At 43.3% G+C, this 62,065-nt stretch overlaps 1 protein-coding gene across 1 annotated transcript; it reads left to right on the forward strand.

Annotated features, from left to right (window-relative positions):
• The first annotated feature begins 17,133 nt into the window (after positions 1 to 17,133).
• On the forward strand, positions 17,134 to 59,610 carry LRRC69 (leucine rich repeat containing 69). Its single transcript, XM_073631936.1, has 8 exons — positions 17,134 to 17,398; positions 20,776 to 20,902; positions 45,249 to 45,321; positions 45,440 to 45,635; positions 45,998 to 46,069; positions 49,416 to 49,517; positions 56,822 to 57,001; positions 59,007 to 59,610. Exons 1-8 carry the CDS (start codon positions 17,222 to 17,224, stop codon positions 59,115 to 59,117), a joined length of 1,038 nt encoding a protein of 345 aa, XP_073488037.1. The 5' UTR covers positions 17,134 to 17,221; the 3' UTR covers positions 59,118 to 59,610.
• Positions 59,611 to 62,065: the final 2,455 nt, after the last annotated feature.

Raw genomic sequence — 62,065 nt, forward strand, 5'->3', positions numbered from 1 at the left:
GTCTGTATGCTGTTCTGAGGGACCAAAAACGACAAAAGGGTAGCTATTGGCTACTGGCTATTGAACTTCGTTATTCTAGTCCCGTTGTACATCATCGTATTCCAAGCGATCGGACTTTGGTGTGATCATGTGTAGGCAAGTCCGTTTCAGCGGAACTCCATCGAAAAAACCGTCAGAGTTCAGTCCGACGAGAAGTCCGCTCGTGTGTACGCGGCATTAGAGATAAAGGTCTCTCACGTCAGTATTGAATGCTGTGTTCCTACCATAGTCAGGGCACCTCTGAGAATCAAAAGTACAATTTTTGAAATTGAATGGCCAAAACACCTAAATCCACACTCGTATAACATACAAGATCCCAAAGTCTACTTTTCATCTGGACTGCAGAGCGAGACAGTACTTCTTGGGGTCTCCACAATGCTACTGGCCATTTCCCATTGGTTGCCCATCAGTGGGGTTCTTGCAGATCTCTGAAGACTCTAGCGGTGTTGTGTTGAAGCCACAATGAGGGTTGGCAAACTGATCAGTCAGCAACTACTGGGGATCACTGGTCTTTACCCCAGAAGAGAGGCCGTGACGGGTCATGTATTGGCAAACTTAGGTGAATGAAAAAGAGAGGTAAAGGGTATTTTAAATAAGTGGGTGGAATTTAGGGGCAGGCAACATTTGCCCAGAGATGGGCATACAGATTTGTGTTGGGCTTCTGCACTACTGCTTATAATTTTGACACTATCAGGAGGAGGTGCAGCTGACAGATGGGGGTCCATGGAAGTTTTTGATGCTCCTGTTTGAAGTTCTAGATTTAATCATGCTGAAATGATTCGATGCAGCAGCCACAGAATTGTAACGATTTGTTTGTTTTAGTAAACAGTAGATCAATATGAGGGTGAATTAAAAAAAAATAATAATTTTTAAAAATATCTTTTTTATGCTCCTTCCATATCTGTAGGCCTTATGTAAGTAGAGTGATGTCTGCCCCAAACATGATATTTTTCACAGCTCCATCCTGTCCTCTTATCAAGGACGGACCAGCCAATAAGATGAGTGCCCCCTAGTGGTGAAAGAGAGATCTGTTCTGAGCCCCATACACGACAGCACTATCACTATCTATGGCCATATATGATCTCAGCAGCTGCAATTCTTCCTGAATAAATCTATTATGTTTGGCTGATAAAGGCAGAGGAGGAAATTTCTCCCCAGGCGTATCACAGAGCAAGAACGAAGCAGCAGGAAAACCCTAGAAAATTTGCAGGTGGTAATCTGGACTGGAGTGCAATTCCTTTATGTGAAAAGGTGGCAGAATTTTTTTTTTTTTTAGTATACATCTAAACCCAGTTGCTACCCTGTCATATAACCTTTACCATGTTAACCACTTATGACCCACTCATAGTAAATCTATTGCAGGTGCAAACACAGCAACATACATGTACATTGCTGGCATTTTTCCAGGTTTGGCATGTGCTTGTGCAAGCCCCGTGCTGTGATTGAGCACAGGATGAGTTTGTCAGCAGGTTTCAGCAAATTATTTTGGCTGAAACCTGCTGATTGGCTGTGTCCAATAACAGCACAAAGTTCTGTGTTTGCAAACACACAGAACAGCGACCTGGCTGTTTCTTCTCCCTGAAAAGCGGGGAGAAAAAAAAACAGCCAGATCTGTGTGTAAAAGCGGCACACAATACACTTTTTTTAGGCACACATTTAACCCCTTCTCAGCCAGTGTCATTAGTACAGTATCATATCTGATCACTGTATTGGTGTCACTAGTGACATCAGTTACTGTCCCTCCCAGCCAGTGTTTTTAAGTGTCAAATTGTTTGCCACACCATCAGATACTGATTACTGTCATTACAGTTAAGCATCTATAGCTAGCATATACCATGGTTTGTAACTTTCACACAAACCAATTAATATACGCTTATTGGGATTTTTTTTTTTCTACGAAAGACATGGCAGAATACATTTTGGCCTAAATTTATAAAGAAATTTTTTTTTATAACCGCAGGAAAATATTGTTTTTTTTCTTGTTCAAAATATTTGGACTTTTTTCGTTTGTATAATAAAAAAAAATAAAAAATGCAGTGGTGATCAAATACCAAGAAAAGAAAGCTCTATTTGTGTGAAATATATATATATATATATATATATATATATATATATATATATATATATATATATATATATATATATATTTATTTATATATATATTGTTTGGGTATAGTATTGCATGTTTGCGCAATCAAAATGTGATGTAAAAGGGTACCCCGCGCTGCCTAGACTAGTGGTAGCAGCTGACACAACAAACAGATAATTTTGTTATAATCACAAGAGTATATAAGTGTAACGCTAAAGTGTTTGAGTTGGTTACCATAACCCAACCATTACCATTGAAAGGTGAATCACAAAATCTCTGTGAATCAAATTATATAAATCTACAAACCATGATGGCTAATGAAATATACAAAAATCACAAAAAATACCACATGTGATAAGTGCCGTGTAAATTACTAGAAGATATATATAAAAACTTAAATAAATGAGTCCGTGAAAAGATTTAAAATCCACAGTGTATACAAAAGAAATTGAAGATCCTAATTACTGCATTGGCATCCAACATAATGGGTGAAAACTGAAGACACCAGTGCAGTAAAGCCACCACCAAGGCAGATGTAAGCTTACCGGAGGGTTTAAACTCCCAAAACTCATAAGAAATCTGTCCAACTCCTCTCCTCACAGGGCTTATTAGAAGCGCCAAATTACTGTGTCGTTCCGCGCCGTTTGGGAAGTGACTGGTGAGGTAATCCTCCACGCTCGTTCTAATAGGCCCTGTGAGGAGAGGAATTGGACCGATTTCTTATGAGTTTTGGGATGCCCTGGGTTCCTATTACAGAGGATTTCTAAGATTCCATCCTGGTTGTTGGTTGATAACATAAGCCTGTTTGACTCATAGAACGTATGTTCTTTTGAGTTCAAACCCTCCGGTAAGCTTACATCTGCCTTGGTGGTGGCTTTACTGCACTGGTGTCTTCATAATGGGCATCACCCATTATGTTGGATGCCAATGCAGTGATTAGGATCTTCAATTTCTTTTATATACACTGTGGACTTTAAATCTTTTCACTGACTCATTTATTTAATTTTTTATATATATCTTCTAGTAATTTACACGCCACTTATCACACGTGGTATTTTTTGTGATTTTTGTATATTTCATTAGCCATCCTGGTTTGTAGATTTATATAATTTGATTTACAGAGATTTTGTGATTCACCTTTCAATGGTAATGGTTGGGTTATGGTAACCAACTCAAACACTTTAGCGCTACACTTATACACTCATGTCTGCGCAACTGCCAGTTAAAGTAGCATAGTGCTAAATAGCAAAAAATGGTCTTGTCATTAAGGGTGTCATTAAGGGGGGGTAAAATCTTCTGGTGGTCAAGTGGTTAATATATTTCCAAAAGTTGTTTCCAATCTTTTTACATCTGCAGTTTTCCATAAAATATGTGGTCATCCACCCATGAAGGTACTAGTTCCCATCTGCTAGCCGTGCTCAGGCATTGTCACATTATCACACATACCTGATTGAGACTACAAGCGCCTGTACACACATGGTGCACTATAGTCACATAGGAAGCCAGTCCAGAGCCATGACACGGAGCCAATGCTGGAGTGAGTTCATGTAGATAGGACATGGCTGAAAGAGGCCCGAGAAGATCAATAGCGTGGAAATACAAAAAGGGAAAAAAACAGTGGAAACAGTATTTAACTGAGAAATACTTACTAAACTTAACTTAGATTATTTAAAAGAGAGTGCCTTAACAAGAGAGGGGTTGGCTACTTTAATGAGCTAGGGCAGTGATGGTGAACATTGGCACCCCAGATGTTTTGAAACTACATTCTCCATGATTCTTCATGCAGTCTGCAGTGTACTTGGCATCATGGGAAATGTAGTTCTAAAACATCTTTGATGCAAGGTTCACTGAGCTAGGGTATTAGAATAAACAAGTACATAAAGTAAAGCGCTCCTGTAAATGATTTATCTAAATTTGTAAAAAAGATTAGGAGTAATGTGGGTTCACATATATATTTTTAGGGTGTTGGAATGCAAACTGTTATATAAAGTCCCCACTGAACTTTTTATTAAAATCAACTACATGCATTCCAGGTGCATCAAAACAAAAAGTAGTCAACCTCTTGCCAATCAGGTATTGCATATATGCAGCAGCAAGACAGGCCGCATTTAACACCCATCAGCCACACTGTGACTCTGATGGTTGTTGGTTTAAGGCTTCTGATCGGGAAGCCAGTAGAATGGGCTCCGGATCACATGACTACTGTGAGAGCCAATCAGTGTAGTCACATGACACAGAAGCCGCGCACAGCTCAATTTACAGCATTGGAGAAGACCGCAAAGCAGGTAGATGAGCATTTTATTACAGAAGAGATATTGAATGTCTCTTCTTTATTAAAATTCTGCCTGCTCTCTGTTTGTCATAGCAGAACACCATTTCCGCTTTAAATGATTCATCTCAACACTGTAACTGCCACTTTTGGTGGAAGTTGAAAAATAACTGATTTACTGGCTGGATCACCATTTGAAAATAAAAGAAGAAAATCCTAAAAAGAGAAAACAAATGTAGCCACCACATCTAAGGATCGGCAAGAGGGCTATTGTATCTACTTCATATTTCCCAGTGAAGTAGATACAATAGCCCTGTATCGATACGCATTGGGGAGGGGTCAGGACAGCACGGCAGGCAGCTTGTCAGCTAATGAGGATGCTCATATCATCCCAATACCAACTTGGTATACCTTGTTTATGTTCATCATAGAATGGTGCACTGACGCACCCGATCTGTGTGAGTACCCCAGAAGGGGATTTTTGCTTTAGTTAATAAATTGTTTAAAACTTTATTGCACGATCGAGTTTTCCTTTCATATTTCCCAGACGGATATGCTGAGGAACCCAGGAGCCTGATACTATTAAAGAGCCCAGAGGTGGTTCACATGCGTGCTTTGACTTAGCTTAATTGCAAAGTCGCATGCTCCAAGGTGAGCGTTTATTACCTAAGGGGGGCACCTGAGTAATGACACCCTAACACGTCTTGGACCACATATTAAATTGTTTTTCCTTGTCAAAAGAAGTTTATTGAGTATACAATGTTATAAAGATACATAAATATACATAAAGTAAGTTTACAAGGATCTATAAAGTAAGCTCATTGTTTTACAGTAGGGTTTATATAGGTAAATATCATGAAATTTCAAATATTAAACATTGGGTTCACGTAAACCTAAATTAAAGATATATATCATTTCCTTAGTTACTTTTGTAGGTATTTAAATGATTTATACCTACTATACATATTGTTTACAAGTAGAGTGTATATAGGTCAAATAAGTATTAAATTGTTTTTGAATTACACGGACTATTATCACGTTATCAGCAACGCAGTTGGATGTTAGTCATATGCACATGAGCACTTTGTCATATGACCTGAACCACCAATTTTTCCTATATTGTTGTTCTTTTTTTCAGTACGGTCATTAATGACATATCTGGACACTTTATACCACAGGAGCACTTTTGATGTATTATTTGTTTACGTTTATGTTCTTTTGAGCACAGTTATGCACCAAGCACTTTAAATGTAGTTTTTATTGTATGCCATATAAATTTATTTTATGTATTCACTTATCTGATATTTATTTATCTATTTCCTTTTTGATTTAATAACTTGGAGGTATTACACATAGTATCAGCGTACACTAGTATTAATATAATTTCTTAGCGCAGCGTATCTAATTTATTTATTGGACATAAGTGGGTGTTTGTCAGTATAAGTTGAGATGAAATATGGACCCATACCTCCCCACTGTCCCTCCTTTGTAACCAGATCCCTCTCTACTCCACAGCTGTCCCTATTTTTGGCCCAATGTACAAACCTCTATAAAAGTGAACTATTTAAAGTAGAAGTCAGTTTAACCACTTCCTGTAATAGGACATGCCCATACATACTTGGAGTTTAAGTGGTTATACCAGGATCCTGCTATCAGAATTTTCTGCGGTGATGCTCTTTTTTGTCAAAGTGGCAAAGCGCTGTACAGCTGCCCAACCCCTTTTACATGGAGTGGAAAGTATACCTCAGTGGGCCAGTACACCATAGAGAAGGAGGAGGATAATCCATTCTTCGATTTTCTCTACACTGTATGAAATTTGATTTAGTCAATTCTGGTTTTGGTTCCGATGTTTGTCGTTGTTTCATGGGTGCACACAATATTAAGCGTTGAGATTTTGTCTATGTATTCGGTAGAACTTCATTGTTTACAAAAAAATTGGGTAATATATTGCACTTGCGAGCCCTTAACCGCTTTAAGACCAGCCGTAGGTGTACGTCGGCCGCGTTAAGAGCGATAGGGGGCACCTGCACATCGCCAATGCACACGGTCGGTGGCCACATAATCCTCAGGCCAGCCACAATCGCTCCACAGAGAGTCAGAACGGGGATCTTTCATTGTAAACAGACAGATTTCCGTTCTGACAGGGGAGGAGAGACAGATCTGTTGTTCCTAGTGATTAGGAATAGCGATCTCTCTCCTCCTCCAATCAGTCACATCCCCCCACACTTAGAAACACCTCCCAGGGAACACATTTAACCCCTTGATCGCCCCCTAGTGCTAACCCCTTCCCTACCATTAACATTTAAACAGTAATCAGTGCATTTTTATAGAACTGATCGCTGTATAAATGTCAGTGGTGTCAAAAGTGTCCGATCTGTCTGCCACAATGTCGAAGTCCTGCTAAACTCACAGATCGACCCATTACTAGTAAAAAAAAAAAGTAAATAAAAATGCCATAAATCTATCCCCTATTTTGTAGACGCTATAACTTTTGCGCAAACCAATCAATATACGCTTATTGCGATTTTTTTTTTTTTACCAAAAATATGTAGAATACATATTGGCCTAAACTGATGAAGAAATTTGGTTATTTATTTTTGGTTATTTATTATAGCAAAAAGTAAAAAATTTTTTTTTTCAAAATTGACGCTCTTTTTTTGTTTATAGCGCAAAAAATAAAAACTGCAGAGGTGATCAAATGGTGAAAAAAGGGGGGGCTGAACCGCGCTAAATAAGATTGGCGATAATATACATCATCGCCAAACCAAATAAATGGGTGAAAGGATCCCCATCAGTGTGATAAACATAAAATTCAAAACATATTAGTAGTCACTCAAAAACAATGAAACCAAAAATAATTATGAAAAAGTCCATGTGTTAAATTTGTGAATCACCCGAGTGATATAAATATGTGTAAGACTCAAAAAGTTCCAAAAAAACATGGATTCTTGCTGTGAAGAGAAAAACAGTGCTTGTTCCACCACCGTGAAAAAGGACTGACCGCTTACCAGAAACTCATGATCCCCCGTTACAGAGGATCAGAGAAAGCTGTTTGTCAATAATGAACCGAGCCACGACCAATGGACCAGAAAGAATACACCGAGATGGAGGATCAGGAACCTTGATGTCTTACTAAGGATGTTCTCACTGATAGGTGCTCAGACAACAGCTCATAGCATAGCGGATATAGCATGAAAGAAAAGAATGTTGCAGTTCTTTGATACGTTGCTAATGGCTAGAGGTGATTGTGACGAACGCGGGTATCAGATCCCTGCCCTCCTCGCTAACTCGCGACAAAGGACCGGCCAACCTCACACCACGCTGTCACTTACGTAACAATGCCACTCTCAGCTGCGCCCAGCACAAAGATTTTCCAGCTTGCGGGACCACAATCTAGGTGCGAGCAGCCTGAGAGTGATTGTCACTGGGCTAATTACACAATTAACCCTTTAACTGCCACCACCCCCGTTTAAAAGACCGAGCCGGGGGAGACTCGTAATTTTGCAATACCAATTATAATTTTAGAATAAGCGTCTGACACACACACTGCCACTACAGACAGATCTGCTCAGAGTCTTACTCTACAACAGTAGCGCCCTTCAAGAGGCAGGTTCGTTTATAGCTTGCATTAGGAGCTTTAGAGACAAGGTTAACACTTTTCAACATAAGGGTTTATTACGAAAAGGTCAAAGTTGATGCAAATAAAATATTTACAGAAAAAAAAAGATGTTTCAAAAAATAAAGACAATATACAGCCACAAAGCAATAAGGTAGAATTGGGAAGGAAGGATACTTGCAATTAATGTCCGAGGGTTGATCAGAGTTCGATCGATGAGCTAGGTAATTGGTTCTCGACTTGGCAGATGTTTCTTCTTGGATGGTAAAAGGAGAACTGACCATTGTCTTGGCATCTCCTCTTTTCTGTCAAATCAGAAGGGGTGTTGACAGCGACCAGTAACCAATCATCTGGTCAGCTGGTGTAGGGGTTGGTTGCTGGGAGGTGTCTACACTCATGACCACGTCCCAGGTACATTTTGTAATACATGTTCATATATCTGCATCTATAGGGTTTACAGACTCCAAATATCCATATTACTATTCAACTTGAGATTTCCTTCAAAACAAGTCTAAACATGCCATATCTATAACGTATAGCCTGCTTTGGAGGAATAAGTGGTCCCAGGGGTTTCCCATATGACCTGACATAGGGGTGTCTGGACTTGAAACGTTCCATATTATCTGAGGAAGCTAAATATATCCAGATTATGTCTGTGCTATTACTAAGTCAGAAGTTATGAAACATGCTGAAATTTCATACTTATTCTTATGAGGTGTATTCAGAAGACTTTACGACCGAGGTCTGTTAGGGCTCTGAGTGGGGAGGGTGACAGTTTTACGACAGGCCTGAACACTGCCCTTACAACAAATGTTTTCCTACTGACTTAGCCTGCTCTGTTTTCTCTGTTGAGATAACCTTTTCTGTTGAACTTAAAAAGCTTTGAATTCCTAAGGTGGGGAAGACGGAGTTCAGAGTTCTCTGTGAGGTTACATGGTTAGCAAAACTGTCATGGCTACTTCCACACAAGATGGCAGCTAGCTACAGCTTGTCATGTCCCGTACTTGATATCGTTACACCTCCCCCCTTAGGTGGTTGCATGGGAGGGAACTACAATTTCCCTCCTGACGCAACCGACTCCTGCGGGCTCGGCTTGTCGTGACAGCCCATCAGCATTGCCATGGGCGCTGCCTTTCTTATGCTGGATGGTGAAATCGTATTGCTGAAGAATTAGGCTCCACCGAAGTAGTTTGCCATTCTCCCCAGCAACACGATTTAGCCAGCTCAAGGGATTGTGATCCGTGATCACAGTGAAGTGCCGTCCATAAAGGTACGTTTGTAACTTCTGGAGAGCCCACACGATCGCAAGACACTCCTTTTCGATCGTGGCATATGCTACTTCCCTGGGAAGCAGCTTCCTGCTCAGGTAGAGGATGGGATGCTCCTCTCCGGCCTCGTCCACCTGGCTCAGGACTGCACCCAATCCAAAGGCAGAGGCATCCGTCTGCACAAGGAAACGGCGGGTGAAGTCTGGAGCCTGCAGCACAGGTGCGCTGGCCAGCGCCCCCTTCAAGGCCTGAAATGCCTGCTCACATTCTGGTGTCCAAGACACCACCTTGGGCAGTTTCTTTTTGGTTAGGTCAGTCAGAGGTTTGGCCAGGCTACTATAGTTACATACAAATTTCCTATAGTAGCCAGCGGTCCCCAAGAAAGACATAACCTGCTTTTTGGTTTGAGGGGTAGGCCAGGCCAGGATGGCCTCAACCTTCCCTGTCTCGGGTTTCAGGGTACCTCCTCCTACCTGGTGTCCCAAGTACTGCACATCAGTCATGCCAATCTGACACTTACTGGGTTTGACAGTCAGATTGGCGGCTGTCAGTTGGTCTAGGACCTGTGACAGGTGCACCAGGTGTTCTTCCCAGGTGGGGCTGAACACGGCGATGTCATCCAAGTAGGCTACGGCAAAGGTTTCCAGCCCCTCCAGTAAGTCATTCATGACTCTCTGGAAGGTAGCTGGGGCATTCTTCATCCCAAACGGCATGACGGTAAACTCGAACAATCCGAATGGGGTGATGAAGGCCGACTTTTCCCGAGCCTCAGGGGCCAGAGGAATTTGCCAGTACCCCCTGCTCAGATCCATGATTGTTATATAACGGGCGGCCGCCAGCCTATCTAACAACTCATCAATCCGGGGCATGGGGTAGGCATCTGCAGTAGTGATGGCATTCAGCTTCCGGTAGTCCACACAGAACCTGGTCGTCTGGTCCTTTTTGGGGACCAAGACTACTGGGGACGCCCAGGCACTGTGGGACTTCTGAATCACCCCCAGCTGCAGCATTTCCTCCACCTCCCTTTTCATGTCGGCCAGCACCTCCAGGGAGACGCGATAGGCCGACTGTTTAATGGGGGGATGTGCCCCGGTGTCCACCTGGTGGACAGCGAGGTGTGTCCTCCCAGGTTTTCCCGTAAACCTGCTACCATGTACTGCCAGCACTCGCTTCAGTCCAGGTACCTGGGTGGGGGTAAGATTGGAGTTTATCAGGAGTTCTGAGTCTACCTCCCTGGTGTCTGCTAGCAGGTCCAGAAGTGGATCAGCCTCCTCGGGCTCTGGCCTGCTGCAGACCGGCATGACATAGGCCGTGCGCTCATGATGGGCTTTGATCATGTTAACATGAATGGCCTTCTGCCGTCTACGCCCTTCTCCCAACCTGACCAAGTAGGTGACATCATTCAGACGCTGGGTGATGGTGTACGGGCCTTCCCATGCTGCTTGGAGTTTGTTCTGCCGCAGGGGAAGCAGAACATACACCTTCTGACCAATGTCATAGGTCCGCTCCCTAGCATTACGGTCATACCACTCTTTCTGCCTGGTCTGGGCCTGGGTCATGTTCTCCCGCACCATTTCCACCAGCGTCTCCATTTTATCTCTGAATTTTAGGACATAATCCACAACAGAGACCTTTGAGTCGGCAATCTTGCCCTCCCAGGTCTCACGGATTAGGTCCAGGGGTCCTCTTACCCTCCGTCCGTACAAAAGTTCAAATGGCGAAAAGCCTGTGGACTCCTAAGGCACCTCTCTGTAAGCAAACAGCAGATGAGGCAGATATCGTTCCCAGTCCTTACCCTGGGAGTGCACAAAGGTGCACAACATTTGTTTCAAGGTTCCATTGAAACGCTCGCACAAACCGTTCGTTTGTGGGTGATAAGGACTGGCCATGATATGCGTCATCTGTATTTTCCGACAGAGAGCCTGCATCAAGTCGGACACAAACTGAGGGCCTTGATCGCTGATGAGCTCAGCCGGGAATCCCACTCTTGTGAAGATTCCCAGCAGAGCATCAGCGACCTTGTCTGCCCGGACGCAGGAGAGAGCCACCGCCTCCGGATAACGCGTGGCATAGTCGACAACTGTAAGGATAAAACGTTTGCCTGAACTGCTAGGGATGGCCAAAGGCCCAATGATATCCACTGCCACCCTCTTAAAAGGTTCGTCAATCACAGGCAAAGGTTTTAGCGGAGCCCTGTGTACATCCCCTGCCTTGCCAACTCGCTGGCAGGTAACACAGGACCGACAGTAGTCAGCTATGTCAGCGAGCATTGTAGGCCAATAAAAGTTATGTATCAACCGCCCTCGGGTCTTAGTGATCCCCAAGTGCCCTGCGAGGGGAATTTCATGAGCCACTTTTAGCAGCTGTCCCCTAAATTGACTGGGTACAACCAGCTGCCTGCTACCTAGGTCAGCCTCATTCCCCTCTGCAGGCATATTTTCTCTGTACAGTTTACCTTTGTCCCAATAGACCTTTTGTTTGTCATTCTCTGCAGGGGGGCGATCAGCTAGACTCCTGAGCTGTGCTAGTGTTTGGTCTGTCTGCAGTGCTGTTTCAAAGGCGGAACAACAGGTCCCAGCCAGCAGTCCTGTGGCAAACATGGACAGCTGCTGAGGCTCAACAGAGGTGGAGTCCACTGGGTCAGAACAGGGAGAGGGCCCAGAGACCTCCTCCTGCTGTTCTGCGACCAGGGCCTGCACCTCGGCTGCCTTTGCAGCACTGCGAGTGACCACCAGTACTGGCAATGCATTATCATCATCATTATCATCATCATCATTATCATCACATTTAACCTTTATCAGTTCAGCATCATTGGAACATACATCAGTTACCTTCACTGGCAAGGGGGCCTCCTCTCCTGTCTCTGAAGAAGGAGGACCTTGCACTTCCACTCCACCCTCCCCCTCCCTCTGTCCATCTACAGGTTGCCCAGATATTACCCCAACATCGGTAAACAGTACCTTGGGAGGTCCGGAGAGATCCGTGGGAGCATCTGGGGTGCTTTTAGCAGGGGCATAGTATGAAACAAGGGTACCTAAATCAGAACCCAACAACACTGCAGTGGGGATCTCCTCCGAGACACCCACCTCTCTCATCCCACTTCCGGCACCCCAATCAATAAAAACATAGGCACGGGGTACACAGGAACGGGTTCCCCCAACTCCGGTGAGGGTAAGGAACTTCTCTGGGATGATGTCTGTTTCTTCTATAACCTCTGGTCTGACCAATGTGACTTCGGCTCCGGTGTCACGAAAGCCTGTTACAGTCCGGTGGCCTACGATGACTGGCTGCAAGTTGGCATTGGTTCCGGGAGGTTTCCCACTGACGAGCAGCACAGCGGAAGGGTTGCTAGCCGGATGGCCAGGTGATGTCGTCTTCTTCTGCTCAGGGCACTGCGCCCTGAGATGTCCGGCTCCCCCACAGTTGTAGCATTTGCGTTTGTCAGTTAGGAAGGCCTTGGCTCCAGGAGTTGCAGGTTCCGGCTGCTGAGGAACTTGTTTGGTAGGCAGAGGAGGGGTTGCCGTGTGCGATTTCCCTCCTTTCCAGCCATTCAGAGGAACCTTGCGATGGTCAGATACCCGAGAGTGGATATAGGTATCTGCCAGTTCTGCTGCTGCTTTGGCAGAGGCTGGCTTTCGCTCCAGCACAAACTGTCTGACGTCTGTAGGACAGATGTGCAAAAGTTGATCTGCAATCATAAGATCTTCCAGGGATTCAAAAGAATCGGCTTCCAAGCCTTTAGTCCACTGCCGGAATGTGGTGCGTAAGCGACCTACCACATCCATGTATGAGTCCCCAGGCCCCTTTTGCAAGGACCTAAAACGCTTCCGGTACACTTCCGGGGTTAGCTGAAACTTTTGGATGATTGCAGCTTTTAGGGCCGCATAATCGTCGCACTGTTCTTCTGACAGTTCGACATAAGCATCCAGGGCCTTGCCTCGTAGCCCTGGTGTCAGGTACCGGGCCCATTGTGCTGGGGGCAGATGGTACTGACGGCAAGTTTTTTCAAACGACAGTAGATACACGTCAATGTCACTGTCCTTTTCCATAACTGGAAATTTGGCTGCCGGGATCACTGGCAGAGAGGCATCCCTGTGCTCTAGGGATCCGAGGTTCTGAGCCTGTCGCTGCTGCTGGAGCCTAGCCATCTCCAATTCGTGCCGACGATCAGCCTCCCTCTCAGCCTGGCGTTCCTCTCGCTCAGCCCTGCGTTCCTCTCTCTCAGCCTGGCGTTCCAGAAACTGCAGGTACACCACAGGATCCGTCTCCCTGAGGTTTTGTAGAGTTTCTTGCATTTGAAGAGAGTCTATGATGGTTTCAGGCAATCTGATGCTAGCCTGCTCTTGTGATGGCTTGGAGGTAACAATCCGTGGTATTCCAGTGTCAGTCTCTGCTTGCCCATCTGGTGAGGCCGCCTCTGAACCACTGGGCTCTGGAGTAGCTGAAACCCTTTCTGGTCCAGTTTCCCCCAGGTTCTGGTGTGCACGGATATCAAACTCCTGTAAGGCATGTATCAAGCCTTCACGATTTTTGCCACCAACGTCAATTCCTCTTTGTGTGCACTCAACAGTCAGTTCATTCTTGCTCATCTTTTTATATGCTGATAACCCAGACATTTTGCAAGCAGAAGAGATAGAACAGAAAGAAGAGATAGGAAGAAGGTGTAGGAAAGAGTTGTTGCTGTATGTCTCTCTTGAAAAAATCAAAATCAAAAAATATGCACCAGCTTGTCTCTAAGGACTGTTTCCACAAAGGTTACAATCCTTCAGTGCAGAGCTAATTCCTAACAATGCACTGAATGCTCTTAATGCGAAACTATCCCGCTACGCTGCCAGCCAATATGTGACGAACGCGGGTATCAGATCCCTGCCCTCCTCGCTAACTCGCGACAAAGGACCGGCCAACCTCACACCACGCTGTCACTTACGTAACAATGCCACTCTCAGCTGCGCCCAGCACAAAGATTTTCCAGCTTGCGGGACCACAATCTAGGTGCGAGCAGCCTGAGAGTGATTGTCACTGGGCTAATTACACAATTAACCCTTTAACTGCCACCACCCCCGTTTAAAAGACCGAGCCGGGGGAGACTCGTAATTTTGCAATACCAATTATAATTTTAGAATAAGCGTCTGCCACACACACTGCCACTACAGACAGATCTGCTCAGAGTCTTACTCTACAACAGTAGCGCCCTTCAAGAGGCAGGTTCGTTTATAGCTTGCATTAGGAGCTTTAGAGACAAGGTTAACACTTTTCAACATAAGGGTTTATTACGAAAAGGTCAAAGTTGATGCAAATAAAATATTTACAGAAAAAAAAAGATGTTTCAAAAAATAAAGACAATATACAGCCACAAAGCAATAAGGTAGAATTGGGAAGGAAGGATACTTGCAATTAATGTCCGAGGGTTGATCAGAGTTCGATCGATGAGCTAGGTAATTGGTTCTCGACTTGGCAGATGTTTCTTCTTGGATGGTAAAAGGAGAACTGACCATTGTCTTGGCATCTCCTCTTTTCTGTCAAATCAGAAGGGGTGTTGACAGCGACCAGTAACCAATCATCTGGTCAGCTGGTGTAGGGGTTGGTTGCTGGGAGGTGTCTACACTCATGACCACGTCCCAGGTACATTTTGTAATACATGTTCATATATCTGCATCTATAGGGTTTACAGACTCCAAATATCCATATTATTATTCAACTTGAGATTTCCTTCAAAACAAGTCTAAACATGCCATATCTATAACGTATAGCCTGCTTTGGAGGAATAAGTGGTCCCAGGGGTTTCCCATATGACCTGACATAGGGGTGTCTGGACTTGAAACGTTCCATATTATCTGAGGAAGCTAAATATATCCAGATTATGTCTGTGCTATTACTAAGTCAGAAGTTATGAAACATGCTGAAATTTCATACTTATTCTTATGAGGTGTATTCAGAAGACTTTACGACCGAGGTCTGTTAGGGCTCTGAGTGGGGAGGGTGACAGTTTTACGACAGGCCTGAACACTGCCCTTACAACAAATGTTTTCCTACTGACTTAGCCTGCTCTGTTTTCTCTGTTGAGATAACCTTTTCTGTTGAACTTAAAAAGCTTTGAATTCCTAAGGTGGGGAAGACGGAGTTCAGAGTTCTCTGTGAGGTTACATGGTTAGCAAAACTGTCATGGCTACTTCCACACAAGATGGCAGCTAGCTACAGCTTGTCATGTCCCGTACTTGATATCGTTACAGTGATCAAATACCACCAAAAGAAAGCTCTATTTGTGGGAAAAAAGGGACATCTATTTTGTTTGGGTACAACGTCGCATGACCGCGCAATTGTCAGTTAAAATGACGCAGTGCCGTATCGCAAAAAATGGCCTGGTCATTAAAGGGGCAAATTCTTCCGATCCAAATTAACTTTAATGTATTTTAATGTAATGTATTCCTTTCATGTAATTAATGTATTCCTTCCATAAACTGTTGTGCTAATATAACGTGGCATAAAAAATTGGAACTACCAGTATTTATTTCTCTAGAGTGTCTGCTTTCAGAAAATATCATAAATCATAATAAATATCATAAAATAATGTTTGGGGGTTTTAACTAACCTTCAGGTCTAAAATGTTTTTTTTTTTTTTTAAATGTGTGCATAAAAAATAAAAAAATAAAGCAAAAATGGCTCTGGTAGCAAAAAGGTTAACATGGCCTTGTCTAATTTATAAAGCCTTATTGCAGTTTGGGTACAATTATTGACATATGTGCCAGATTCAGGTAGTTTTTGCTGCCAGGACCACCAGGGATGGCCACCTCACAGGACCACCAGGTATGCCACCCTAGACCACCAGAGAAATGCCAATCAGTGCCCAGTCAGCTGCCAATCAGTGCCAGTGAAAAATGCCTGCCAGTGCCACCAGTGATGCCTATCAGTGAAATCCAGTGCCAGTGCCGCCTTTCAGTGCCCAGCAGTGCCGTCTATCAGTGCCACTCATAAGTACCCATCAGTGCAGCCTTTCAGTGCCCATCAGTGTTGCCTATCAGTGCCACCTATGAGTACCCATCAGTGCCGCCTATCAATGCTTATCGTCAGTGCTCATCAATGTCATCTCATTGGTGCTGCCTTATCGGTGCCCATCAGTAAAAGTTGAAAACTTACTTATTTATAAAACTTTATAACAAAAACAAAGAAAAACTTTTTTTAAAACATTTTTTGTGTTTTTTTTTATTTGTTTAGCAAAAAAAAAAACTGCAGAGGTGATCAAATACCACCAAAATAAAGCTCTATTTGTGGGAACAAAATGATAAAAATTTAGTTTGGGTACAGTGTAGCATGACCGCGCAATTGTCATTTAAAAAGTGACAGCGCTGAAAGCTGAAAATTGGCCTGGATAGGAAGGTGAGAAAGTGCCCAGTATTGAAGTGGTTAAAATATTTAAACATGTTCTACATTTACTTCATTGGTTGCTAAGGCGAGGCTGCTTGCATTCTAGCAACAAATTCAGGCAGCTCACACAGTGGGTGGAGCCTGATGGGGAACTCTGAGAGACTAATTCCCCATCATTCCCTGTGATTGGCAGTGGACGGATTTTAGAGCCTATTCGGTCCAATAGTAGTTTTAGAATCCGCCCACTATCAATTATAGGCAAGGTGGACCTGATGGGGAACTAGTCCCAGAGTTCCCCTTTAGGCTCCACCCACCAAGCAGTTCTCGGCCGCTGCATATATTGGGTAGGCGGATCCTGAAGAGGAACTCTGAGATGAGTTTCCCCACCAAGTCCGCTTTGTGATTGACAGTGGATGACAGTGTGAGCATTATTACCACTGCCCATACTAAAGATGGCCGCTCGGTTCCCATGCGTTCTGTGTACGTACGGCGTCGTTGCCTTGGAAACCGGTCAGCGTCCTGCTCCTTTCCTCGTCGGGTGGGCATACAAGCGAGGGAATACAGGCTTACCGCTCCACATGGCTGACGTTTTGGTGCTCAGAGCGATCCGGGGCAATGCCAGGAGCCTGAACCTGAACGGGAAGAGACTGCAGCGAGTACCCCGGGCTGTGGGCAGCCTCACCCAGCTGACGAACCTGCAGATGAAGAACAACCTGCTGTGCCAGCTCCCGCCAGAGGTGGCAGCACTGAGCAATGTGAGTCTCAGGCATCCCTTCTATCACAGCCCCATGTGATCGCCATAGAGCGGTCCCAGTAATCTGCTGCAAGTCTCAGACTCTTCATTGTGTGTCCTGCAGTGCAGAGTAGTCACTTGCTGACCAGACCTTTTCAGGCACTTTTTGTTTACAAGTATCAGTATTTTTTGCTAGAAAATTACTTATAACCTCCAAACATTGCTAAAAAATAGAGAGAGAGACCCTAGGGAATAAAATGGCGATTGTTGGAATTTTTTATGTCACGGTATTTGCGCAGCTTGTTTCTCAAACACAATTTTTTGGGAAAAAATACTCGTTTCATTTAAAGAAAACAAAACGCAAGATATGCCCCATTTTTTTTGTAAAATATGAAAAAAATGTTATGCTGAGTAATTAGATACCTAACATGTCACGCTTTAAAAATGCATAAGCTTGTGGAATGGTGACAAACTACGGTACATAACCACTTCCCGCCCGCCATATAACAAAATGACAGCCGCAAGGTGGTTAAGTTATCCTGACTGGATGTCATATGACGTCCAGTCAGGATAAGGCAGTAGCGCACGCCTGCGTAGTCGTTCAGCGCGGCGATCAGTGGTGTGTCAGTCTGACACACCGCATCTCTGATCCTGGTAAAGAGCCTCTGACGTAGGCTCTTTACCATGTGATCAGCCGTGTCCAATCACAGCTGAAAACAGTGTAAACAGGAAGATCGTTTATCGTACCGCAAAAAATAAAAACCCCAGTGGTGATCAAATACTATCAAAAGAAAGCTCTATTTGTGGGGAAAAAAATATAGAAATGTAGTTTGGGTACAGCGTTGCATGACCGCACAATTCTCATTCAAAATGCTTGGGGCTTCCCCTCCCGCCGCTTCTGAAAGTGATCCAGCGGCTTGTGAGCCACTCTGATTGTTTTAGTGAGAAAGCCAGCCCAGTAAGGGCATTTTTTTTTGTTTCTTAGTGGAGATGGATTAGAACCCGTCAGGGTTTTATTGCTGCCTGCGCCCCTTTTAGGTCTCGTTGACTTTAGAGATTGGGTGGTGGTAAAACCTTGTGGTTGGGCGGTGGTTTTACCTCCTGCAGCCACTGCCTCTTATGCTGCAAAGGTAGCACCACGGGGTGTACAGATATCGCAGTGTGGGAAAAAAATGATCCCTGCCATTGTATTCAGAGGGCGAGTGCTGAACATGTCGTTCTACTGGATAAGATCTCTCTGCAACCACATGCAATGCACAGGACCACAACACGTTAGTGTGGGGTTCAAGGGGTTACAGCAGGTGGGGGAGGAGCAAGGCAATACCGCCTCACTGCCTGTCAAATTCTCCCCGAAGAGCGATTCAAAGGTGGATCACACTTCAGAAAGCACTGCTAGTGTAAACGAGGCCTTAGCTCTCTAAGATATACTTTGATATATTATATTTTTTGGTTAAAATATGCTTTAATTCGAATAGTACAACATTTTGCATAAGAGAGAGTTATAACCTCTGTCAGCTTCCTATTGCCATCCATGTCCCATTGGGGAGATTTATTTTCACTTCCTGTCCCATAGCCAAAACAGGAAGTGTGAGGACATGTCTCCAAAGTGAGGAAACCCCTGATTGTCACCAGAACCAATGTCTTCACTGGAAGATTTCCCCTCTAATACTGTTCTGGTGACAACCCAAAATTTGATGATAATAATAAACAGGACAACTAGAGAAGACGAATCTCCCTAATGGGGACACAGACAGCAATACAAATCTGACAGGTGTTCTAATCCCTCTCCACTCCACCCAGAACTAAAAAAAAATGCCTTCAGTTATACTTTAACTCTGGACTTCTCCATGTTTGGCATATCCATTGAATGGGTTGTTTACTATAGAGCAGGAGTCTCCAAACTTTCTAAACAATGGGTCAGTTTATTGTCCTTCAGACTTTAGGGGGCCAGACTGTGGGAGTAAACATCACCACATCTGGTATTAGGGGAGGATTAGTGCCCCCTCGTTGGTGTCAGTGGGAAGAATAGTGCCCCATTGTTTATGTCAGTGGGAAGAATAGTGCCCCATTGTTTATGTCAGTGGGAAGAATAGTGCTCCATTGTTGGTGTCAGTGGGAAGAATAGTGCCCCATTATTGGTGTCGGTGGTAATAATATTGCCCCATTGTTGGTGTCGGTGGGAGGAATAGTGCCCCATTGTTGGTGTCAGTGGGAGGAATAGTGCCCCATTATTGGTATCAGTGGTAATAATATTGCCCCATTGTTTGTGTCGGTGGGAAGAATAGTGCCCCATTATTGGTGTCGGTGGGAGGAATAGTGCCCCATTGTTGGTGTCAGTGGGAGGAATAGTGCCCCATTGTTGGTGTCAGTGGGAGGAATAGTGCCCCATTGTTGGTATCAGTGGGAGGAATAGTGCCCCATTGTTGGTATCATTGGGACGAATAGTGCCCCATTGTTGGTATCAGTGGGACGAATAGTGCCCCATTGTTGGTATCAGTGGGACGAATAGTGCCCCATTGTCGGTGTCAGTGGGAATAATAGTGCCCCATTGTTGGTGTCAGTGGGACGAATAGTGCCCCATTGTTGGTATAATTGGGACAAATAGTGCCCCATTGTTGTTGTCAGTGGGAAGAATAGTGCCCCATTGTTGGTATCAGTGGGAGGAATAGTGCCCCATTGTTGGTGTCAGTGGGAAGAATAGTGCCCCATTGTTGGTGTCAGTGGGAGGAATAGTGCCTCATTGTTGGTGTCAGTGGGAGGAATAGTGCCCCATTGTTGGTATCAGTGGGAGGAATAGTGCCCCATTGTTGGTGTCAGTGGGAAGAATAGTGCCCCATTGTTGGTGTCAGTGGGAGGAATAGTGCCTCATTGTTGGTGTCAGTGGGAGGAATAGTGCCCCATTGTTGGTGTCAGTGGGAAGAATAGTGCCCCATTGTTGGTGTCAGTGGGAGGAATAGTGCCCCATTGTTGGTGTCAGTGGGAGGAATAGTGCCCCAAGGGCTGGATAAAGGCAAGCAAAAGACCGCAGTTTGGAGACAGCTGCTATAGACTAATCATTCCTTTAGGAAGAGATTGATCAGAAAAAAGAAACCAATCATTTATGGAAGTGTGCATGGCCACCATTAGTCTGCTACAGTATTGGTGCATTGGGGTCAGTTCACAATGAATAATATTGGAAGTCCCTGATAAGTTTGGCCTCTATGGGAGGATGGAGTGTATCTCCATGACCAGGTTATTTTCTATGTTTTAGTGCCTTTATAATGATAAAGAGCTTTCATATTTTTCCAAACCTGTAGATGACAAAATATCTAGTGCACAATGCTCGCATGAATGATGTCTTCTTGTTTGTGATTTGGATGTGTATATTATTATATTGTTAATAGAATTATTTCTTTTCAGCTGACTGTGGTAAACTTGGGGAATAACAACTTCACACAAGTCCCACAGGAGCTGAAGTATCTCCAGTCCCTACAGACACTGCACTTGTTTGGTAATAAGATCACTGAAATTCCACCCCATGTATTTGGTAAGTATGTAAAGATAATGATCTTTTACTGGCAGAGGTTTTAATCAGTTACCGTATATACTCAAGTATAAGTCGATCCGAGTATAAGTCGATCCGAGTATAAGGCGAGGCCCTAATTTACCACAAAAAAATGGGAAAAACGTATTGACCCGAGTATAAGACGAGGGTGAGAAATGCGCAGCTACTGTAAGTGGAAAAGAGGGTCAACAATGCCCATTTGCAGCCTCACTGTGCCCATTTGCAGCCATAGGTCCCCCCAACTTCAAACTCGGTAGTTAAGGGTTCCTAGATGCCCCCTAACTGCAGCCAAAATTTGGGGTCTCTGAACCCAAAGGGTCCCAAAATTACATTGCTGCAGATGGACACAGTTGACCGAATTTGGGGCCCCGTATCTTGGGGCCACTTAGTGCTAGGAACCCCAAATTTGGTGTGCAAACCCAGTGGAACTAGCACCATAAAATATCCAGCTGGGGTTTCTAGCACCAAGTGGCCCCGAGATACAGGGCCCCAAAAATCGGTTCAGAAAATGTCAAGCACTTTTCTGCAGCAGAGAATGACATTTTCCGAACCGGTTTTGGGGCCCCGTATCTCAGGGCCACTTGGTGCTAGGAACTCCAGCTTTGGATATGTTGTGGTACCAGTTCCACTGGGTTTTCACACCAAATTTGGGGTTCCTAGCACCAAGTGGCCCTGAGATACGGGGCCCCAAATTCGGTTTGGAAAATGAAATTTTTTGCTGCAGAAAAGTGCTTGACGAGTATAAGTGGAGGGGGGCACTTTCAGCACAAAAAAAGTGCTGAAAAACTCGACTTATACTCGAGTATATACGGTATGTGCTTATTGATGTGCTTATATACAATATATATATAATGTACACAGTGTATATATATATATATATATATATATATATATATATATATATATATATATATATATATATATATATATATATATATATACATACAGTGGGGACGGAAAGTATTCAGACCCCCTTAAATTCTTCACTCTTTGTTATATTGCAGCCATTTGCTAAAATCATTTAAGTTCTTTTTTTCCTCATTAATGTACACACAGCATCCCATATTTACAGAAAAACACAGAATTGTTGACATTTTTGCAGATTTATTAAAAAATAAAAACTGAAATATCACATGGTCCTAAGTATTCAGACCCTTTGTTGTGACACTCATATATTTAACTCAGGTGCTGTCCATTTCTTCTGATCATCCTTGAGTTGGTTCTTCACCTTCATTAGAGTCCAGCTGTGTTTGATTATACTGACTGGACTTGATTAGGAAAGCCACACACCTGTCTATATAAGACCTTACAGCTCACAGTGCATGTCAGAGCAAATGAGAATCATGAGGTCAAAGGAACTGCCTGAAGAGCTCAGAGACAGAATTGTGGCAATGCACAGATCTGGCCAAGGTTACAAAAAAAATTCTGCTGCACTTAAGGTTCCTAAGAGCACAGTGGCATCCATAATTCTTAAATAGAAGATGTTTGGAACGACCAGAACCCTTCCTAGAGCTGGCTGTCCAGCCAAACTGAGCTATCGGGGGAGAAGAGCCTTGGTGAGAGAGGTAAAGAAGAACCCAAAGATCACTGTGGCTGAGCTCCAGAGATGCAGTCAGGAGATGGGAGAAAGTTGTAGAAAGTCAACCATCACTGCAGCCCTCCACCAGTTGGGGCTTTATGGCAGAGTGGCCCGACGGAAGCCTCTCCTCAGTGCAAGACACATTAAAGCCCGCATGGAGTTTGCCAAAAAAACACCTGAAGGACTCCAAGATGGTGAGAAATAAGATTCTCTGGTCTGATGAGACCAAGATAGAACTTTTTGGCCTTAATTCTAAGCGGTATGTGTGGAGAAAACCAGGCACTGCTCATCACCTGTCCAATACGGTCCCAACAGTGAAGCATGGGGGTGGCAGCATCATGCTGTGGGGGTGTTTTTCAGCTACAGGGACAGGACGACTGGTTGCAATCGAATTGAATTCAATTGAAAGATGAATGTGGCCAAGTACAGGCATATCCTGGACGAATACCTTCTCCAGAGTGCTCAGGACCTCAGACTGGGCCGAAGGTTTACCTTCCAACAAGACAATGACTCTAAGCACACAGCTAAAATAACGAAGGAGTGGCTTCACAACTCCATGACTGTTCTTGAATGGCCCAGCCAGAGCCCTGACTTAAACCCAATTGAGCATCTCTGGAGAGACCTAAAAATGGATGTCCACCAACGTTTACCATCCAACCTGACAGAACTGGAGAGGATCTGCAAGGAGGAATGGCAGAGGATCCCCAAATCCAGGTGTGAAAAACTTGTTGCATCTTTCCCAAAAAGACTCATGGCTGTATTAGATCAAAAGGGTTCTTCTACTAAATACTGAGCAAAGGGTCTGAATACTTAGGACCATGTGATATTTCAGTTTTTCTTTTTTAATAAATCTGCAAAAATGTCAACAATTCTGTGTTTTTCTGTCAATATGGGGTGCTGTGTGCACATTAATGAGGGAAAAAATGAACTTAAATTATTTTAGCAAATGGCTGCAATATAACAAAGAGTGAAAAATTTAAGGGGGTCTGAATACTTTCCGTCCCCGCTGTATGTATGTATGTGTATATATATATATATATATATATATATATATATATATATATATATATATATATATATATATATATATATATATATATATATATAACAGTATTACAGTAGAGATGTAGCACCAGTTAATATGCAATTTTTATTTTTATTTTATTTTTATTTTTTTACTTTTTATTGTTTCAAAATTTTAAATCCCAACTGCAGGTACAAAAAAATAAAATACCTTTGCTTTGGGCTCTCCTCACACTGCATGGGTTAAATGCTTGTTAAAGTGGATGTAAACCCGATTCATGAAATTTGAGCTGGGCACATATATCTGCAGTGTTTTCTTATCTTTTTTCATAGCACTGTGTCCCGTAGCTGTCTCCTGCTCCTTCTTCTGTTATCAGCGTGATAACTTCTGACAAGTTCTCTGACACACGTGATAAAACCAGGCTGAATTTTGTTTAGATGGAGGGTGCTATAAATAGATTAGCAGAAAGCTGCACTACTCGCAGGACAGCTCTGAAAGTCTCTGCCTATGTGGAGGGGGGTAGTGTGCCTTTCCTCCAATCAGCGGTCCCCCAGTGTAATACAACACTACACTGCTACTGCTGAATGAGGAAGTGAAAATTCTAACACAATGTGCACTTTCTAAGCAGTATATAAAGCTGAAGACAGCAAATATACATGTAAGACTTGTATAGGGAGATTTGTTTGTCTGTGTATCATCTGAGGCTGTTAACTTCACTGGGTATATGTGAGGGTTTAAAAGGTGGTATAGGGCGCACAGGACTAGCGTAGTCCAAATGATGTCTCTATTAAGGATCGGCAGTCCAAAAATGAACGGGAGAAGTGTAGGTAGGAAGGGATGAAAGGATGGTGATCTTCAGCAAAAAGGGCTGCAACTTTAAAAGACTTGAAGCAGGGTCTAAAATGACATAAAAACAAACAAAGGCGCCTCTAAGTGCAGAAGATAAACAATTTTAATACCCCAACTGGGTTAAAAACACTTACAAAATAGAAGTAAAAAACAGGCACATCGTGGGTAAGGCTGCATTGGAAGAGGTCACGATCAGAGGAAGCCTTCAGGAGGATGGATGTAGTCACTGTCAGCAGCGATGTAAAACACAGGGAACAGCTGTGAAGCCGGCGTCGTCAGCGTGTGAGGGCTGCGAACCCGGAAGTGATGTCATCCGCTGGGTGGCTCTGTGACCAGCCTGAACCGCAAACGAAAGGCCAGAGAGGGGATGTGATGTCATCAGTGAGGGACGCGTTTCAGAACCGTCATTCGTTCCTTTCTCAACCTCGGATTGCACTGATGGCTGGGGAGGATATATACAAGCACACTGGCAGTGGATTGGCCGGGGGGCGGGGACAACTAGATTAAATAAGCACACTGGCAGTGGATTGGCCGGGGGGCGGGGACAACAAGGTTAAATAACAATAGGTCTAGTAAATACATGTGAATATAGACACACACCTGCAATAACATGCTGAGAAACAAAAGAACAACAATGGAAGAAAATAAAATCAAGGATGGTGATGTTACAGATCGTTTTTAATCTTCAACATCACCATCCTTGATTTTATTTTCTTCCATTGTTGTTCTTTTGTTTCTCAGCATGTTATTGCAGGTGTGTGTCTATATTCACATGTATTTACTAGACCTATTGTTATTTAACCTTGTTGTCCCCGCCCCCCGGCCAATCCACTGCCAGTGTGCTTATTTAATCTAGTTGTCCCCGCCCCCCGGCCAATCCACTGCCAGTGTGCTTGTATATATCCTCCCCAGCCATCAGTGCAATCCGAGGTTGAGAAAGGAACGAATGACGGTTCTGAAACGCGTCCCTCACTGATGACATCACATCCCCTCTCTGGCCTTTCGTTTGCGGTTCAGGCTGGTCACAGAGCCACCCAGCGGATGACATCACTTCCGGGTTCGCAGCCCTCACACGCTGACGACGCCGGCTTCACAGCTGTTCCCTGTGTTTTACATCGCTGCTGACAGTGACTACATCCATCCTCCTGAAGGCTTCCTCTGATAGTGACCTCTTCCAATGCAGCCTTACCCACGATGTGCCTGTTTTTTACTTTTATTTTGTAAGTGTTTTTAACCCAGTTGGGGTATTAAAATTGTTTATCTTCTGCACTTAGAGGCGCCTTTGTTTGTTTTTATATGTGAGGGTTTACATCCACTTTAAGTCTAGGTGGGTTGCAGAAAAGGCTGTATTACTTACTTGACTCCCCGCTCCTACAAGCTAGTCCGCCACTGCTCCTCCTGTAAGTTGTACATTACAGTACATTCAATACAGGGTTACAGGATAGTTAGTATAGGAGTTAAAAGGGGGTGGGAGTTGTTTTAAGCTTAGTTAGTTGTAACCTGGACTTCTACTTTAAGAGAGCCCAACTTCTATGAATAAAAAGTGATCTACGAATAGAAGATGGGCGAATGATTGATAGCTCCTTATTAAAGGCTTACTTGTAGGTACAATTTTGAAAAAAATAGTTTACTACCACATTACTCACCGCTGCACCAAAAGATTGGGGCAGGGGATGGGCAAGCATGGAAAGAGGAAGATTTCAACTAACAGAAGAGTCCACACAAGGGACATGTCCTACTGACTGTAAGTTATGTCTCTTGTGCTGATTTTTCATTTTTTTTTTTATTTTGGCTACATTTAGGCTTTAATAACTCACAGACCAGAGCTTCTGGAAAAGTAGGGGCACTGGAGTGGGGAGTCAGGTAAGTACCGTATATACTCGTGTATAAGTCGAATTTTTCAGCCCCTTTTTTGGGGCTGAAAGTGCCCCCCTCGACTTATACACGAGTCACCACCGTCTGCCTACATGATCAGCATGTCATGCAGGCAGACGGCGGCCAGCGTGTGCTGCATATCACTCGGCAGCGGCTCTCGGCTCTCATAGTTCAAAAGCCACGCCTCCTCGTCTGTGATAGGCAGTCAGTGTACAGCCTATCACGGACATTCTCTCATCCTCATCCGTGGTATTAGGATGAGAGAATGCCCGTGATAGGCTGACCGCTGACTGCGAAATGGAGTTTTCTGCCTATCATGGACGACGAGGAGGCACGGCTTTTGAACAGTGAATGGCCACCGAATAGGAATAGCACACGCTGATCGGTGCAGAGCGGCACACGGAGGCATGCACAGGACACAGGTAGGATGCACACAGACACATGCACACAGACACATACACAGGACCATATACACATGACACATGCACATATACACATGACACATGCACATATACACATGACACAGGTACAGGACACATGCACATATACACAGGACACAGGTAGAGGACACATGACACATGCACATATACACAGGACACAGGTACATGACACATGCACATATACACAGGACACAGGTACATGACATATACACAGGACACAGGTACATATACACAGGACACATGACACATGCACATATACACAGGACACAGGTACATGACACATGCACATATACACAGGACACATGACACATGCACAGGACACATGCACAGGACACAGTGAGGTATACAGCTGCAGATGGGCATTGTTGACCCTCTTTTTCCACTTACAGTAGCTGCTGCATTTCTCACCCTCATCTTATACTCGGGTCAATAATTTCTTCCCATTTTTTGGTGATAAATTAGGGCCTCGACTTATACTCGGGTTGACTTATACTCGAGTATATACGGTAATACAGCCCCTTCTGCAATCCCCTGGACTTTGTGAGCAGTCAACCCTTGCAATGCGGAAGTTGGGCTTTAAACCAAGGCCTTGATAAAGGACAGGGGTACCCAAAACTACTGTTCCTTGTGTAAGGTTTAATGTTATGCACGATTGAAGAAAGAAATTGAAACTGGAGAAATGATGCACATCTCTACTTCATTATATAATCATTGGCAGTGAATTGGAGGTCACTAGCTGTGTTCGCATAGATGTTACCGTTAACATTAGGCATCTCACTCCCCCAGATTATAAAAATATATGTCAGTGTGTTTTTGTATTTTTTATACAGTATAATGTAATTTCAGCCAAAATGTATTTATTTATTTATTTATTTTTTATACAAGAAGGAAGGGTCAGTCCTTGAGTCGTACTTTATAGGAAAAAATCACAATGCTCTCTTGCAGAGCTCTGAAGATTGCTGCTATCAGTATCTTCCAGGTAGACACTGTGTCCCCTACTGACCTGTGTGGTTTCTATTGCCGACCCCTGTGTCACTAGTGAGATAAGGGCTCCTTTTTTTGCAGCCAGGGGGTGGTAAAAACAGGTTAGGCTACAGTACTACTGCCCCCTGACAACCCCCCCGACAACCCCCCGAGCATGCAGACACTCATGGCTGTACACATGCTGCGGCCATGCTGTGGCAAAAATTAAATGGCATGTTGCATTCAACAGGTGCTACCAAGGGCAAACGTGACCCATTAAAGCGAATGGGACCAGGCTATAACCCCCTGCAACCAAGTGCAATTGTAGAAAAAATTGGAGAAATGACTGCGCTAAACCAAAATGTAACAAAAAAGCTGCTAACACTGAAACAAAGTCCAAACAAATGTGAAAAAACAAAGTGTAGCGTTAAGTATAATGATATAACAGCAATAAACTGAAATAATAAATGTGTATAAGCATATAAACAAGTTTAGGGAACGTGCAAAAGTCCAATGTTCACTGGTGTGAAAAAAAAAAAATTGTGAGAGCTCAGATAAACATAAAAGAAATTACTGGAAAAACGTGTCCGTCTAGTATATAACTTGTGAATCACCAATGGAATTGGTGGTGGTGTGAACAATATGTGACTAGCTATGAAGCTGTAAAAGTAAAGGAATCCTCTATCAAAAGAGTATGGATGGGTACTCTTATCGAATACGGTGGACCCGCTTACCGGCGGTAGTGGGTCCAGCAGGCTTGTGTAGGCCAAATGCCTCAGGGTTAATGCCGCGTACACGCGGTCGGACTTTTCGGCTACAAAAGTCCGACGGCCCGTCCGACAGACTTTCGACAGACTTTTGGCAGACTTTCAACGGACTTTGTAACTACCGGACTTGCCTACACACGATCACACCAAAGTCCGATGGATTCGTACGTGATGACGTACACCTGACTAAAATAAGGAAGTTGATAGCCACTAGCCAATAGCTGCCCTAGCGTTGGTTTTTGTCTGTCGGACTAGCATACAGACGAACGGATTTCTGAGTCCGGTGGAGTTACGAGGTAAAGATTTGAAGCATGTTCCAAATCTAAAGTCCATCAGATTTGCGACTGGAATAGTCTGCTGAAGGTCCGGTGAAGCCCACACATGGTCGGATTGTTCGCCGGATTTGGTCCGTCGGCGTCCGTCAGACCAGTCGGGTCGAAAAGTCCGACCGTGTGTACGCGGCATAAGAGTTGGCAGGAAGAAGGTAACTCCAAACAGGGTAGTTCCATTCCTCGACAGTGATGGTTCAACTGAAGTTCCTGGATTCAAATTGCTCTCAAAAAAGCATGGAACCTCCACCCAATATGGGAGCCGTCTAGAGGTCAATGGTGTATACAGGTAGGCTCAATCGAACCGGGGTAAAGATAAGAAAAAATGGACAGGGGACATATGGTGCAGGTCAAAAATGGAGAGGTTTTATTTTAAAAGTACAATACATCATAGTAGATGAGTACAAAAAATACTGGTGATCACGAGTTATAAAAGTATAAAAAGCAATGTGGGGAGCAAGCGTAGCAATGCACATAGTTGCGGCTCTGTGGGTCGGTATTTTTCCAACTTATAAAAGAAGTTGGAGCTTATTGTTCACATGAAAAAATGGTGCAGAGACCTTGGCTTCAATAAACTGAATGAAATTAACCAAAATCAATTTCCGTCTTAAATACTAATTAATACATACAAACATTTTAATACACAATTCATACAGAAAAACAACCTTTTCATTGTTTTTACACCTGTCTTCTTGGCTCTCCATCACTTAATAAACCAGTACTCGGCACAGAGGGCTCTTGTCTAGAATAATAGAATACAGCTCACTGACGTCATACTATACTCTCTAGTTATAAAGAAGGTTCCTTGTCATTGGTAGTGCAGAACAGCTCACTGATTGTACACAAATATTGGAACTTGGCTCATGGACACAATACTAACCACAGACTCTAAATGACATGCAAGCAGACCTAACTGGTTAAATCTGCAAATTTACAATCTGTAAATTGTGACACTTACAGATTAGGTTTCATAAGGTGACTCTTTTGTTATGGCCTTGTGGCAAAGGGGCACTCAGGGCTTGTACAGTGAGGGAAAAAAATATTTGATCCCCTGCTGATTTTGTATGTTTGCCCACTGACAAAAAAATAATGGTCAGTCTATCATTTTAATGGTAGGTTTATTTAAACAGTGATAAACAGAATAACAACAAAAATATCCAAAAAATGCATTTCAAAAAAGTTATAAATTGATTTGCTTTTTAATGAGTGAAATGAGTATTTGATCTCCTATCAGTCAGCAAGATTTCTGGCTCCCAGGTGTCTTCTATATAGGTAATGAGCTGAGATTAGGAGCACTCTTAATCTTAGCTTGTTGCCTATATAAAAGACACCTATCCACAGAAGCAATCAATCAGATTCCAATCGCTCCACGATGGCCAAGACCAAAGAGCTGTCCAAGGATGTCAGGGACAAGATTGTAGACCTACACAAGGCTGGAATGGGCTACAAGACCATCCCCAAGCAGCTTGGTGAGAGGGTGACAACAGTCGGTGCGATTATTTGCAAATGGAAGAAACATGAAATAACTGTCAATCTCCCTCAGTCTGGAGCTCCATGCAAGATCTCACCTCGTGGAGTTTCAATGATCATGAGAATGGTGAGGAATCAGCCCAGAACTACTTGGGAGAATCTTGTCAATGATCTTAAGGCAGCTGGGACCATAGAAAACAATTGGTAACACACTACACCGTGAAGGACTGAAATCCTGCAGCGCCCGCAAGGTCCCCCTACTCAAGAAAGCACATGTACAGGCCCATCTGAAGTTTGCTAATGAACATCTGAATGATATAGAGGAGAACTGGGTGAAAGTGTTGTGGTCAGAAGAGGCCAAAATCGAGCTCTTTGGTATCGACTCAACTCGCCATGTCTGGAGGAGGAGGAATGCTGCCTATAACCCCAAGAACACCATCCCCACCGTCAAATATGGAGGTGGAAACATTATGCTTTGGGGGTGTTTTTCTGCTAAGGGGACAGGACAACTTCACTGCATCAAAGGGATGATGGACAGGATCATGTACCGTCAAATCCTCCCTCAGCCAGGGCATCGAAATTGGGTCGTGGATGGGTATTCCAGTATGGCAAAACACCCAGCCAAGGCAACAAAGGAGAGGCTTAGGAAGGAGCACATTAAGGTCCTGAAGTGGCCTAGCCAGTCTGCAGACCTTAATCCTATAGAAAATATGTGGAGGGTGCTGAAGGTTTGAGTTACCAAACGTCAGCCTCGAAACCCTAATGACTTGGAGAGGATCTGCAAAGAGGAGTGGGGCAAAATCCCTCTTGAGATGTGTGCAAACCTGGTGGCCAACTACAATAAACATCTGACCTCTGATTGCCAACAAGGGTTTTGCCACCAAGTACTAAGTCATGTTTTGCAAAGGGGTCAAATACTTATTTCACTCATTAAAATGCAAATCAATTTATAACTTTTTGAATTGCTTTTTTTCTAGATTTTTTTGTTGTTCTGTCTCTTACTGTTAAAATAAACCTACCATTAAAATTGTGGGCAAACGTACAAAATTAGCAGGGAATTAAATGCTTTTTCCCCTCACTGTAAGCATGCTTTTGAATTATTTTACTGAACACTCTAAAACTAAAATAGTGGATTCACATTGATCTAGGATTTAATTGTAGATTATAATGCATTACAATAATTGTAAATTATAATACATAACATTACCTGTAATAATTCTTTTTATAGAATTCCCAGCATCCCTTGCACACTACGTGACATGCTGTGATTGGGATACTGTGCTCTCTCTGCTAAAATGAGGGAGAATGGAAAGAATAAAGATGGCCTGCTTAAAGCAGACGTACACTGGATCTGAGCAGCACAAACCAAAAACGCTATTTAATTTATTTTTAAAGTTCAAAGCAAACCCATCAATCTATCTGTTCATGATTTATTTTGCTGATAAATCACTTTAAAAAAAACCCCCCTAGTAGTTTTAGTCATGGCCAACTTGAGTAATGACAAATAAATCATGTAGCATTTAAAGTGCCTTGAAAAAGTATTCAAACCCTTGAAATTTTCCACATTTTGTCATGTTACAACCAAAAACGTAAATGTATTTTATTGGGATTTTGTGTGATAGACCAACATAAAGTGGCACATAATTGTGAGAAGGAAAATGATAAATGGTTTGCAAATTTTTTTACTAATACATATCTGAAAAGTGTGGCGTGTATTTGTATTTAGCCCCTCTGAATCAATACTTTGTAGAACCACCTTTTGCTGCAATTACAGCTGCAAGTCCTTTTTTTGGATGTTTCTACCAGATTTGCACATCTACAGTAGATAGTGAAATTTTTGCCCATTCTTCTTTGGAAAATAGCTCAAGCTCTGTCAGATTGGATGGAGAGCGTCTGTGAACAGCAATTTTGCCACAGATTCTCAATTCATACTTGCCAACTGTCCCGAATTACCCAGGACATTCCCGGGATTTAGACCTTTGTCCCGCTTTTAGCGTTTCCTGAGAAATCCCCCGGGAAATCCATGATTTCCCATTTTTTCGCTACTGCCGCTAGAGGTCCGTGGCCGGCATTAATCGTCTCCGCCGGCTGCCATTTTACAGAAGACCAGAAGTAACAGGTCACTCGCCAAGGGGAACAAACAAGAGGTGGAGCCGGCCGGGTGGCTGCCAATAGAAATTGAGCTACCGCCGACCCCCCCCCCACCCCGCGGTCCGTTACAAATTCTGTAAGGTCGACGAATCTGACAAAACTGTCTGTGGCCTGTTGTGGGAAAGGCCGCAGGGTGGGGGGTTGGCGGAAACTCAATTTCTATTGGCAGCCACCCGGCCGGCTCCGCCTCTTGTTTGTTGCCTGCCTCAGCAAGTGACCTGTTAGTACTTCTGGTCTTCTGTAATGGCGGCAGAGACTCTGCTGCTGGGACACCTGTTGTGAGGGGGGCTCCCCTGGGGACACCTGATGTAAAGGGGAAACCTGATGTAAGGGGGGGCTCCACTGGGGGACACCTGATGTAAGGGGGAAACCTGATGCAGGGGGGGCTCCACTGGGGAACACCACTGCTGGGACACCTGATGTAAGGGGGCTCCACTGGGGGACAACTGATGTAAGGAGGGCTCCACTGGGGGACACCTGATTTAAGGGGGACACCACTGCTGGACACCTGATGTAAGGGGGGTTCCACTGGGGGACACCTGATGTAAGGGGGCACCTTTATGTAAGGTGGCTCCACTGAGGGATACCTGATGTAGGGGACACCTAATGTAAGGGGGGCTCCACAGAGGGACACCTGATGTAAGGGGGGCTCCACTGGGGAACACCTGATGTAAGGGGGACACTGCTGCTGGGACACCTGATGTAAGGGGGCTCCACTGGGGGGACACCTGATGTAAGGGGGGGCTCCACTGGGGGACAACTGATGTAAGGAGGCTCCACTGGGGACACCTGGTGTAAGGAGGGGCTCCACTGGGGACACCTGATGTAAGGAGGGGCTCCACTGGGGACACCTGATGTAAGGAGGGGCTCCACTGGGGGACACCTGATGTGAGGAGAGGCTCCACTGGGGGACACCTGATGTAAGGGGGACAAAGCTGGGGGACACTTGATGTAAGGGGGAGTCCGCTGGGGACATCTGATGTAAGCGGGACTCCGCTGGGGACACTTGATGTAAGGAGAGACTCTGCTGGGAATGCCTAGTGTATGGAGGAACTCTGCTGGGGGCACCTGATGGCATCTGGTGGCAGGCGATGTGCCAAGTGACACACTCAGGGCTCCCACTGATTCTGCATTATGGTGAATGGAAATATTTAATTTTATATTACAACGTAATAACAGAAAAAATGTGCTTCAATCATTCTGACACCATAACAACCAAGGTGCCGAGATGATTGAAGCGCTAACACCAGGTGTTTGGAGTATCTTTATTTGCTGATTCTTAAACTTTCTGAAATACACATATTTCTATTGTGGTGTAGGATCTGGGCCTGCTATCCCTCCACCCCTCTTTCTTTCTTTCTCTATCCTTCCCTCCCTATCTCTTTCTTTCTCTCTTCCTCTCTCTTTCTCCCTTTTTTTTCTCCCTCCATCCCTCGTTCATCTCAGACTCTAACCACACCCCCTTTGAGTCACGCCCCCTTTAAGCTATGCCCAATATTTAGTTAAACCATGCCCAATTTTCTTTCCCCGCTACGTCACACTTACAGACAAATGCCCCACCCCCTAAATATAATAATACTCCCCCACAGACAAAGTGCCCCTATACATTTTTTTACAATGTTGGAAACTATGTCAATTGGATTTAGGTCTGGACTTTGACTGGGCCATTCTAACACATGAATATGCTTTGATCTAAACCATTCCATTGTAGCTCGGCTGTATGTTTATGGTTGTTGTCTGGCTGTTGTTAGGGGTCTGCTGGAAGGTGAACCTCCACCCCAGCCTCAAGTCTTTTGCAGACTCTAACAGGTTTTCTTCTAAGATTGCCCTGTATTTGGCTCCATCAATCTTCCCCATTACCTCTGACCAGCTTACCTGTCCCTGCTGAAGAAAAGCACCCCCACAACATGATGCTGCCACCACCATGTTTCACGGTGGGGATGGTGTGTTCAAGGTGATGTGCAGTGTTCGTTTTCCGCCACAAATAGTGTTTTGCTTTTAGGCCAAAAAGTTACATTCTGGTCTCATCTGACCTGACCAGAGCACCTTCTTTCACGTTTGCTGTGTCCCCCACATGGCTTCTCGCAAACTGCAAACAGGACTTCTTATTTCTTTCTTTTAACAATTGCTTTCTTCTTGCCACTCTTCCATAAAGGCCAGATTTGTGGAGTACACAACTAATAGTTGTCCTGTGGACAGATTCTCCCACCTGAGCTGTGGATCTCTGCAGCTCCTCCAGAGTTATCATGGGCCTTTTGGCTGCTTCTCTGATTAATGCTCTCCTTGCCCGGCCTGTCAGTTTAGGTGAACGGCCATGTTTTGGTAGGTTTGCCATTGTGCCATATTCTTTCTATTTTCGGATGATGGATTGAACAGTGCTTCATGAGATGTTTAAAGCTTGGGATATTTTTTATAACCTAGCCCTGCTTTAAACTTCTCCACAACTTTATCCTTGACCTGTCTGGTGTGTTCCTTGGCCTTCATGATACTGTTTGTTATCTAACAAACCTCTGAGGGCTTCACGGAACAGTTGTATTTATTCTGAGATTGAATTACACCCAGGTGGACTCTATTTACTAATTAGGTGACTTCTGAAGGCAATTGGTTCCACCAGATTTTAGTTAGGGGTATCAGAGTAAAGGGGGCTGAATACAAATACACGCCACACTTTTCAGATATTTATTTTAAAAGATTTTGAAAAAGATTTATAATTTTCCTTCCACCTCACAATTATGTGCCACTTTGTGTTGGTCTATCACATAAAATCCCAATAAAATACATTTACGCGTTTGGTTGTAATATGACAAAATGTGGAAAATATCAAGGGGTATGAATACTTTTTCAAGGCACTGTATTTTCTGGAATCCACTTGCCTGTAGCTCAAGCATGCAGTCAGGAGGGTGTGCTTAGCTAAGAAAACCCCTCCTGAAGACTCCAGAGATGTATGACATATTTTGCCTAGGCCTGGAAACCAGGAAGTAACTGAAGAAATGTAAAAAAAAGTTTTTAAAACAAGTAAATATAATATGCATTCCTATGTATTTACTTAGGCTAGCAGCATAAAGATTAAAAATAGTCAATGTTGATTGAGAAAGTGAAGTTCTGCTTTAATTAGTCAAAATTCAATCTGTGGGTGACCCTGTCAGCACCCTCCTGCCTGACATCTTTCAACTGGAAAATCAAAGGAGCTCCTGGCAAGTTGTTGGCTAAACAGCTGCATCCAATCAGAAGCAGTCACTGTTTAGGGAATTCTGACAACCATTAAGCCCCGTACACATCAGAAAATTGTACTAAAAATACCGATTTCGGAGCGATCGTACGATAATCTGATTGTTGGTACACAACTTTCGAGAGCCGATCATTACAGTTCATCCGATATTTTCCGATCAGACATGCACAAAACATTTTTTCGTACAATGCCAGCTCGGATGATTTTCTTTTAATCAGTACAGTTGTTGTTCGAAAATGCAATACAAATACACTACAACACGTAAAATTACTTCCGAATTTTTATTCTGTTGTACTTTAGTGACCTCTTCATTTTCGATCTGGAGACTAGCATGCAAAAAAACAAACAAAGGATCATTGTCCGATAATCTCATTGTTTGTGTGTACCAGGCATTAGTGTCGGATGTCAGAATACAGTAGCTGGCAGAAGAGGTTTCTCCATCCATGCTGTTTATCATATATGGGGGGATCAATAGATTCTACTCTTTCTGAAACGAGAGTGTATGTCCAGCTTAAAAATAACTAATACAGTTTCACATTTGCATCTGTCTTTCCTTTTAAAATATTTGTTTGTGTCCTTTGAATTGTAACCTGTGCTACCAAGGTCATCTTATACAAATCAATCCAGGATATCCAATGTGACCATGATGATTGAATTTGCATTCAGTATCACCAAGCAAACCATAGTCCAATCATTGAATGTTTCATACAAAGTTACCAAGAGGTTAAAACATGACTAAATGGCTTGATGATCAATGAAAAATTAATGACTATCTCATTAGATCAACGTGGGAAATTTCTAAAATTGTGGTCTCGATGGATAGCCTATTTGCAACCCAGTCTGAGAGTTCTGAGTATATGACAATGACTAAAGGGTTGTCCAACCCCCAGGAATGGCGGATTCCATCTCTAATCCCTATAAATGTGTTCCCCTCAAACACCCCTCCTCCTCCTAATCTTACTGGACTTTCTAAAGTCGTTCCTTTTATGCCGTGTACACACGAGCGGACTATTTGACCGGACTGGTCCAAGGGACTTTTGGCGTACTTCCGACGGACTTTCCTAATGAACAGACTTGCCTACACACGATCACACCAAAGTCTGATGGATTTGTACGTGATGACGTACGACCGGAGTAAAATAAGGAAGTTGATAGCCAGTAGCCAATAGTTGCCCTAGCGTCGGTTTTAGTCCGCCGGACTAGCATATAGACAAGCGGATTTTTCAACCGGACTCAAGTCCGTCGGAAAGATTTGAAACGTGTTTTATTTCTAGGTCCGTCGGCCTTTTGGGAAAAAAAAGTCAGCTGGAGCCCACACACGATCGAATTGTCTGACGGAGTCCGGTCCGCCGGACCAAGTCTGCTGGAAAGTCCGCTTATGTGTATGCGGCATTAGCCTTCTAAATCTCTCTCCTATTCTGTTCTCTCATATTTTTTTTAGGGGGTGCAGGTATGGCTAATTAGCATACCAAAGCTACTTGGGCCCTTTGCAGGCCACTGTTAGACCTACTTTGCTAAATATGTAAAGCAGCATCAAAATACAGATGAGCATATGTTATAGCTCCCATAACTGGAACAACAATAGATACCCTACTTAGCAATGCTATTCTCAATGTGTATCATTTGAAAAGGGTCATGTGTTATTTTGATACTCCGTAATTAATCTGTATACAACCCCTGGCAAAAATGATGGAATCACCAGTCCCTGATGTTCCTTCAGTTGTTTATTGTTGTAGAAAAAAAGGAGATCACAGACATGACCAAAAACTAAAAAAAAGCATTTCAAATGGCAACTTTCTGGCTTTTAGAAACACTAAAAGAAATCAAGAAAAATAATTGTGGTGGCCAGTAACAGTTAGATTTATAGAACAAGCACAGGGAATAAATTATGGAATCACTCAATTCTGAGGAAAAATTATGGAATCATGAAAAACAAACAAAATAACACTCCAGCACATCACTAGTACTTTGTTGCACCACCTTTGGCTTTTATAACTGCTTGCAGTCTCTGAGGCATTGACTTAATGAGTGATAAACAATACTCTTCATCAATCTGGCTCCAGCCTTCTCTGATTGCTGTTGCCAAATCATCTTTGCAGGTTGGAGCCTTGTCATGGACCATTTTCTTTAACTTCCACCACAGATTTTCAATTGGATTGAGATCCAGACTGTTTGAGGCCATGACATTGACCTTATGTGTCTTTCTTCAAGGAATTTTTTCACAGTTTTTGCTCTATGGCAAGATGCATTATCATCTTGATAAATGATTTCATCATCCCAAACATCCTTTTAATAGATGGGATAAGAAAAGTGTCCAAAACTTCAATGTAAACCTGTGCATTTATTGAAGATTTAATGACAGCCATCTCCCCAGTGCCTTTACCTGACATGCAGCCCCATATCATATTTGACTGTGGAAATTTGCATGTTTTCTTTAGACAGTCGTCTGCATAAATCTCATTGGAACGGCACCAAACAAAAGTTCCAGCATCATCACCTTGCCCAATGCAGATTCGAGATTCATCACTGAATATGACTTTCATCCAATCATCCACAGTCCACGATTGCCTTTCCTTAGCCCATTGTAACCTTGTTTTTTTGTGTTTAGGTGTTAGAGATGGCTTTCTTTTAGCTTTTCTGTATGTAAATCCCATTTCCTTTAGGCGGTTTCTTACAGTTCGGCCACAGATGTTGACTCCAGTTTCCTCCCATTTGTTCCTCATTTGTTTTGTTGTACATTTTCGCTTTGATGTCTTCCTTGGTCTACCTGTATGCTTGCCTTTAACCACCGTCCCATGTTGTTTGTATTTGGTCCAAGTTTTAGACACAGCCGACTGTGAACAACCAACATCTTGTGCAACACTGCGTGATGATTTACCCTCTTTACCTACATACTAACAAGCAGATTTAATCCGATGCAGTTGTTAGTGTTTGTAATGAAAATTTACAGCGTGATTCCATAATTTTTTCCTCAGAATCGAGTGATTCCATAATTTATTCCCTGTGCTTGTTCTATAAATCTAACTGTTACTGGCCACCACCATTATTTTTCTTGATTTCTTTTAGTGTTTCTTAAAGCCAGAAAGTTGCCATTTGAAATGCCTTTAGTTTTTGGCCATGTCTGTGATCTGCTTTTTTTCTACAACAATAAACAACCGAAGGAACATCCTCAGGGACTGGTGATTCCATAATTTTTGCCAGGGGTTGTACCTTGTATTAATGTTATACTATTAAACTGAGCATGTAAAGGTGCTTATCTAAGTTACTTATCTTGTATTTCCCCAAATTATAAAGTGGAACTTCCCCCACAAGTGAAAATTCCGTTTTATCTCCTCCTCCCCCTCCTCTATCACATTTAGAATATTACACTTTTTGGGTGGGAGCAGGTACTTAGTTTTGATAGGTACCCGCTTCCACCTCCACCTAGATAGCATAGCCCCCCCCCCCCCTTTGCCTGCAGTCTTCTGGGATACTTCACAGGCTCCAGAAGGCATCAGGATTATTCACAAAGCACAGCTTGCACATGTGCAGTGGAAGGCCGGTTGTGATGTCGCAAGGAATTACACCCAGCTTCCCAAAGTAAACATGTCGCCACCGAGGAACTGAGGACCAGTAAAGAAAAGGCCCGGGTGAGGTCAGTGCTGGATCCATGGACAGGTAAATGTCCTTATATTAAAAGTCAGCAGCTACAGTATTTGTAGCTGCTGACTTTTCATGTTTCTCTCTAGGGGGAAGATTCTCTTTAAAAAAAGTATTGAATAAGTGAAAAACCAGTTTGTCTCCCACATATCACATGACATTTTTGTACTGTAATGTAAATATTATTTGGGTAATGCTAGGAACATAGCCAAATGTCTGTCTGGGTTTCTTCTAGTGCCCTGTGTAATATGCTGACTCTTTAATATCACCAAAATTAGATAGTTAGAATAATAGTCCTGTGTGGTGATTTGAACATTGTAGATGTTGTCCAAGTTCTTAAAAATCAGACAAAAGTATGGTAAATAGTTAAATGTGATCCTGCAATTTATCAGTAATGAAAGAAAATCATTAAATGGTGTTAAAATTGCAGAATCATGTCCTTAAAGAGACAGTTTCACATTGGGTACCTACCCAGGCATGTATACTCATCTAGACACAGCCCCACACTACTTCCCTGCTGTGCCAGAGTCCTTGCTAATGGAATGGACCTTCTGAGTATGAGGGGAGCACATGTCCTCCTTATATGTGACAGTGCTGCAGTCTCAGTGGCCAATCATCAGGTTCTAAGACTGTCATTTGTGGGATGCCATGACTTCATCCTGCTGTATAAGCTCGGACATCACTAGACATCGATTTTAGACAGACTGGGCTGCTGCAGAGGGCAGGTTATGGAGAAAGTGTGGCTGGGTAAATAAACATGCCTGGGCTACGTGGGCTATGTGCAGACACCCAATGATCATGTCTCTTTAAAAATGTTAGCTTCCCTTGGAATTAAAGGACATTTAACAACATGTGGTCACTCTAAAGACCATTATGATGCAAATTCCGCTGATTGGTTCCCATAGGCAACATTCGCATGGGTAATTTGACCCAGTGTGAATAGCAACGGCAGGACTCTTTTTTATATATATATAGCCTATATCTACAGTGCATTCCGTGGTGTACTGTTTCTATTACTTTTCTGGTGGTGTACACAATACAGTGCAACCGTAGTGCAGTTGCTACTACTTTTCTGGTGGTGTACACATTACACAATACAGTGCAGCCATAGTGCAGTTGCTACTACACTTCTGGTGATGTACACAGAACACAATACAGTGCAGCCGTAGTGCAGTTGCTACTACTTTTCTGGTGGTGTACAGAGTACACAATACAGTGCAGCCGTAGTGCAGTTGCTACTACTTTTCTGGTGGTGTACAGAGTACACAATACAGTGCAACCGTAGTGCAGTTGCTACTACTTTTCTGGTGATGTACACAGTACACAATACAATGCAGCCGTAGTGCAGTTGCTACTACTTTGGTGGTGTACACAGTACACAATACAGTGCAACCATAGTGCAGTTGCTACTACTTTTCTGGTTTGTGTACACATTACACAATACAGTGCAGCCATAGTGCAGTTGCTACTACTTTTCTGGTGGTGTACACAATACAGTGCAACCGTAGTGCAGTTGCTACTACTTTTCTGGTGGTGTACACACTACACAATACAGTGCAGCCGTAGTGCAGTTGCTACTACACTTCTGGTGATGTACACAGAACACAATACAGTGCAGCTGTAGTGCAGTTGCTACTACTTTTCTGGTGGTGTACAGAGTACACAATACAGTGCAACCATAGTGCAGTTGCTACTACTTTTCTGGTGGTGTACACAATACAATACAGCCATAGTGCAGTTGCTACTACTTTTCTGGTGGTGTACACAGTACACAATACTGTGCAACCGTAGTGCAGTTGCTACTACTTTTCTGGTGGTGTACACATTACACAATACAGCGCAGCCGTAGTGCAGATGCTACTACACTTCTGGTGGTGTACACATTACACAATACAGTGCAACCGTAGTGCAGTTGCTACTACTTTTCTGGTGGTGTACACAGTACACAATACAGTGCAGCCATAGTGCAGTTGCTACTACTTTTCTGGTGGTGTACACAGTACACAATACAGTGCAGTGTGGTGTTACAAAATAACAAATATACATCATGTCCGGAAGGCCACCAAGGAGATGCAGATGCTCACAGGCCACTAAAAGAGGGCAAGCAGACTCTGTGTCTACAGTCAACAGTGCTGGTCGTGGACATGGTGCAACCTGGTGCAGGTGGCCGCAGGGCACGCTTGTCCTTTTTTTCTGCTGCTGGCCGTGTTATTGAGCCAGAACATGCAGAAGAGTTGGTGGAGTGGATAACAAAGCCGTCCTCATCCTCTGTCACTCAGGCTCAGAGTAGTTTGCGTTCCAATGCAGCTGCCAAAGTGGCCTATTCCACCGGCTCCTTGTCCACAGTCAGTCCTTCCATATCCCCACCATCATGCACGAAGGAGTCCCCCGAACTATTCGACCAGTGTTGGGTACATGGTGCTAGAGGATGCGCAGTGATTAGAAGGCTCCGATGTTGGTTACCAGGTTGAGGAAGGGAGTAACGTGAGCCTAGAGAGAGGGGGTGCCAAAGAAGGACAAGAAACTGGCAGTCATGTTCCCCCTGTTGACCTCCCATGCAGTCCATTGGCAACAGCACTTGAAAGACCCACATCAAAGAAAAAGGCGGACTTCTCCTTGCACCTCATCTGGGATCTCCAACCCCACGATACCTCCAGTCCTCTCAAAAACTTGCACTGAGAAGAATGAAGATATAGCAGTAGGTGTCCCAAGTACTTGCAGCCAATCTGCTATCAGTACACCTCCATCTGATTTTAGCAGGCAAAGTTCCCTACCCCAGTTGCTAAACTGTAAAAAGAAATTTGGTCCCAGCCATCCAAATGCTCAGCGTCTGAATGCTAGCTTGGCCAAATTGCTAGCACTGCAACTGCTGCCTTTTCAGCTGGTAGACTCTGCCCCTTTCGTGAATTTGTGGAATGTGCTGTACCTCAGTGGCAGGTTCCAAAACACCATTTCTTTTCATGGAAGGCTATTCCAGCTCTCTACCGGCATGTGGAAGGCAATGTTTTGGCCTCGCTGGACAGGGCAGTCAGCAGTAAGGTGCATTTTACCGCTGACTCATGGTCTAGCAGGCATGGGGAGGGACATTACCTTTCCTTCACGGCGCACTGGGTAGCTCTGCTGGCAGCTGGAAAGGATGTAGGACAGGGTTCAGTATTGTTGGAGTTTGTTCCACCACCACGCCTCCAAAATGCTAGTGGTGATTCTGCCACAGCTCTCTCCTCCACCCCCTCCTCTTCTTCTTCCTCTATGGCCTCTTCTGCAGATTTGTCCTCTGAACCAGCAGTGCTCCGTAAGCATTCAAGGGCCTAAGCAAGCACTCAGGCAAAAAGATGCCATGCGATGCTTGAGTTGGTCTGCTTGGGGACAGGAGCCACACTGGGGCAGAGATTCTGTCAGCTCTGCAGGGGCAGGCTCAGAGGTGGTTCATGCCACGTCAGCTTCAGCCAGGAATGGTTGTATGCGACAATGGCACCAACCTTCTCTCCACCTTCCGACAGGAACACTTGAACCATGTCCCATGTTTGGCACACGTCCTGAATTTGGTGGTGCAGCGGTTCTTGAGCAGGTACCCAGACTTACAGGATCTCCTGATGCAGGCCAGAAAAGTCTGTGGTCATTTCCGCCGGTCATACATATGCTCACCAGGTGGAACTCAACATTGGCAATGCTGCAGCGGCTGTACACGCAGCAGAGGGCCATCAATGAGTACCTGTTTGAGTATGGCACCAGGACAGGGTCAGGGGCGCTTGGCTTTTTTTTCGTCATGCCAGTGGCTACTGATCAAGGATGCATACGCTGTCCTGTCACCATTTGAGGAGGTCACAAGGTGAACAGCGACAATGCATGTATCAGTGATACTGTCCCACTTGTCTTCCTGTTGGAGCACATGCTTCATGGAATAATGGACAGGGCACTTGAGGCAGAACAGCGGGAGGAAGAGGAGGATTTCCTTACCTCTCAAGGCCCCCCTTTATCCAGATAGTATTCCTGTGGGCCCGGCAAACACACAGGAAGAAGAGGAGGAGGATTGTTTCAGCATGGACGTGGAGGATAACTCTCAGCAGTAGTCTTCAAGGGATGGTTTTCAGTCCCCAGAAACCCAAGGAGGTGGCTGGGAGGAGGTTGTTATGGATCATGTGATCCTTAGTGACCCAGAGCACTCAGAATCAAATGCCTCTGCAAAGCCTGCGAAAGGACCCTAGGATTTGTGGTATCAAGGAGAGGGATCATTACTGGCTGGTAACCCTTCTTGATCCACGTTACAAGGGTAAGATTGCAGGACTCATCCTGCCTTCGCAGAGGGAGCAGAGGATGAAACATCTTCAGGAGGCCTTGAAGAAAGGTTTGTGCAATGCGTTTCCAGACCCTGGAAGGTTACAGTTTCCTGGTGCTAGACAATATGTTGCTGAGGCTTCGTTCAGTCAGAGGAAGAGCGGTGGAGAAGGTGGCCGGCTGACCGATGCCTTTAGACAATTTTTCAGTCCTCAGCGCCAAGGTCTGATCAGTTCAAGCAACCATCGCCAGCGCCTGCATTACATGGTGCAGGAATATCTAGGGGCAAGAGTAGACTTGGAGACCTTTCCAACAGACCATCCACTGGGTTACTGGGTCTTGAGGTTGGACCACTGGCCAGATTTTGCTCAATATGCAATTGAGCTACTGGCCTGTCCTGCATCCAGTGTTCTTTCTGAATGCACATTCAGTGTTGCTGGAGGGTTTGTAACGGATCATAGAGTGCGCCTGTCCACAGACTCCGTTGATAGGCTCACATTCATAAAAATGAATCAGTCTTGGATCAGCAGCTATCAAGCACCTGATGCTAATGTAACTGATTGATTTTTCTATGGATGTGGGATCCCTTGAAGACTGCCTATGCTGAGTGACTATCCTATTCCTCCTCAATCTTGATGATGCTAGCTTCCAACAATATTGTTGATTTAGGGCACCACCACCACTGCCTAAGGCCCAATTTTTCTGTACCTGTTTAACAGGGGCATGTAATTACAATTTTTAATCTAATATTTCATAGCAGGGCCCATTCCTGCACCCACCAAGAGTAACTGTGAGGGCTTACAGTGTTGTGGCACCACCACCACCAAAGGCCCAATTTTTCTGCCTCTGTTTAACAGGGGCATGTAATTACAATTTTTGATCTAATATTTCACAGCAGGGCCCATTCCTGCGCTCACCAAGACTAACTGTGAGAGTTTACAGTGTTCTGGTACCACCAACACCTAAGGCCCAATTTTCTGCAGAGTATATAGGGCAGGCCGTATAGTATATATACTTCTGTTCAGAGTATATAGTGCTTGGGGGCACCCCACGCCATTTTTATTAAAATTTGGGTGCGGGGTTCCCCTTAATATCCATAACAGACCCAAAGGGCCTGGTAATGGGCTGGGGGGGGGGACCCATGCCGTTTTTCTCAATCATTTTCATGTATATTGCCGGGACCCGACAATACATTACAGCCGCAAGCAGTTTTAAATGACTTTTTTTTCTTTTAGAAATGTAATTTAGCTGTGGTATTGTTCTAAACACGGGAAAACTGCGCCACTTTACACTCATACTATAGACACCCCCCAGGCACGATATTTAAAGGAATATTTCATTTCTATTGTTTCACTTTAAGCATTATTAAAATCACTGCTCCCGAAAAAACGTCAGTTTTTGAAACTTTTTTTTGCATTGATACATGTCCCCTGGGGCAAGACTCGGGTCCCCAAACACTTTTTATTGCAATAACTTGCATATAAGCCTTTAAAATTAGCACTTTTGTTTTTTCACATTCGTGTCCCATAGACTTTAATGGTGTTCGCGTGTTCGAACAAACTTTTTGCATGTTCGTATGTTCTGCTGCAAACCGAACTGGGGGGGTATTCGGCTCATCCCTATTTGTGTGTGTGTGTGAGTGTTTGTATATTTGTGGCCAAAGGATAATAAAATTATAACAAGCATATGACAAGGTTTGAAAAAAATAACAATATGACTATATCTTTTTTTCCCAAAGATGGGTTAGAAAATGTAATCTTCGTTAATTTGAACAACAATCAGCTTGAACACATTCCTTCTGAAATTCACAAGTAAGTCCACAGTTTACTGAGCTACTAACTTTTGGACTTAAACAATGCTTAAAGTAGGCCTCTGCTATCTGCAGGGTTGTTTTATGGAATGGTTTGCTTATAAATCTTGTTCTTTAAGGTTGCAGCATCTTGAAAAACTCAGTATTAACCATAACCTTCTGAAAGACATTCCTAAAGAGTTGTGTGTCCTGCAAAACCTACAGGAACTGCACTTAGGAAACAACAAGCTGGAGACATTGCCGGAGCAAATAGGCTATTTAACCAATCTGAAGGAGCTGCACATATATCGTAACAATCTGATTGGCTTGCCTGAGGTGAGTAAAGTTAGTCTTACATAAAAACATCTTTGGTAATCCTAATATGTCGTTACTGCTGTTGGAAATGCTCCAGACTGTAATTTTGTTATTATTTATACGTACAGGTTACTGTGATGTATATATTACTTGTTAATATGCATACAATTTATAAAAAAAAAGAAACTCTTAAAAAATTGTAATACGCTGGGTGCTACTGGTTGTAGCCATTAGGAGATACTGATTATTTTGATACACTCAGCATTTACACCACTAAAACTGAAAAAAACATTTTTAGGTTGAATTTAATTTAATGACCAAAGCACCAGTGTGTATTATTTTGCAATATATTGTCTACATATCTCTGTTATTATTTCTAATAGGGTCTTTGCAGGCTGAGGAAGCTAAGAATCCTGGATGTTGCAGGAAATCAGATTCAGTCCTTTCCATACCGTGTGAGTAAAGTACTTTGATGTATGTAAAGCCTGCAGCTTATACAACGGAGGGTGCCATTTTGTTGACTGGACCAGTGCTATAATTATGACACATAGCTTCCTGGTATCTTGGAATGAAAATTGGGCAGTTAAGCCCCACACAGTATTTGTCTAAACCCAACCAAAATCTGAACGTATTAGGTTAACTGAGATGGCCCGAGAAAAGAGTAGTATCTTAGTGGCTAGCATTTTGATCTTGCAGTGGTGGGCTTTTGGTTCAAGTCCCACCAAGGATTCTATCTACATTAGGTTTGTATCATTCCACTTTATTTTAATGGTTTGCCATTCTGTGCTACTGTTTTCTCCCACACTTCAAAAACATACTAGCTGCATACATACTATATGTTAACTGCAATCTGGCCATTTTGACCCCACATTGTCCGTTTGGGTGCAGAAGGCACATATGATTGTAAGCTGCTTGGGAGACGGGGGGGATGTTATTAGTTTACTCTGTATATAACATACACTCACACTTATTTCCTGATTCAGAAAAATCTGTCTTTTCCCACATATACAGTGCCTTGCAAAAGTATTCACCCCCCTTAGCATTTTTCATGTTTTGTTGCCTCACAACCTGGAATTAACATGGAATATTTGAGGATTTGCATCATTTAATTTACAGAACATGCCCACAACTTTGAATATTTTTTTTTTATTGTAAAGCAAACAACAAATAGGACAAAATAACAGAAAAAGTCAATGTGCATAACTATTCACCCCCCTAAAGTCAATACTTTGTAGAGCCACCTTTTGCGGCTATCACAGCTCCAAGCCGCTTTGGATAAGTCTCTATGAGCTAGCCACATCTTACCACTGGGATTTTTGCCCATTCCTCCTTGCAAAACTGCTCCAGCTCCTTCTAGTTGGATGGTTTGTGCTTGTAAACAGCAATCTTTAAGTCTGACCACAGATTTTCTATTGGATTGAGTCTGGGCTTTGACTAGGCCATTCCAACACATTTACATGTTTCCCCTTAAACCACTCAAGTGTTGCTTTAACAGTGTGTTTGGGGTCATTGTCCTGCTGGAAGGAGAACCTCTGTCCTAGCCTCAAATCACACACAGAGTGGTACAGGTTTTGCTCAAGAATATCCCTGAAATTTAGCACCATCCATCTTTCCCTCAACTCTGACCAGTTTCCCATTCCCAACTGCTGAAAAACATCCCCACAGCATGATGCTGCCACCACCATGTTTCACTGTAGGGATGGTGTTCTTTGGGTGATGTGATGTGTTGGGTTTGCACCATATATAGAGTTTTCTTTGATGGCCACAAAATTCAATTTTTGTCTCATCATGTTCTTTCCATTTGGTTATGATAGACTTGATGGTGCTCCTAGGGATCATCAAAGATTTGGATATTTTTTTTTATAACCTAACCCTGACTTGTACTTCTCAACAACATTGTCCCTTACTTGTTTGGAGAGTTCCTTGGTCTTCGTGGCAGCGTTTGGTTAGTGGTGCCTCTTGCTTAGGTGTTGTAGCCCCTGGGGCCTTTCAAAAAGGTGTGTATATGTAATGACAGATCATGTGACACTTAGATTGCACACAGGTGGACATCATTTCACTAATTATGTGACTTCTGAAGGTAATTGGTTGCACCAGACTTTTTTTGGGCTTCATAAATAACAAAGGGGGTGAATACATACGCACATGCCAATTATCAGTTTTTTATTTTTGAAAAATTGTTTTATGTATATATTTTTCTAATTTTACTTCACTAACTTAGACTATTGTGTTCTGATTCATCACATATGATTTGGATTAAAAAAACATTGAACCTAAGGCTGTAATGTAACAAAATAGATAAAAAGCTAAGGGGGAGTGAATACTTTTGCAAGGCACTGTATGAGTATAGTGGATAGTAAGATGAAAATGACCTGTGTTGATCATGTAGCCCAGACTTGTCAAAATGGTGTTTATTGGGTTATATCTGGTCTCAACAGTTTAGGAAACTGAAGCAGGACAAAACCCAAGCTGTTCTGCAGTTGATAAAAGCCACACACCCCTATGTAACTTGCAGTTGAATACTTTGGGTTAAGTTTTATTGTCCCTTTTTCTAGGATAGAACCTTGTAAGATGCAACTCTTACTATAATGTTTCCAATAGTTTTTATTGGTAAATTTTAGGTATTGCATATCAAACAAATACAAATGTTTAATAAAGAGAGTTATTATCCATCTAAATCAACCATTGATAACATACAAAACAGGAGGAGGCCTGAGAATTGGCATTAAGAAAAGAAAAAGGAAACGTTTAGTGCAATGACAATACCCCAAACTTGGACCCTAGAAGTTCCTTCAGACTCTACAAATTTCCTACAAGGTAGTTAATCCAAGGCTCCCAAATCTTTTTGAACTGTGAAATTTTATCATTGAGGATGGCTGAGAGTTTCTCATTGATCATTATCCAGGAAAGCTTGGCATTAATCAGGTCAAACGATATCTTGGGGGATTTCCATGACTTCGCTGGGTTAGAGTCTACAATTTTCTCTATCCATTGATGGGCACATACCTTAAAAAGAATCCATAAGAGGCCTTACTGGGCCGCCCAACTTTAGAAGCTTTGTGATGCGTGAGAAAACTCATCAACTTTCGTCTTCCTGGTGGCCCGCATCAAGGAGCTTCTAAAGCTGGGCGGCCCAGTAAGGCCTCTTATGGATTCTTTTTAAGGTTCATGCCCATTAATGGGTAGAGAAAATTGTAGACTTTAACCCAGAATCTACAGACTTTTGGATATTCCCACCGACTATGGAGGAACAAACCATCTTGGGAACAGTTTCTGAAGCAGCATGAGGAGGCTCCTGGGATGCAGAAGGCAAATCTTGTTGGGACCATATACCATCGAAGTAGTTCTTTGTAATTTGCCTCTAAAGGCAAGTTATTAATATGTTCTGCATGCATTTCCTGCTAGTTTGTGCCAATCCTCAAGATCCAACTTTACTTGCAGGTCCTGCTACTATAATGTTAATGTGTAAGTTCACCTTCACCAGCATTTTCCAAAAATCCCCCTATGAAATTGCCTATCTTCTGAATAGTACACTCCTGTTTTAAAAATTTCATCTCCTCCCCTTACACATACAGCTGAGGGAGGGGCATCTTCACAAAAACTGCTAGCCCTTGATCCCCCCTCCATCCTGCTGTTTGTAGGACAGGGTAAACACTACAGTTTGCACCCCCTAGTGGCCGCACTGGGCAATTTAAACTGCACTTGTGTGCTGCCTTCTCTAGCTGCAGAGGCTAAGCTCAGTTAGAGAAGGAGAGCGCGCACTTTGCACACGTTTAATACATAATGATTTTGTTTACACAGCTAAATGAGGTTCCGCTACAAGAACTGTACTGTGAAGAGAACCCTCTGCTAAAGAGAGAGCCCGTGACTGCCATTCAAGATGAGGAAATTCTGTCCTTAAAGGTGAATACGAACTTAATTTATAAGAAAAACCACAGCTTATATTGAATATTGCTGCTAAAGCAAAGGGTCCTGACCCACAAGCTACTCTGCCACCAATGCAGACATTAGAGGATAGGGTGACGATGCCCTTGTTTTGCATAATGCAGAAAGTACCGGCAATATGGAGGTTGAAGATATTACACTGGGTGTCTAGTGTCCTCATTGGACAGTGGTAGGAGCCTGCCGGAGAGAGCGCATGCCAAATCCTGTGCAAAATGTTATTTCCTTTTTTTTGGGTGTTGTATTTTTTTTTTTATTATTTTCTTCAGAAGGACAGGAGGAAATCACCTGGAGCTGGCAATTCTAGTTTATTTGCAACTGTTCACCAAAGATACATACAGATAAGGGCTACAATTTTACAGTTTGTCAGGAAGGATGTCCAGAGGATGTGTGTTTCTAGTATATAAAGGTTTGCACTTAAACCTTTTCCTAATGACCAATTTTAGACGAAAAGTTGTGCATTGACCTATCCAATTCTTGCTGTAAATTCCTCTCTTCATTATGTGTAAACTAAATGGAAACTCTAAATGGCACATATAATGTACCCTCTTATAAAAAATGATGTGTGCAAAGCTCATAAAGAAGCACAATTGTTATTTTATTGCAGTCTCATTCAGTTGACAACTGGCTAATATACCCTGCTAAAGCTGAGTACACACTGTCTAAAAGTTCACCGGTTCAGCAGAAACCATCCGACTTTCAGTCATTGTGTACAGCAGTCTGCCCATCAGAATCCGATCTAACGACGGGCATTTGTCGAAGGGACGTGCTGGAGAACCAGCATCCGATCAGAGCTTGCATCCAATGTTATCACCTCTAACATTGAATATTGACAGTCCCTATCTATTATTATATTAATCAGTGTGATTCTGATAGCTTTAATATCTATAGGTAGACCTGTTCTTGGCCTAGCACAGCAATTTAAAGAGAGCTAACAGTGGCTAATGTGATGAACACTACTTCAAGCTAGGCAGGGTGCTTGGCTTTTATTTAATTCTTTTTCTTAATAGACATAAAGTATATAAATCCACTTTTGTGTGCACCAAATGCCTTTGCAAATCCCGTTATTACCTTGTAAAGGGAGCAGTGATCTCACTGTGGTGCTGTTTAGCAGCCTATGCAGAGTGCAGGGCTGTAAGAGGGACTCAGAAGGCCCCACCCACTGCAGGCTGCCAGCAGAAACTACGGAAGGGGGCAGAGACAAGACCAGTCACCCTGCACACAGAGAGAGAAGCAGTGACCTGTCTTTAATACAGGAAGTTCCATGCTTAAAGTGGTTGTAACCTTAAAAAAAAATAAGATCATGTTCCCTTAAAGCATGCTGTATAGCACAGTGCTTGTGCTGTGTCATTTTTCCCTTTCCAACTTGTAAAAAACCTGGCTGATCCTGCCAGTTCCTGTGTCCCCCTGTCTCTTCTGACCACGGTAATGATGGCTGCTGAGCCCTGATTACCGTGGTCAGATATCATGCCTCTGTCATCCACTGATCACCTCTGACAGTCTCTCCCCTCTCCCTCACCTTCCCTGTCATCATAAGAGCGTACCTCATGCCGCCTCTCCCGCTGCTATGCTATTCAGCTGCATAATGCAGCTAATATACAATTATCCCCTCGGGGCATGCTGCCTGAATGAACGGGTTTGTTTTTTTAAAGATGAAAAAGCTAAATACCTTTTTCACACCGCAGCTGTGCGGTCACATGATCCCCATCTGCTGGCCATACCCGATCTATGGAGAGACGCAGGAACGGCCGAGATTTTCCTGTGCTGGCCGGCTGACCTACTGCATAGTCCCTCTTACAGTCTTGAAGAAATACACAAAGCACACCAAGATTCAGGTAAACATACACATGCTATTTAGATAATATTATAGTGAGCCTTGAGTTCAGCTTTAAACTTACTTTTGGTTTGTCTTTTAATTTAAAGTGGAACTTCAATCATTTTTTCATCTGTCCGTATTAAATCCTCTGCCCTTGTTGTTTTAACTTTGGATGGCAAAACATTTTTTTTTCTGCCAGTAAATACCTTATACAGCCCACTTCCTGTTTCTTGTCTGGTCATTAGTCTAGGCTTATGACATCATGTACAGCTTTCTCTCTCACTCTTGTGAGAGTTTGCCAGGAAGGGAGGGAGGAGGAGTCATAAGGGGTCCAATGAGAGCTGCAGAGCTAGAGGTGTGCCTCTGTGTGTCTGTGTAAATCCAGGAAGTGAACAGGCAGCAGCTTCAGCTGCCCACAGTTAAAATGGATGCAGCCAGACTCAGTGGAGTGAGATTTCTGCAACATATTTGGCAAATACAGAATCACAGTATATATAAAATAATATGCAAAGTGGTTGGAGGGAAACTTCAGAATGGCAAAGATGTTTTTATTACAAATTATGTGAGCAGACTGCAGTTCCTCTTTAAAGAGTAACTTCACAGTGGAGAAAATACAGCCCCCTTTGCATGATCAATGTACACTGCAAGGTTTTTTTTTAATAAACTTTGTTGCAGAGTGCTACCCGTTTTTGCTCTTTGTTTGATCATATCTTGAGCAGGACTGATTCTGAATGGGAGTGACTTTTTCATGTTTGATTAGCTGAAGAACTTTCAGTGTTCTATAGGAGCATCTCACCAAAACTGAAATCTTTGTTGCAGAGGATGCCTAAAACCTAACTTGTATCTCAGTTCAGACTTCTGGGAAAATCAGTGAGCCAATCACACAAGTAAGAAATTACATCTTTGGAGGCGATCCATACACCAACTGTTTACAGAGCGCCTGCAAGTTGCCATATTGCACTGAATTTTACAGAAAAGTGTTAAAGTGGTTCTAAAGGCTGAAGGTTTTTTGCATTATATGTATGAAGATAAAAAAAACTTCTGCGTGTAGCTTCCCCCAACGGCCCCCAATACTCACCTGAGCTCCCTCTTGATTCAGCGATGTGCACAGGAGCCTCGCCTGTCCCAGGTTTCTCTCTTCTCATTGGCTGAGACACACCAGTGAGCCAGTGAGGAGAGAGCGGGGTGTCAGGGCTGTGCTGTGGCTCGTGGATGCAGAGAGCAGGGCTCTGGAGCATACACAAGTGCCCCACAGCAAGCGACTTGGTATTGGGGTCACTGGTCAAGGGGGAGGAGCCAGGAACGCCAGTGGGGAACCCAAGAAGAGGAGGATCTGGGCTGCTCTGTGGACAGAACAGGTAAATATAACATGTTTGCTATTAAAAAAAAAATCTGTATTATCACTTTAAAAGGAAATGTAATTTTTAGTAACAATAAATTACAATATGGCTTCTGTCACAATTATATATACAAAATTATTATTTCTTACAATATTTTTTTCCATGAAAGTGGAGTTATCTTTTAAACACTTGAATTTCATACAAAGTTGCATTTATCCAGTAAAGTGAACCTGATCTGCCCTTTAAAAGGTACCCATACTAAAGTGCAGACAGCATGTGGTGGCTGCAAGCACCCTAGTTAGCTATCAAATCAATTCCTTTGTTCCTGTGGATCCTATGCCCATATTATACACAGAACATCACACTCTCTCCTGGCACTGTGCCCTGTACCTTGTTCAGCTGGCTCATAAAAGCTCTGGAATTTTACAGTTTCGTGATGGTTATTGGAGAGAAGTGAATGCCTGTGCACAGTCTGGTACTAAACGGAGATCAGTTTGATTTGGGCACTTCAGCACAGGTGTTACCATAAGCACTTTTTAGGCCAGGAGCTTTTAATCTTTAACCACTTGCCAAACGACTCCTGTACATATACGTCGGCACTTTAAAGATAGATATCTCTGTAAAGGCAGCTGAGGTCTTTTTGGCCCCAGATCTCATATTTAAGAGGACCAGTCATGCTTTTTTCTATTACAAGGGATGTTTACATTCTTTGTAATAGGAATAAAGGGGCCCAATTTTTTTTTTTTTTTTAACCGCCTGCCGACCGCTGGCCGTCAATTGACGGGCAGGCGGCGCAGCTCTCGTTATCTCATATGACGTCCTCGCTTTCTTGGGCCACCAGGGGGCGCGCGCGTGCCGTCGCCGGCGATCGTGCGCGCACCGTGTCACTAAGCACCCGGTGCGCGTGCCCGGCGGCCGCGATGTCCGCCGGGCACCCGCGATTACCGGTAACACAGCAGGACCGTGGATCTGTGTGTTTAAACACACAGATCCACGGTCCTGTCAGAGGAGAGGAGACCGATGGTGTGTTCCCAGTACAGGGGAACACCGATCGGTCTCCTCCCCTAGTGAGTTCCCGCCCCCTACAGTTAGAATCACTCCCCTAGCAACACAGTTAACCCCTCCATCACCACCCAGTGTTAACCCCTTCACTGCCTGTCACATTTATACAGTAATCAATGCATTTTTATAGCACGGATCGCTGTATAAATGTGAATGGTCCCAAATATGTGTCAAAAGTGTCCGATGTGTCCGCCGCAATATCGCAGTCACAATAAAAATCGCAGATCGCCGCCATTACTAGTAAAAAATAAAAAAAAAATAAAAATGTTATAAAACTATCCCCTATTTTGTAGACACTATAACTTTTGCGCAAACCAATCTATATACGTTTATTGCGATTTTTTTTTTTACCAAAAATATGTACAAGAATACATATCAGCCTAAACTGAGAAAAAATTTGTTTTAAAGAAAAAAAAATTGGATATTTATTATCGCAAAAGGTAAAAATTATTGTGTTTTTTTTAAAACTTGTCACTCTTCTTTTGTTTATAGCGCAAAAAATAAAAACCGCAGAGGTGATCAAATACCACTAAAAGAAAGCTCTATTTGTGGGGAAAAAATGATAACAATTTCATTTGGGTCGAGTGTTGTATGACCACGCAATTGTCATTCAAATTGCGACAGCGCTGAAAGCTGAAAAATGGCTTGGGCAGGAAGGGGGCGAAAATGCACAGTATTGAGGTGGTTAAACAGTGTAAAAATAAATAAAATCAAGTAAAATAAATAAGAAAAAAGAAAAATTAAAGAGCCCCGTCCCGACGAGCTTGCGCGCAGAAGCGAAAGCATACAAGAGTATCGCCCGCATATGAAAACTGTGGTCAAACCACACATGTGAGATATCGCCGTAATTGTTAGAGCGAGAGCAATAATTCTAGCCCTAGACCTCCTCTGTAACTCAAAACATGCAACCTGTAGAATTTTTAAAACGTCGCCTATGGAGATTTTTAAGGGTAAAAGTTTGACGCCATTCCACGAGCAGGCGCAATTTTGAAGCGTGACATGTTGGGTATCAATTTACTCGGCGTATCATTATCTTTCACAGTATAAACAAAATTGGGTTAACTTTACTGTTGTCTTATTTTTTTATTCAAAAAAGTGAATTTTTTCCCAAAAAAGTGCGCTTGTAAGACCGCTGCTCAAATACGGTGTGATAAAAAGTATTGCAATGACCGCCATTTTATTCTCTAGGGTGTTCGAAAAAAAAATGTATAATGTTTGGGGGTTCTAAATAATTTTCTAGCAAAAAGTTTTTAACTTGTAAACACCGAGTCTGAAAAAGAGGAGGCAAATCATAAAAAATAATATCTAATAAATATAAATATACTCTGTGGTCATTGTTTACATGCTCTGTGTACTTTGGGACTACAGCCGGTAGTGTATTTAGGTTTTGTGCTGCCCTAGGCATGACTAAACTCGTGCACCCCCTAATTTAAATATGACTCACCCCTTCCTGTCAAGGCCACACCCCTTGCTGTTTAAGACCTGCCCTGAAATTTTCGAGTGGGGACACTAGTTCTGAGGGTCGGGGGGGTCAAGGAATTCCCTTAATTTGCATAGATTTCCTCTCACTTCCTGTTTGGCTATGGGGCAGGAAGTGAAGGGAAATCTCTGCAATGGGACAGGGATGGTAAAAAATAAACTAACAGGGGCTATAACCCTCCCTTATTCTATCCAAAACGGTAAAAAAAAAGTGTTGCCTATAGTTCTACTTTAAGCACAAATTTCTGATAATTTTATGGAGAGGACTAAGAAGATATAACCATGCAAATGGTGCAGCAAAAAACATATAGCACAGTAAGGAAGGTTTGTGGTCCAGGATGAGAGGATAGTCAAAATTAGAAGCGGCGCCCCCCCCCCCCCCCCCCAGTTGTGTGCCGACCACCCGCATACCAGAAGCAATGAGGCCGCTTTAGGGGGGGCACTAGACTAATTTGCCTCTCAGCCCAGTCCACTCCGTAAGACTGGTGCTACACTAACAGTGTAGCGCAAGCCGGCGGGGACTCTTTCCGTGCTGCCCTAGGCCTGGGCCTTGTCGGCCTAGGCCAGAATACAGCGTTGACTACAGCACTGCCTTTGGTCATGTGATCAAAATCCTCCAAAGCGCTGCTTCCCCTTTCCGAATGCCAGCCCCCCCTCCCTAATTCTGCCCTGCAAATAACCACTCCCATTACACACAGATCATTCTGTCCTTGTAGTCCCAAAGGACCTCCCACCGAGACGCCAACATGAGGCGCCCCACAAAAGCGCAGAGAATTATGGGAATTGCACTTTCAACAATATTTTACAAGACTTTGGGAACGCAAGATGACCTCCAGATGAAACCCACTCCCACCTACTTTTACGTTCAGATGGAGTAAACGCTGGCCTGAGGGGTAGAATGTGGTTTTCTCAAGATTGACAAAGGCAAGGCAGATTTCATAGATGACATGAATGATAATGGAGCCAATCAGAGCTAATGCATTTGTAAACTTCATTAGAGAACGATAGTCTTCAGTTGTAAAAAAAGGCTTGTTGGTAAATAGCTCCATGCAATCAGTTCAGTAATGTAAGTACGTTGGTATGTCTACATTTTGTAAAATTTTGTTTATGTATCTTTTCTTCTTTATAATGCATTGTGGTCATATGACTGCAATGCCTCTCTGTTCGTCCTGGAAGTTTGATGTGTCTGCTCCTCTGCAGCCTCCTCGTTCATGACAAGACCTCTAGATAAAGCTGGTCTGGGCACCATGGGGGAGGGGCTTGATGGAACAGGGCAGGGCTGGATTGGGCTGTGTTGTGTTACTTACACAGCCACTGACAACGATACCAAGAAATGCCTGTGAGCAGCCACATTCGGCTGCACAGGCACACTGTTGGCGGTGAAGCAGAGGAGGATTGCTAAATGTCTAGGTTAGACTGCTAAATGTCTAGGTTAGACTTCTAATCACACAATTAGTAATTCTTCTAATGCATAATATAAAAGTTGTATATATTATTCATATAATTAAAGGGTATTTTTTTACCCGGAATTCCAATTTAATCTTAGATGTTTTTTATTTTCTGTACAGGAAATGACAGCAAGATTCATTTTACATCATGTACAGGACAGAGACTCCTTGATACGACAGCAAATCCTGTATTATCCTGAAGCGAAGACAATACTCTCCAGCAGGAATATATGTGCTCTGTGTGGGACGTGGTTTCTGGACATGTGGCTTGAATGTGTAAAGTTTGTGGACATAAAAAAGGTGTGTACTATACAGACCCTATAATACTGTATTCAAACTAAATTACAATACTTAAAGTCAAAGCAGTGGGAATAGTTTATTACAGCTCTTTTCAACAAGGGCCGAATCTAACCTGTCCAATGTGGGGGTGCAGTAAAAAATGTCAGGGGGGGCAAAGGATGGGAGGTCAGCAGGGCAGTGTACAGGGGGTCATCAGAGAGTTTGTAGAGGCCAATAGTTTGTAGGGGAGTGTACAGGGATCAGTAGGGAGGAGGACAGGGGTCACAACTGGCAGAGCAGGAGTCACTGCTGGCAAGGCAGAGGGACAGGGGTCACCTTTGGAAGGGCAGAGGGACAGGGGTCACTTTTGGAAGGGCAGAAGACAGAGGTCTCTTTTGGAAGGGCAGAACACTCAGTAGGACTCCTTCTCTCGTCTCTGCACTGTACACAGCCTGGGCACAGGCAACAGAGCTCCTCCTCCCCACACAAAGCTGAGATCAGTAGTGTCAGACAAGGACAGCATAGTGTCTGATAATGGCAGTATAGTGTCAGATTGGGGCAGCAATGTGTCAGATTAGGGTGGTATAGTGTTAGACGAGGGCAGTAAAGTATCAGATTATGGAAGTATAGTGCCAGATTAGGATAGTGCAGTGTCATATTACAGCAGTATAGTTCCATTATTAGGGTGGTATAGTGGCATGTTAAGACAGTATAGTAGTAGGTTAAGGTGGTATAGTGTCAGATTACAGCAGTATAGTGTCAGATTATGGTAGTATAGTGGCAGGATAGGGTAGGATAGTTGGCAGGTTAGGGAAGTTTAGTGGCAGGTTAGGGTGGTATAGTGTCAGATTACAGCAATATAGTGTCAGATTAGGGTAGTAAAGTGGCAGGTTAGGGTAATATGGTGGCAGGTTAGGTCAGCATAGTGGCAGTTTAGGGCAGTGTAGTGGCAGGTTAGGGCAGTATAGTGGCAGTTTAGGGCAGTGTAGTGGCATTTTAGGGCAGTGTAGTGGCAGTTTAGGGCAGTGTAGTGGCAGGTTAGGGTAGTATAGTGGCAGGTTAGGGTAGTATAGTGGCAGGTTAGGGCTGACAGTTGCAGTGTCTTCAGTCACTTACCCCATGGCTGCAGATGAAGACACCCCCAGCTTCTGTGTCCACTCCACCCCTTTCCCCTTCTTCAACTTCATGGATTAGCCAGAATGAAGGGGTCTGTGGGAGAGGTAGAGGAGGCAGCCACACCCCCAGCCCCACCCACCAACTCCGGGTGCCTCAGGAGATATTCAAAATCCTGAGAAGCAATTTAAGCTAATTAGAGGACAGGGGAGTGATACAGGTAGCCTCCCCTGCCCCTCTGGGCCCTCTTCTGATCCGATCATCCATCCAGATGGTCAGTACATTTACTAGTACATTTACAAAGCTGGAGGGAGAGGGAAAGTGCAGCTGTATGCAGAACGTTCGTGGTTGGATTTGGGTGGGGCACAACTAAAATCTATGGGGGGGGGGCATAACCCACCACAGCACCCCCCTAGATCAGGCCATGTTCTCAAGCTTTTCAAAATAGAGGAACCCTAGAAATAACTTTCAGATCTCAGTTCCCCCCCTCCGCTCCTAGCAGCGAACCAGGACTGTGGAGGGGGTGGGAGGGGCTGACTCAGGCTCTCAGCAGATCACTGAGAGGCTGAGCCAAGTGCCGCTTCAGGCTTCTGGGTGGATTCCGACCTTATGGTTGGGATCTTTTTAGAGCCTGGAGCGGCTTTGTGATGAAAACAAATCACAGGAGTGCAGATTGAGTGGCACTCCTGTGATTCTCCTTTAAGTATATATATATATGACTAATAAATACATTGTACGTTATTTTAGGCCCCTTGGGGGCAGGAACTAATGCAAATGGTTCTATGTACTCTGCAAGTATCATATAAACACAGTAGATAAACGTAACCTGTTCACTATATTAGGATTCCTAGTAAATATTTATGCCATTTTCTTTCTTAAATTTAAACTTTTGTGCCTTATTGTATATTGACAGAAAATGAAAACCTCTAGCAATTTACAGCTTCTGCCAATGAAGATTTTATTATGTTCGTACAGATGCTTCAATCAAAGACAGACAGATATGTTTGGCGTAGCAGTCCAGTAACACACTGTCGTTTGTAGGATTTGTCTATGGGGCCATTTTTTTGGCCAATAAGAAAAATGGCAAAAATAATATGCTTAGGGGCTTGTTTATACCATATGGAGTCGAAAACATTTTTTAACACCTATGCAAGAAAAATGTATTTCAATGAGCCTAGTTTACACCATTACTGTGCTTTCATGTGCGTTTAACGAAAGTACAGCATTTTGTCACACTGAAATGCACTTGAACTCAACACAAATGCATGTAAATGCAACTCAGTAAATTATTAATGACAAAAGAAGCACCACAAATGCATGTAAATGCACATGCGGAACTGCACTGAATGCAGGGGTTGTGGTGTCAACAAGCCCCAAAGGAAGACGGTTACTGTTTTGTTTTAAACTTCATTATTTGTTAAATATGTTGTTAATATGTAAAAATAACCACTTTTATAAGCTGTTTGTTTTATGCGTGTATGGGGTCAGCCACATTAAAAATTCCTATAGAAATCTTATTATCTTATAATGTTATTTTCTTTTAATTAAATACAGTAGCAGCGGACACAGCGGTCACAGGATCACGCTGCTGTATGTCTCAGAGGGCACATTAGTGCGCACGTGCTGAGCGATGTACCAATACATCGCTTAACCTGGAGCTGCCGCCTGCCTGCAGTAAATGTACTGTGGGTGGGCAGAAAGTGGTTAATACAACTCAGTTAATTCATCTAGTTCTAGATTATCCTTCAGGAGAACCAAAAAGAGTGGAACTAAAGGGTAAAAACATAGGATCATTCACCTTTACCAACAGTTCTTGTTTATGTTTTTAGGAAGAGTAGGCAGAAAAGAAGTGTCCTACAGGGATTGACTGGGGTCAATACTTGTATGTCATTTTTTTGCGTTTGCTGCGTTTGCGTTTTTTTGTTGTTGTTTTTTTTTTTTTTTACAGTTTTTTTTATACTGTGTACAGTCTAAAAAAAAAAAAAAAAAAAAAAAAAAAAAACGCTAAAAGTGCATCAAAAACGCTGTAAAAACGCTGCAAAAACGCTGCACTTGCAGTTTTGATGCTGGTCCATTGAATTCTATTCCATGCAAAACGCTGCATTTTGCATGAAAAAAAATCCCTGTCGGTTTCCAAAAACGCAGAGGTACAAAAAGGCATTGATGTGAACATGTTCCATAGAAACCCATGTTAAAAAATTCCCATGCATTTCTGCAAAATACATAAAAAAACGCGCTAGTGTGAATGGAGCCTAAGGCCCCATACACACTATTAGATTTTCTGCAGATTTTTGTCTTCAGATTTACCAAAACCATATATTATGAGGTCAACTCTTAAGAGTTTCAATTTGTATGCAATCAGGCAGGCCCTTGCACTACATCTTTTGGTAAATCTGAAGACAAAAATCTGCAGAAAATCTAATAGTGTATATGGGGTCTTAGGCCCCTATTCACCCTTGTAGTGTTACCTGCATATGATTGGCCCTGGATTCAGATTGTCTGCATCCAAGGACTATCATTTGCAGGTAATCTATAAAATATTCCCTGTATAGCTACCCAACACCACCAGTAATCTTCATGTACAGTTAGCTAACACACAAATGTATATCACATATACTTCAGGGCTAATTTAGAATAAAAAAGTGAAGCACTCAACATCTTCTAGTGATGAAATAAAAAATGTGAATATACTGTATATGCACCAAAAACATTACTAATAAATCTCTTAACTAAAAACATTTACATCAAATAAATTGCTATAACATTTGTGATCCAGAGTTAGTTAAAAAAAAAAAAAAAACACTTTAAATGGCACTCCACCCAAAAGTGTCACAAATGTATGTGCTCCAATAATATGTGATTGTAAAAGTAACATTTTTATTTTTTTTAAATAACAAACATGTCAAACTTGCCTGCTCTGTGCAATGGTTTTGCACAGAGCAGCCCTGATCCTCCTCTTCTGGGGTCCCCTGCCAGCGCTCCTCCCTTTCCTCCCTCCTTCTGAGTGCCCCTAAAGCAAACTGCTCACTATGGGGACACCTGTGCATGCTCAATCCTGAGCTCAGCTCTGTGTGTCTGTTGACACACACAGCATGGCTCCCCCCCTCTCTTCCCAGGCTGTGATTGACAGCAACAGGAGCCAATAGCTCCCACTGCTGCCTCCATTTCCAGTGAGAAGAGAGCCGCTGCTCTCGGGCACAGCACTGGATCAAGATCGGGCTCAGGTAAGTATTTAGGTGGGCTTGGGGGGAGCTAAACACTCAAGGTTTTTACCTTAATGCAGAGAATACATTAAGGTTAGAAAAAATCTTCTGCCTTTACAGCCACTTTAAAAGTTCCTTAAAGTGTCTAAAGATATCAGAGAGTTCAAAATAGTTATTCAAAGTGCTAATTAGTCTGGAATCACCACACATGCAAATGTGCTCGCCAACAGGATTTGATATATACTGTGTGTGTGTGTATATGTGTATATATATATATATATATATATATATATATATACATATATATATGGCTGGTGCAAGGATTTTTGACACCCTAGGGGAAACCTCATTTTGCCGCCCCCATGGCTCCTCCCCTTTGCCTTGCCCAAGTGAAAGGAGGCAGCGCTATACAGGACGCATCGGCTCTGCTTCCTCTACTGATGGCTCCATTCTTCACACTGATGCTCGGAGATGGTGACTTGGGAACCCCCAACCTGGGCTTGTTGACCCGCCACCCCAGAGCAGGAGGTGGCGAGGCACATCAGAGGGCCAGCAGTTGGGGACCCCTGCTGTAAAGGATGCATTGTGTGTAAGGCAGAGCTGGCTGTACTGGGATGATCACCAGAGAGTCTCTGAGAGAGACAGACATATCGGTCACTGATGATCATAGAGGCATGCAGCGGCAGGGGATGTTTGCTTCCCTTCTGTTAGGAGACTCGGGACATGCCCTCCAGGTTCCAGTGCTGTGCCTCTAATTACACTATTGGTC

This window comes from Aquarana catesbeiana, linkage group LG05, assembly GCF_042186555.1.
Source record: "Aquarana catesbeiana isolate 2022-GZ linkage group LG05, ASM4218655v1, whole genome shotgun sequence".
NCBI lineage: Eukaryota > Metazoa > Chordata > Amphibia > Anura > Ranidae > Aquarana > Aquarana catesbeiana.

Coding starts and splice junctions, on each gene's coding strand:
- LRRC69 (XM_073631936.1), top strand. CDS start 17,222: ATGGCTGACGTTTTGGTGCTCAGAGCGATCCGGGGCAATGCCAGGAGC. Junction 17,399..20,775: donor AGGTGGCAGCACTGAGCAAT/GTGAGTCTCAGG, acceptor ATTTCTTTTCAG/CTGACTGTGGTAAACTTGGG. Junction 46,070..49,415: donor TTCAGTCCTTTCCATACCGT/GTGAGTAAAGTA, acceptor TTGTTTACACAG/CTAAATGAGGTTCCGCTACA.